The sequence below is a fragment of the Vanessa tameamea genome, chromosome Z, assembly GCF_037043105.1.
Source record: "Vanessa tameamea isolate UH-Manoa-2023 chromosome Z, ilVanTame1 primary haplotype, whole genome shotgun sequence".
Taxonomy (NCBI): Eukaryota; Metazoa; Arthropoda; class Insecta; order Lepidoptera; family Nymphalidae; genus Vanessa; species Vanessa tameamea.
The window spans coordinates 13,132,648-13,204,736 of record NC_087341.1 but is presented as its reverse complement, the minus strand read 5'-3'; the positions used below and the strand labels follow the sequence as shown (position 1 = coordinate 13,204,736).

Sequence of the window (72,089 nt, the reverse complement as noted above, 5' to 3'; positions counted from 1 at the left end):
TACTCTTATTGGCACATTAACCTCTAATCAAATTAATAATTTTATATGATAACTAACTGTTGTGGTTTTGCACAAGTAGAATAAAGATCTTCATAAAATGTTTTACGTTTATACATATAATATGTACTTGTTTAGCAAAGCACGTCAGTGAAGATCAGCTGTGTTCCTGAAGAATCATAGATAAGATATCATTGATAATCATTTTCGTTAGTATTTCTTTTAAAAAGTAATCCATTCAAGATTTCAGACATAAAACATTTCCGTTTTCATTTTCAAGATTCGCTGGAAGTTCCCTCTGTTTAGATCTACGACGTATATGTCCAAAGTGCATAAAAATTTCGGTAGTTTTTGTTTTTATTTACAAATATGTAGTGACTTCATTTTAAAATAAATAGAGATTATTATTCACGGGCTTTTTTATAATATTTTTTCGTATCTCTACCGACGGACGGACGGACTGTAGTCCGTGTATTATGGATCTTTTTTTATATAAATTGGATTTATGCTATTTTAATATGCCAATCTAATATTAAAATCTAAATTTTCACATTATTATTGACGACAATACAGTATTCATATACAACAAGTTGGTCGCCCGCGAAACTAAGCATTCATTCAACAGATTCTTAGGACCATGACAGGTTTCGTTTTGATTTAATTTTATTGTAAGCTGATGACGTCTGTTCGCACTTTTTACATTTGTTTTTCTTTCATACAGACATAACGCCGCTCTCTACACGGCCAGTAACTTTTTACCGCTCTCTAAATTAATTCTTTGTTAAATCGTAACAATTTAGTAAATTGCAATCAATAGTCCTCGTTAATTTTCTGCACATAAACGGCTGGAGTTCTTCAAAGTAAGACCACAGCCGATCTTCTTGCAGCTATCGTCCCATAATCACTGGGACATAAATCGGCTTACGCTTTTACATATAAAATACAAGTTTTCTTCATTGACTCTGAATGTTGTGTCAATATGTAATTTGTAATATTCATTTACAGAAAACGCTTTAAATTAATAAGAACAGTGATTTTATCGCCCTGACCGATTTCGGTTACGCGGCCAATCTCAAGAGCGATTCTCAGTAGAGGGGATCTCAAGAGAGGGAAAGAGAGTCAACAACACTGGACATATAGTGCACAAGTGTGTGCTGTGCAAATATAAGAAACCAAACAATTATTGTGTTTTTTTTATTATGCAAGCAATTAACGCCGTTATAGTTAATTTTTATTTCCATATGAAATCAAGTTTAATCAAATTCCTCTATTTAATATAGAACCATTAAATTTACTTATTGATCTACAAATTAAACGCTACAATCAGAAAAGAAAATTTCTGACCGGAGATGAACCGGCGGAAGAGACTCAGCGGGTTTTTTAATAGGTTTTTTATCAGTAATTTAAGGACTGGTTAATATTTCTTTCATTGGCAATGTCTATGGGCAGTTAGAGGCCACTTACCGTCAAGTTCACGTTCATAAATAAAAGGAAATGAATCCACCACCAACTTTTGCTTTAAGAATAAGTTCAATTACGTACCGTTAGTTTCAATACTTTATATATAAAATAATTCAAAAATGCCTGTAGTTCGAAAAACGCGGTCAGTTTCGTCATAATTGATTTCTAAATTCCATCCTAATGAGCTCTGTTATAATGTAAAAGTGTATATCGAGGATTCGATACGCAAAAAATATTCATCTTTCCGCACGGTAGCACGTGAGATAGAAAAAAAATTCTTCTCTTTCTCGCAAAGTGCGGTCCGTTTAACAGCGATTATAACCTTTGAAAGAATTATTTGCATTTCAGTTTTTAATACGCAGATTTCTTCGGGAATAACATATTATTAATTCAAAAGATTAAAAATGGTTCTGATTTTTTTTTCTATTCTAGTTACAAATGATGAATATTATTATTGAATTATATTGCTCAGTAGCAGAACTCGATTATAATTATTATTTATATTGATGATGAAATATTAGTATATTATGTAAACTTAGTAGTTTAAGTCCCTTCACAGTCATTACTGAAACATTAAAAATATTTAAAAAAAAATATGGAATTCACGGATGATGGGGTCCCGGCAGGTGATACCAAAATTTGTTATTCGGGAATCTATCGGATGTTAGGAGCGATGATGACTGACGTAATTGTTGTTGAATATGAATATGGAAATAAATTATAATTAAAAAGAGCAATAAAAAAGCACGTTGAAATATCGACCAGTGCGCGCAATGTACCTAATGAGTTTATTTATCAGACTTGCACTTTATACATAAGCGTCTATGTACTGAAAAAAATATAATAAAAGTTTCGTTAGCTCGCTGTCACTGGGGCCGCGACTGATACCGTAACATAATAATCAGACGCGCATCGTGGGCAGTGGGAAGTGTAGGCAATGTAAGAAAACGATACAAGTTGTTGTTTATTATATTTTATAATTCCTAATGAGGGAGCAGAGGGCTCGCAGCGCACGCTCGGTCATCAATATTGCATTTTTTTATTCAAATAATATGTTTTTAAGGAAATTTTGCGTACATTTTAAGTTTGAAATGTTTAACGTTACAGTACTATCGAATGCGTTTTATAGGATAACAAAGACATCATAATTTACATTATTTATACTATTAGAAGACAAAATGCGAAAACTAATATATTGCATTTATTCCGGTCTGTTGTACATACTTAATCTACACTTAATCTAGAATGAATATATAATTCTTTAGAAGGAGGACGTTTTATAAATATTTTGCCAAAAAAACTGCGGCCCCATATTCAACATCCAAACCGATAAATTAAGCAGAGAGAGTTTTATCCTTTTAAATGTATCTGTCTGTTTCACGCTCTTATTTAATATTATACTTTAACACTTATTACAAGTTATTAAGTTCAGATTAAATAAATGTTTATAAATAAGCAGTGGCAAGTACCACAGACGACAGTAGATTCAACTTTGAAATACTGCCAACATTTAAAAACAAGCGGTTGTGATATTTCATATAAAAATATTTGTAGCTCATATTACATACAAGTCGACATTTTTAAAGGCTTTTTTCAACGAATAATATCCATAATAGTACATGTAAATGCTTTATTAAATTTATTTGATTAATAAACAAAACATTACAAACAACAACAAAAAAAATTGTATAAAAAGCATTGTTTTTGTAAAATACGCCATATAAAAACTTCTTAAACAATTTCGATGTACCCAGCGCTCGCCATCGAGAACTTTCGAGCCCTGAGGTAGAAAGAAATAAAGTATTCAAAGCGAAGCCAAATAAAAGCCTGTGATTTTAATACAATTAAATCTAACTTTATAAATTGAATACTTTCTTGTTTGGAATGGAAGGTGGTCAATTGACTCATTATGTAGGAATATTTGTTCAAAGACAATGCGATTGTTATTGCACTGCAACTGTTTAGCGGTCAAATAATTGATGAGAGGGCCTAACACTGGGTGCCTATTTACTTGTAAACTACATCTTAGAATGCAGTAATGGAGTAATTTTTGTTCCCACGGCATCGCACTATTACACATAGCAAATTGAGCATTAGTAATATAAATTGCGCTATTTCCAGCTGTCAAAGTAAATCCTTACTAACAATTTAGCCAGATACGATGTGTTCGCTCGCGTCTTGTTATCTTGAACATTGTCGATTATATATTATATGGAAGATTTTATGACATCCACTTACATTACTAAGCATCGCGGTTAATGTTTAAATAAAAGAATTATCATTGTTGACGCATATAACAAATTTGTGTATGAAGAATAGCTATTTAAAAAGGTAAAGGAAAATCAATCAAAGGCCGCCTTTATCTTATTGGAGAAGGTTTACGAAAGATACTCATCCGACATATCCTGCATATGTTTTCCTTTACCGCTGATCACGAGATAAAATATTTAAAAAAGCGGGAGCTGTCTTGGAACACCTGGTTCGGACCAAGTTGCTTTCCCTATGTATTGTGTATTAAATGGTTGACACAATTATATTATAATGTTATTAAAAATTATATGTGAATTAAAACAATAACAAAGAAGAGTTTGCTCTGGGCCATCGGTTTTTTTTTTGCATGCTTTTAAAATCTGGCAATATTTTAAACCGAATCCAACAAGTTAATCGAACAGAAATTTTGCGCACAATTCGACTGTTCACAGTAATTTTCATCGGTAGTAAATTTTATTGACATCTAGTTTTCACCAGCGACTTCGCTCACATGTGGGAAGGGGCTAGGGGGGATTGTACAGTCTTTAATTTCCCAATATAATTTTCTATAGGTACTATATGCAAAACTTCATGACAATAGTCGGTTGAGTAGTTATGAGACGCATCGTGCAGAGATTCAATGAAAGGTTTTTATAAAAATACTTATTTAATATCAACTAGAAACCTAATCACAGAGTGACAGAGATAGTCGAGTATTATTATACTCGTACCGTTTCTTTCTTTCTTATATCTATTTATTAAGTAAATTACACCATGGACTAAACATCTGAATTAATTATCCTAACAGAACACACATCGAGGTGTTACGTCATTATAGATGTAAATATTTGAATTTAAATTAAACAACCTAATCAAAAGTCAAAATAAGACCACATAGACATAAATGGGTGTTAGTTTGACATATATATTACCTAAGGGTAGGATAGTATATAGATAGATATGTATCACGTAAATCATAACGACTGGGTGAACTGGGTATGAATTAGAAAAATTTGGACTAGAAAATGTGACCTCCTCACCCGAAATCCGGTTAAAACTAGTAATAAAATATTGTTGCTATGTAAAACAACGCATGTAGTTGATCAGACGGGCCTGCATATGAAATTACAAACTACCTACGACCAACATATTTATAATAGCGATTGCATATACGCATAATTGGTTGGTATTTATATTAAGATGTGGGAATTCACGTTGCGAATCGTGTTCGGACCGTATAATTCTAACTCATAAATTTACAACAAATAATACATATTTCAATGCAATTTCGCTGATTGATGTCAAGTCGTAACATTAACTCGAGACAACGTATTTCATTCAGGTTCTTTCGTTAAAATATCTTACAGGTTACTAGTGCATCTATTTATTTATTTTGATTATCTAGAGGTTAATGTTACAGACTGTAAAAGTCCCACTGTTGGGCATCCTCTTCCTTCTTTTGAAAGGCTTACGCCAATGCGGTTTGGTGGACTCTGTGACAGTTCTTTATACGAAATGCTGGTCTTCTTACCATTTTTTTTCAGCACCGCCGAGCACGACATGATTTATTAGAAAGTTCATAACTTGCCCAGGTTCAAACTCGCAATCATCGATATCTAGCCACTGAGTCAACGCGACATAGTAGGTTACTAGTTCATCTATTTATTAATTATGATATATATATGATATATGCAGAATTTCATAACGATAGACATAAGCCTGGAAGAATGGATTGAATGTCAGCTCAGTAAAATGTAATGTGACTCACAATTTAAATATTCGTAACTAAATAAATAAAAATAATAAAATAAAATAGTTTTTTTGCCGGTGCCGAACCCACTTTCCGAACCGGTAGTAGCTTTACATTTATAAAACAAAGTTGTATACCACCTTGGTCTACAGACAGATATATCTTCGCTAACTTCTTCGAAATCTCTAAATGGATTTTGATGCGGTTTACACTAATAGAAAGAGCGATAAACGAGAAAGTTACAAATATATATATATACATATATATATATATATATATATATATGTATATATATATACAAAATTACTGAACTATGACAGTGTTGTACATTTGGTATTTAATATAGATTAAAATGGTCTCTCACGCTGTATCCAATGAATACTTAAGAAGATATCAATGAATCCAAATTACGTGCAAAAAAATCGTTCGCTGCGAAACGGGTGGTCGAATAACTGCGACTGTAAGAATAAAAGATTGACCTTAGCCGTTAAAATTACTCAAATTTGAATGTATAATCCGTGGACTTATTTTCAAATAAAGTTATTGAATTGCTTTTTTTTTCAGCTACTAGGATTGCATGACATCAAAGGACTAATTGATAGGATAAGTGAAAATAATTGGGCAAAGGCTCACGGTAAAAAACACAAGAAAAAAGTTAATTAAATTTATTACTCTTAAGTTGTAAAACATTTAGCTTTTGGTGTCATCATATCAAAAATACACAGATTCCTACATGCATTTCTTTATTTTTTCATAACATTCTACAAATGTTGTAAAAGTGTTTTCAAGATTATATAGTATATGTTCAAAATATCTATCAAAAATTGAATGAAATTTTTTATTCGTAAATAAAAATTGCTTTGCTATCAAAACTAAATCATCATGTAAATTTTCAACTCTATTAGGCAAGAGGAAATGGTGTTTCCAAGATTCGACATACACAAACTGATGACATTGCAAGCATTTAAAAAATAGGAAATAGCTTTAGCATATCAATATATTTATGTACTTTTCAGTATTTATCTCCATCAGAATAGAGTACATACCTCTAATTTGAAATTAGGACTAATATTTACGAAGGTACAACAATGTTTGTAAGTTAAATGATAATATTTTTTTTATGTTCTTAAAAAAGTTATATATTTTGGACCAGTCAACGTGATGGAAATGCAATAGTCGTTCCGGCGACTCTGTCTCGTTACCGCTGACTAATCTTGTTGACAAACTTAAAAATAGTTTAAATGTGGCTTCTTTACATTTAAAATTTAAAATTACATATTCGCATTGGATAATACTACTTGCGTAAAATTACAATCAGAACTTCTTTTTCGGTATATCTATCTTTGTCTTTGTTTAAAACCTTATTCCTTAGTCTAGCTTAATTAGCGTGTCTTTGGCGGAATCCTCTTGCTGTATCTATGAAATCGTCTCTTTCTCTGCTAACTCGGCTGACTGAAATGCCTGTACTAATCTGCTCCGACTGAAAACTGGAGAAAAATATCTAATCCCCGGCATAGAATCGCCACGCTGGTTTTGAACTTTTACTCGGTATCTTGTGAGACCGCTCAAGCTATCGTCGATCGTCGCGGTAGCTTACGAATCAATGAAAACATGGGGAAAGGATTCTGTGACTACATTTTTCAGGAACAACAAAGGCGGTTAGGCTATGATCAATCTGACAAAACCTGGTTCCTCCCATTCTAGGTAATGAAATTTAAATGAACAGTGTTCTGACTGTAACCTTTATATTAAATTAAAACAATTTGAACTTAAATTATTGAGCGAATACTATTGAATAAGCTATTAATGGATGTTTTTGGCTTATGTTAAACATTATCAAAATTGATCACCGATTAAAAGAACAAAACGTATCTACCTCGTCCTTAAACGTCCGGACGTGACTACTAAGCTTGTGAGTAATTAGAAATACCAGCTTTATACGGAACATTCTCGGGAAAATACTACAACTTTTAGTATCTTTATTACGCTTGCTCATTTACAAGCCGTATGGCGTTTGTAAAATAAAAGAAAACACAAATAAATGGCAAAATTGTGATGAATTTGCAAATTGAATAAATATTTCTCATATTAATTTAGTTCAATTTCTGTATAAAAGTTCGTAAATATTAAGCCAATATTCAATCAATCCATTAAAGCAAGTATCAATATTTGAGGCTACTACATAATACAATGATTATATATAAATATAAAGCTATAAATGATAAATATTCACTTCTGTAGAAATAATGACCGCTAGTAATTGTATAAGAAAAAAATGTATAAAAAATATCTATGGGTCAATTTTTCAAATAAACATAGATGTAAAACAATGTCATAAATGTTGCACGTTATTTAAATATATATTAATGGCTTTTAACGCGGATCATCGTAAAACATTATTCCAAGAACTCAGCAATGGGACATGATTGCGAAGGCACGCTTCCATAAATAAACAGTTCTGTGGGCAGACAACCGACCGATGATTTTATGCTAAGCTCTCAAGAAACATGAACAAACGAACGTCTGTCACATCTTTAGACGACCCTTTTGTCCGAGGATGGAGGCCAGTCATAGCTATAATTGATGAAATTTCTCTGTAACTCCAAGCTTTGTCGGCTACCAATGTACGTTGTGTAATCCATCAGACTTATCCGTTAGCACCTGACTTGACTTCAACGGGTAAATATATTCGACTATTATCAATATGTTTAAGACGAGACTATATCTCATACACATTTACTACCAAGCTAATGTGACATTTTAAAAAACAATCTATCCCTTTTTAACCCTAAACATGAGAAAGATATGCGAATATTTTTTAGTCAGAACATACGACAAACATTATTTCGTTCGTTTACGAAAATACATTTGTTATTAATATGGAACTTAGAAATACGTAAGTAATACTTATAGTTTCAGAAATAAATAAAAAAAATGCAATAGAATATAAATAGGAATCAAGAGGCAACAGAGTTTAAGTAATTCCGTCAAGCGAGATATATAGAAGTTACAGTATACAATTCGCGAAGCACTATTACATGCTCATTTAAGCACAATTTCGGTGAATCGACCCCTGAACGGCCGTGTTCGTTCAAACCACCGTAAACTGAACGGTATAATGCTGGCAGTTCACACTTGCAGCGTTTTACTAGTCGTATTACGTTTTAGATGCTTGTTATTCAAATTTTTTTATGTATTGGAATAATTATACCCGTTTAGTGCTTGGCACTGCTTATATAAATGAAAAAAAAAAAAATAAGTAGAGAAATACGAACAGTGCCTAAGGTATAGAACTAAAAATATAAAATCATCCGCGTGCATTAACAAATATAATCTATTTTATTTTGTTACTTGTTTTCTTATATTAATCATCTCACGCACACTAAGACATCCCGAGCTCAAGCACGAGCTTTACACTAGTGCAAGCCGTCTATAACCTATTCCAATGGAAGTAGGAAAAACATAAACAACATAAATTAGATTTACGTATTTCATCTGATTTGCTAATAACTCAACTATATTGTGCACTATTAAGAGTTTATGATTAATATATCTTTATTTATAATACAACACTTAACTACTTATTTCTACTTTAATTTTACTTCCAAAATTCCGATAACAGTTTTGATGTTGTTCAAAATGCCAATTTTTCGTAAATATATCAATGATTAATCAACCGTCAATACCGCGTCAATTTGCTGTCAAATGTTGTTTATTTGGCTTTTTTCCTGTTATGGTTGGAAAAAAGTATACCTACCCTCAGGTGACAAATTTGCCAAACTAATCCTTTGACAAATACAAAAAAAAACGTTACGATTATCACCAGTGTTACTCAACTCGTAACTCAGATATGTAAGACGCCCCGCTGTGTCGTGGAAGAATTTGAACAGTTGCCATCGAGTAAACCCTCCCATATACCACAGGGCGTACTTTGCGGGCCCTAAAGTTATTAAAACGTTAAAAAGTTATAAAATAATTAGGGAACGCCCGCGGTGTCTTTATTGAAAAGTGTTTGGAGAATATTAGTCGGTCTTAAAGTGGATCCCTCTTCCTCGTGATTGAAAATAACACAGTCTAACTTAATCACGTCTAACAACATTATAAGTACTGATGGAAATCTTTTATTTGCAACAATTTCATAATAAAAAATATTTCATTCTCTTTTGTTTTAAATAAATTTAAAAACTGTTTTAAAGATATATTATTTACCTAGTTATTTTTCGTAAATATTATTGAGATTTATTCGTGTGTAGTCCGATCATGGAATAACATACTTAACTGGAAGACATTTCTGGTAGTCACAGAGCTTTCTAGCTCAAAGTCTCTTCAACATTTAATACAAATCCGAGATAGAACATTGCCAATTAATAAAGCAAATCTATGTACAGGGATTTGTCAGGATCAAGGATAAAGGCCGAAATATCGGTGCTAAAGGTAAAGCTCTAAATCCCATTAAGTCTCCATACTTGTTTTCAATAATGGTGTGAAGAATCGACTTGATTAAGTATATTTTAATGTAACGGCCCAAGAGCCGAAATTGCATTGCAGGTTCAAACCCGCGCTAACATCTATTATTTTTCATGTGCTTTATTTGTGTTATAGTTCATGTGTCGGTTGAGAATCTGCCACATGTCTGTCCACTAACCATCAAGGTGAAATAATCTCCAAACCAACTTCTCAACAGCAGAGGATGGATATGCCCAACCATGGCGTGACATTTAGTGACTGTAATTACAATCAGACAGATAAATACGACATTGATATGTATGTTGGTACCTTGATAGACGTCTCGTTTTGACCAAGAACTTAAATCTATCTTTTAATCCTAACATTATAAATGCGAAAAGTGATTTTTTATTCGTTTGCTCCGCTTTCGCGGCGGTAGGTCCAGACGAGATGGACACTACCTAACACATGTCCACTTCCCTTGCACGTAACGAAACCGAATCTATAAAATAATGATCTCATTGTATAGACATGAGCTTTAGTAATATACTTTACCTGGATAAAATACAATCATGAGAAACATTTTATTGCGTTTTAAGTCTTGACCGACCAATTATTTTAACATACTTAAACACATACATACGAAGGTAATAAGTCTGCCTCGACTATAGCCCAATTAATTAAAAAACCTGCAATTTCTTCTTCAGCGAGCCTCAATATCTCCCCTCTGAGCTCGGCTTTGTACCCTGTTATTATATATTAGTATTTATAAACATAAAATATAATTTTGACGTCAAAAGGAATTTATTTATCGCATGAAATGACCGACAGCGTGTAATTTTTATCGTATTAAGAGAGATTATCAGTAAACATTTAATATATTGTTGCTAACTATAAATATGTACAATAGCCTTATCGATACATATAAATGGAAGTGAAAATGTCTGTGTGAAACGCGGAATAGGATTTCTATTTCTTGGTCAATAGACGTCATTATTGTTAACTACGATGTTTTGTATGTAGGCATTTATTTCGAAAAATCATCCGTTAATTTTCGGATTTGAATTACTTATACTCAGTGACTTTCTCTCGCCACCACGGCGGCCTTTCTCAAGAGAGACAAGTCATCTGTTCTGCACAGATAGCGCACAAGTATGTGCGCAAACAGAAGTACCCTCTCCATTATTGCTCTTCATAAAGAGATCTGACGCAGGACCAACGGTATTACGCGCTTTCTGATGCACGGGAGTGAAAATATTACTTCCAGATTCCAGTCTACTACTGTAATAGCTGGATATAAAATCACAAAAACTTTTAATGGTGGTTCACCCCAGGATGAGAGAACAGAACTATCCACTAGAACTAGAAAGTCTAGTAACTATAAATATACTATACTATACTATAACTACACAATATGTATAAGATAATCGTCATCTTAGTGGTGAGTTAATTGATGTATCGTTTGCCCGATCCGACCTCTAGAATGTAATTGGTCTTCGGTATTCTGACGACTTTGAATATTATGTTTTATATAAATAATAGCCATTTTTATAAAGGTTTGTTAAAATTAAATCCTTGTAAGGACTGTGCAGCCTAATATCTCAAAATATATGTTCTTTTTTCAGCTTCGTTGAATTTTAATGGCTAAATATAATATAATTTACAATATAAACTTATACCAAGAATAACGCATTTTTCCATACATAGGTAAGGTATGTATATACGCAATTGATTACAACAAGTACTTCGGAGCCATGAAGTTAGAACTTTTCAGCTGTTATTCTTTTAGATAGATAGATACTAGACTAGTACTGATTGGTTACATTTTCTATCTACTTCTAAAAGAGCTGATTTTTTTTTTAAATTAATGTAAGTTTCAGCTTTTGTTTTATAAAATAAGTTTTACTTCGATTAATCGATCCGTAAGAATGTCGATTAAATTAAAACATTTCCGATTGACATGTAAGCATTTAAATAATTTAAAACGTTATATCTACATTCTATAACGTATCGCTATTGAAATAAACATCGGTATGTATTTTGTATGAACGTTATGTGATACAATTCTAGACTCGTCCTTATTTAATTTTTTTTTTCATAAAAATAAATTAAAAAAGAGGACGAAGGCTGAAGCTGGTTTTAAAATAACATTATAAAATATGAACACTTCTTATTCATAATTTAATATATATTTTAAAGGAAGTTCAAATAACGTCCTTGACATTTTGATCAGACAATAATCGCCAGTTTTGTTATTTTTATCTGTTTACTTTTAAAATGTGATCGACAAGAATGTAAGCGAAGGTTCTTTACGAGTTATTAAACATTCAAAATACTTTGTATTGGATTAAGTTTTCCTTTTCCTTTTGAATTACTTTTGTCACTATAATTTTTGCCCTAACTTAATCAACGCCATCTTTTGGCTACTACTGAAACTACGTAGCAATATATTTCCAGACAGCGTCCTCTAGTGATTATGTAAGAAATTACTATTCTACATTTTTTAACAACTAAAGAAAAACATATTTAGGGTTCACAGATTCTTAACTTATTATATTATTGGGCACTTGAATCGGTATCCAATAAAATATCAAAACCAAAAAAACTCATCTTGTGCATTTCTGTTTTAAAGTGTAATAAAAATCTGTTAAGACTAATTTTTATTATGTTCCGCAAATAAAAGACTACTCAAATAAATAATTTATATATCGCCTATAATTCTTCAACTTAAGTCCAATTACATCAAGATTTAAACAACTACGGACACGTCAAAGATTAAGAGATTAATTACATAAAGTTTTATACCTACATTCGTACAATCTATTATTTTATTGTATATATTAGCAACTTCCAAAAGCAGTAAGTATGTCATAGTATAATAATTAAAAACTATTATAAATAAAAATAAATTAATATTTGACGTAAATTATAGTATAAACTTCGTAAGAAAAAAATATATAAATATTAGTTTATGTATCAGGATTCGATTTTTTTCTTATATTTTATATAAACATATTCAAATTAGTTAACTCAATAAGAACAAAAAAATGTCAGAGAGAATCTATATTAAAAGTACTTGTTTGAATTCATGTTTGTATGGGCACTATCGGGTACGAATTGCGAGTAAACGCGTACTTTTGAAATTATAATTAGTTGGATAAAAAGTACTGACAAATAGTTATACGTTAAATACATACTGTAGGAAATTATGTCATAATTTTAGTTTTACAAGAATAGTATATTCATATTATTTAAGTCCACACACAAAATTAGCGCATACTTGTATGTTGTCAATGTTTACTTGTTCTTACTAATAAGTAAATTAAAGAATAATTGAGGAGAAATTATTACAAGTGATAATATGCAACAATGAAGTCCTATTTTCAAGTGCCTTTTAATTGTAGCTAGGTAACCTAATGCCGTCACTATCACGTCGATTTCTTCTCCGACGAGATATAAAAAGTCGCTAACCAATTAATCTATTATTATTATATAAGTCGCTAATTAATTATCGTTCAATACATCCGATGAATATTTTTACACGTTTATTTTAAATTTCCGTAATATTTCTAAAATACTAGTGTTCCGAAAAGCCTTAAGCTATAAACAATAGATTATTATATATGATATATATGCCGTTGCTGATTTTTTTCGTTAGCATTTCGAAGATCTAAAAATGTCTCACTTAAGTTTTATGCATCTCTTATACCAAGTTTCGGCTGATTTAGCTTCGAAAGAGCTTGCACTGAAAATATTTATCTTAAGGAATATTTAAAAATAAACAGCAAATTAACACGTGAGATATAATGAGAAACTATGAGTATATGTTTAAGTAGAACCGGAAAAAAACAAACGTATGTACATTGCAAAAGCATTCATCCTTATGTAAGTATTTTTCCCTCTTTTGAAACACGTCTTACAATCAGAATTGTGAATGGGTTTTCAATGGAAGTTAAAATGGAATCAGAATTGATTGTAGTGACGGTAAGCGTTCACAAATATTAGTTAAATTAAAAAAATATACTCTTTCAGTTTCTAATATTCTATTTTTCTGTTACCTATTGTGGTCTTGAAAATTATCTGGGCAGATATCTAATTCCTAACGTCGTTAGTAGTCTAAATATAAAGACGATTTATAAGTCTGTCTGGTCTACGTAATAATCTTTTACGCGACGATCGCAGGCGCAGGCTCACCTACCTGGAAGGCGGCGCGGCGCGGCGGCGACGGCGCCTGCGTCCCTTTCGCTCAAGGCTACACGTGCACACGCAATTATAACCCTTACCGCAACCCCGCGCGGTCTACACGTTGCGGAATTTCGCTTGCGCAGCGAACAACTTTTTTTGAACCGTGCCGGACAATCGAGTCTTGAACTAAAGAAATAGTAGTTTCATTCGCATTATAAATAAATATGTACCCGCTCTTTTTAACATATTGAATTGATTCGCTTCGTTCCATTTTAGATATATAACACAGGTTCGATAACATAATTAAAACATTACAATAGTAGACAAAAAATCGCTATGCAACAATAACATGATAACGAAACATAAACAAACCAATGCTGTCACTGTCAAAGCCTCGTGCGCGGGCTACGATATTTTCGTTTGCTTTCAAATATATTTTTATAAATGACTTACCTTTGATTAGAGTGTAGACTTCTTTCCTTTTATCCAGATATTTGAGAGATTGACACTGATTTTCTCGGTGAAGACGTGAGAGACGATTATTTAGCGTCGAATACTGGGTGGAATATAACGGGCTAGGCGTCGGCGCAGGTGACAGCGCGACGCAAGCGCCGCGGCGCGCGACGGCGACCCTGCGTAACTTGACCCCTCCGCCGTCCCCCTCTTCACCACCGCACCCCGCACCCCCACATCCTTATGCTCCGTTCCAGAGTGCACGGCCGCGATTTCTTCATTATATTAAATATTTCTTAAACGTTTGTTTCGTGATTTATGGCAAAACTTGATATATCAGTATCAGTATGTAATTAATAGTAATATTAGTATAATAAGGAATAAGTTAACGAAAACGGTTAGTTTTTCGAAGACAACAAAATACTTAATTCTAAGTATTGTTGTGGTTACAATTAAAACTTAGCGCAAACTCCTCCTGGTTATTAAAACTTTAAAGACGTTTGGAGAATAAATTTAATTATCTATATCCCGGACTTTAATTATTCATATATCATCCTGGCTCAAATTGTAAACTAATATTATGTGTGTTTATAAATGGTTCCATGTGTATGGTTATGACCCAAGAAAGGAAACAAAGAATACTAATACATGCTTAACGTGCTATTCGATTAGAAACTTTATTAACTAAAACATTATAATATTTCTTAAATAAACTACCGATATGTTTTTCCTATTTTTATAATGTACCTTATATTATGGAGGGACCTCTGTCAAGGAGTGACTTCCTCTGTATACTCTTATGAGATCTACGTAATTTCCTCAGATAAGATCTGACAGACAGAATTAAATATTCCGTATGAAATTTTTGAACCAAGTTACTTACCTATGTAAGTATATCTATTTTTTCTGTTAATCTTCACCAAGTTATTATTAAAAAAAAAATGTACATATTATTTAATATACAATAGACGATCAAATGTGCCAAGGGAGGATCACTTAGTATTACACAGTAGATTTTGTAATTGTAAAAATATTAACAAAGGACTCGTTTCACCATCTAATATACTTTGACCCTTTACTTAAAAACTTTTCGAGTTAAAGCCATAAATTGAATATAACAAAAAATAATTAATTAATTATTTTTTAATTTAACGTTATAGAGTAATTGTGACAATAAAATTAATATTCACTTGTATATCAATACACATAGTTTTAAAAATAATTGAATATTTCCTTTGCCTACTGATAACATCGTACGTGGCTGCAGTACTTATAGTACTATACAAATTATCAATCATCAATCTTTCAATTGATACTTTTACGCTTAACTGCATTCATAGTTCATACCCGAATCTTAATACTAATGCTGTATTGATGGAACGTGCTCAAAAGATTCCTAGTCTTGCCTCAAGATACTCAGATAATAACACTCAGGAAACACAGAAGCCGGAGGTATATTCCACATTTTGGCTTTGTATGAGGAATGATTGTATCAAATATTATATAAATATTAAAATAGTGTCAGACAAAGTAGTTGTTGTACTGTTTGGAATATAAACTGATCAGCGCGAAAACAACAAACAAACTATCTTAAATAGACACTTACTTGTTTTAAAGATCATTTCAGATCAATTGCATAAGTATTTCTTTCCTAATCTATTAAGTTCACGCTTGAGAGAATGACAGAGAGATTACATCAAAAAAGCAACACAACGCAAAGTTTTTTGTCTTTAAAGAACAAACAAACATAATAAAATTATTTTTATTATTAGAATTTAACAAAGTAAGTAACAGCCCTTAAATATCCCAGGGCAGGGCTGCTGCTGGGCCAAGATTTCTTCATCTTTTTTGGGGAGAAAGGATGGAGATCACCACCAAGCTGCTACAATGCGGGTTGAGAAGTACCTACATATGCCTGATTTTCTTCACATGCAAATTTACTCACCACATACTTCACCACCGATCACAAGATACATTCAAGAGCATGAAAATTCACTGATATTACCCGGGTTTGAACTCGAAATCATCGGTTAAGATTCAAGTCCTGTGAATACTGAGTCAGCAAGGTTATTAGAATTTTATTAATATCCAAAACACAAGAAAATTCGTACGTTTCGAAATATATTCGTACACATAGATTACGTAAATAATACACATTATGGTGGCGACAACATTGCAAAATAATGTTACATGAATCAACTAAACAATCCTACAAAATCTACGAATCACGCTGAATAACAATAATGACGAGTTCATTACATGTAATAGGAGACGTTTAAATATTATATAAATAAGCGTGTCGTTAAATATTAACGTTAAGCGAATTAAGTAGCTATTTACTTACAAGTCATTCAGTAATTGAATGTAATTTCGTTGCACCTACCTGTGTCAATTAGGGATGTGGGTAAACAACTAATCATTCTGATCTCATTTGTATTAAATATAATGACCAACGTTATTCAGCATCATTATGGGGCTACGTGATAGGATTTTACAATACGTTTGACGATAAATCACACTTACATTCTTATTATGAACAACTTATATACCTTATAGGCCAGCCAATAAAGCCCTTGAACGTCAAGTAATTAGTATCATTATGATTTTTTGATATGTGGTTTCGGACGTTAAAATAATAACAAATTAAAATTTTCAACACTCTGGGGTGTATTAAAATTTCAACCTTTTTTGTTTAGTGAAAAAAAAGAAGGACACCTTCTGTCCAATTTTCAACCATCTAACAATTTTTGTCACAAAGTTATAAGCAAAAACGCTTTTCACCCTCTCAACCTCCTAGCGCTCACCCCAGAGGGTTGAAAATTATAATTTGTTATTATTTTAACGTCCCAAACAACATACCAAAAAATCATAATGATACTAATTACTTGACCTTCACGGGCTCTATTGACTGGCCTATTATTATTAACAGGGTTTAACATATAACATAAATAGCGGTAGGAATTTCTAACCATTAAGTACTCGTATAAAAAGAACACTTCTATATTTCAATTTACGTCACGAAATCCTTAAATATATTTACTAAAGTGGGTAATCTACTTAAAAAAAAAAAACATCAATCTGTAAAGAAATATAATAACGGTATACTTATTCACATTAAACACGTGGTATGTAGAACATAAACGCACACTCACACATGCAAAATAAATGTAAAAACCCTGCTATACTTATCATATTTTGTAAATCAGAACAAACTCGTGTTAACATTTGTTTGAATGGAAGAATATTACATAATATTAAGAACTCCTTGTGTCTGTATTTACTCTAGCTCATTCGTTCTTCAGAATACAATAACGTTATCCGAAGACGACGAAATATCTAACAATAGATGAGTACGAATAAGTAAGATATTTAGCGATATATTTATGTTTGACGTTATTTAATTTACAAGTAAAATCACTTTGATTTACTTTTTTCTTTTACATCTCATTGACTTAACGGTGTTTATTGTTATGTAAGACATACAGTTATTATGAAATAAATAAATAAAACATTTAAAAGAAACAAAAACCAATCAAATAAAATACCAGTGAAATGATATTTTATTACGCAACTTTAAGAATATATATAAACCACAAAATATGTTAATACAATTTACAACATCTTTAAATATGTTAACATGTGATATGATCATAAGGTAAGACGCTGCCTATTCCAATCGCAAAAGGAGATAAAAAACGTTAGATAAAATACAACACTATTCCTATTCCACTTCACTACTTAAATCGACTTGAATTTAACTTCCAAATTTCTAATAACAAATTTGTCGACATTCAATAATTTATTTCGCGAATTCATCGTGAATATCTTAAATTATTCAAGACCTCGACCAATGATAACGTCGATTCAATGTCAACGATGTTTATTAATTATTTTGCTTTACTCCTCTTAGTTGGAATAGACAGTATGTATTTAATTACAATAATATTTACTTAATTTTGATGACTCCATGACGAGTGGGCTATATTTAAGCGAAAATTTTAATAATAATAATAGTAATTTTTATAATGAAATTGCGATATGCGATATTATGCGATAATTTCGTAATGAAACTGTAGAAAAAGTTCTGTTTTTTTTACAAGCTGTAAATCGTGAGTCCTATAATTTAATTCAAAATAAAAATATTGACGATTTATAATTAAAACAGTTTTAGTTGCGCAAGTCATTTGTATCGGATTATTCTAGTTTTACAAGACAGGTTATCGGGTTTCATCATTTCACGTCGTTACGCACATAAAAGGCATTAGTGTCATATTATGCGTTCCGTTATACAGAGTGAATTATAATATAAAAAAAAGAAATGAAAAATAAAAGGATTTTCAAAATCGGTTCAAATATAATGGAATTCATAAACTCCTCCTTTTTTTATGGCATCAATAAGCAGACGTGCAATTAGGCCATGTGATAGTAAGTGGTTACCATTGCCGATAGAGCCAACGGTATCGTTGGAAATTTTAACCATTCCGAACAAACTCATGCGCCACCAACCTTGTGAACCGAGAGGTTATGTCCCTTGTGCCTCTTGTTGGCTCACTCATCTTTCAAACCAGATCACAACCATAATTAGTACCTATTACTGCTGTAGAATATTTGTATTATAAGTGGGTTGTGTGTCTAGAAAGGGTTGCATAGCCTTACCAGCGTAAGTTAGAGAGCGTATTTGTTGTTTAAAACAAAAAGAACATAGAATAATTTTTTTTTATTTTTAAGTGAAACAAATTAAACTTTAGAATAAATAACCCTTATTTTAATTTATAAAAAATGATTTTTCTTAACATTTTTAAAAAGTAAAAAGTTTATTATATAATTGCGTTACGCACGAATAATTTAATGGACCATAAGAAAAAATCTCATTGCATATTATTTTATATTTTATACTGCTATTCATACTTTTACGCAATAAGTCTTTCTGTATAAAATCGTAAAAGTGTTAAAAAAAATTGATTGTATAAATTGAAATTAAATGTATATATTAATACAAAATCAAAATATACAATTATGAAAGGTTGGGTTATTTTATAATACCTATCTCTATTTGACCAGTTGGTTAAGAATGTAAATTCTACCATGAATAACCGGGAAAATCATGGTATTTGCAATTTTTCTCAAATAAAATCACATTCATTAATAGGCTATAGAACCAAGCTAGTATAAGCCTGAAATAATAAAAAAATGTTTTATGTCTATGATGTGATTTACTAAATGTATTTGAAAATATAATCTGTCACCCAGATATTTTTAAACATTTGAGATACATTTGAGGATGTGCACTAGTATTAATGGCAAATACAATGGCCATGTCTATCTAATCACTATCAACTACCAAAAATCGTGAGAATTTCTTGACAGGAAAGCATTATAAAAATAGCGCTTAAGTTATTGTCTGAAATTACTCCGAGACTCGATATGAATCTGCATTTGGAATTTACAATACCTCTTGAACGTAAGGGTCGCCCCACACGAGAGTTTTCAGAGTTAAAAACATATAACCAATATATTTTTTTTAATTCAAGGAAGTATTTATATAATCCGTAGACAAAATAAACCGAAATATACATATAAAACAAAAAAACATGTTTGTTGTATTTTATTCTCAGTACTGAGACTCCGTTGTCAGTCCGCTCGACCGTCCGTCGTCTCTGTCACCAGAATGTACTCGTAAACTCGTTCACTAATGATGTATTTCTTTTGCCGCTATAAAGTTTATGGAAAATTTTAGCTGAATGGGCGTTATGTAACTGACTTAAAAATATGATTCAAGATTTGAAGTTTAAAGTTAAAAACGACTGAAAATAAGGGCTTCCTTTAAATCATAAATCATAATATTAAATAAAGTCCTCCCGCCGCGTCTGTACGCGATCCAACCTACCTAAACGATAAGCTACCAAACTGATTTTTATACGGTTTACAATAATTGATGAAGTGATTCACGAGGAATAATTTATTGAAATTTTGTGCAAATTGGCTGAAATATGAATATAATGAGAATTGTATATTATGATATAAAATAGGTAGTATTAAATAAATAAAATAAAATACGTATACGTGTTACTTTTTTGAATAAATCAAAAAAGTAACGAAATTAATATTTTGTATTGTATTATCAGTATTTAAAACAGAGTCGCTTACTGCTGTCTTTCCCTGTGTATGCTTTGACCTTTAAAATTACGCAACAGATTTTGAGACGGTTTTTTTTAATAAATAGATTGATTCAAGAGGAAGGTTTATATGTATAATACGTGTTAGTAGAGAAACACTGATTATTTTAGAGGTTTTTAAAGTAATGTCATAAATAAACACATTTTTTTGCGCTTACATTGCAAACGCTGGCTGAACCCTACGAGATATATCAAAATAATGTACTACAGTATAGTAAGCCTTAAAACGGTCTTCAAAAAAGTTCACGATGGTAATGTCTATCTCTTAGGGATAACCCACAATAACCATTTTTTATCCTTTACTTTTTACGAGAAATAATGGCTTATATTCGAAGCAATTTTAAGCAATACACCATTAATCCTTATCCAATTAAGTACCCCAAATACATTTTTCATTTAATATAGATAGAATATGGGCTTTTGCAGCATGAAATTTAAATATTTTCGACGATATTACAGATTTAAAACGCAGTGACATAGCGGTTTGTATTGTCTAATGACAAAAAAGCTGTGAACGTTGAAAGACATTCTGTAGTAATTAGTATATTTAGTATAAGCATTGCACCCGTGCGAAGCCGAGGTGGGTCGCTAGTTTTGATATAAAGAATGAGTGGGATGAAATATTAACAAGACGCTAAAGGTACGGTTCTACTTGATGCAGTATTTTAAAATAATAGACAAGTTCCCGGTCACATAATATTATTTATTTGTCTGCGTATACGGAAAGCTGGGACGTTTCCTCCACATAACTTTAGTAAAAATTACAATTTTGCTTACGGACAAAAAGGGTTTCAAATAATATATAAACTAAGTTAATGATATATGCTTAAAACACAAAGTAAAGTCATAGTTAAAACCTTTATTCAATAAATAATCTCCATACCTACGTACGATTCATAAAGAAACATTTCAGAAGAACAACTTAAATGAACGTTGACACTATATTTATGTATATTTGTGTTTATTATAAATAGCCTTAGGTTTGACCCGAAGTATGTAATTATATTTAAACAAGAATTGTTTTACAATATCCTTTAAGACACAAATGCTACACGACGATTTTTTTGGATGCACAATAAACTATTTTTTAGCCGTTGAGAGGTAATTCCAGTTTCTGAAACATTGGTCGTAGTCAAATTATCTTAATCTATTTTTTAATCTTAACACTCATTGGTTGCCTATTGCGTTATCAGCTGCAATCGACCAATGACGGTCATTGGTCGATTGCAGCTGCATCGTATAAAGCCAAATTAGTTAATTTGAGTTTTTGATCAACATTTCATAAACTGGAGCTTACTTATCATTTTTACATACAACACACACGGTTTGTAGAATAAAAAGGGATTGTCTACAATAAACCAACACCCATTATTCGATTTTAAGAAAAGTATTAATTTATAGATGATATTTAAAGTAACTATGGGCTTGACTAACCATTTCATAGTTTTAATAAACGATATCACTAAATGACCGATCATTCGCTTGTATTTTATTCGAAATGCGGAAACTAATTTTAATTATTGGGAGTAAAACAATACGCGGTTTAGCTTCGACTGCCTGAATTTAGGCTACAGTGGCCATCCCCAACGAACACTAGGCAGCAGAAGACATGTATGTACCTATGTAATAGCAATCTGCAGTACCTTCTCACACGTGCGCGGTTGTCGGTGTTAGATGCTTCACATACATGTACACGGTTTACGCGCGGTAATTGGCGGCGGCGACAATCGAAGTGGACGATCCGCGTCAGCAAAAACTTTGTAACGAGGAGCATACCGATGCCAATAGCGTCACTTCGTCGGGATCGGCCTCGGCTTTCGCTTTGGGATCACATGTCTCAACACTATTAACACCGATTCAACAAATAGGCCAAGCAAGGGAAAATTTAGAAAAAAACAGGTTAGTCAAGAAGAAAGATTTCAACAAATATAGGCTGGCCAGAAGGTTCTTATTAAGAAAATTATTATTGAAGTCATTATGCTTGAAAAGTTCAAAACACTGGATACACAGGTCGATGTTGTAACTTATGAGACTGATTACATGGAAAAGCGAATAGATGATCACGACGCTTAGAGAAGCTGAAGTCTTAGATTTTGTGTTTAAATTGAGAAATCGTCCTGACCACGTGCCAACAGGTGGTCCATAGGGCGTCCGCATATTCATTTTTTTATTAAAAAATCCGTGTCAATAATAACAAAAAGTAAGTTACATAATAATATTTATTACCGTTAAAAAAATTTAGAAAGAGTAAGAGTAGGCGTGGTCTTTCATAAAGTATTTTCCTAACGTGACGATTTCTACCAGATCACACTTCTGTGAGCCGAGTAAAAGTTCGTTCCAAAAAAAAGGTAGTATCAATATTAATTTAGATGATAGAAAAAAATGTTTTAAGTATAATAGTAAGCTGTTGCACGTGCTATACGAGTCCATACATGACCATAAATTCGGTTGCCTCGTCGAAGCCGTGTTTGTTACCTATGTGTGACGATGACACACGGTTAAGGCACGGCAGCCGTCCCGAAGTTCGCAGTACTAGGTACTTGTAAAGTAACTTTCTTAAAGGCATTTACTAGCTACCCGTACCGGTTTCTCATGGGTATGATAACGTTCTAAAAAAACGTTAAATTAAATGTAATATTTAAGCAAAGACCTCGCAAACTATTTACTTTTAATTTATACCTTCTCCAATAATTTTAAATCCTAAATAGCTACATAATACGGAGCGTCCGTTAAGTCGAAGTTTTAAGGTTGTGAACGGTATGTATGTATGTACATAGATTATCTTTTTATTGTTTATCTTTAGGTAGTACACACAATACAACAGTTTCTGTGATATTGTAATTTTTGCTAACATTAACGACACTTCATTACTTTCGACAGTTGACAGAAAACGAATTACTCCTAGAAATATACTCTTATTACGCTTTAAGCAGTAATTGATTTGAGAAATCATTCTCGTGAATGACTATTATTGGTGATCGCTGGGTTACTATTCAAGTTAATTCAATGTGAGCGCTGAATGAGTGTAGTCGTTCTACTCCTGTAAGAAATATATTGACGAAGAGTTAAAAATACATTTAAACATAAGAGGTACGTATCATAATGTAGAACAAAGTTACAATAAATATTGTGTTGTAAGCAAAACGAATGTATGATTCTGTTACAATTCATGAGATAAGGCTAGCCAACTGTCCTTTTGAGAAGAAATTGGTACATTATTCTTTGACGATGCGTCAATGCTGGTTAGTTAATTCATACCGTGTATATAATTTCACTCGACATATGTTCGTTTTCAAAGTGTTTATCTTCACCGCCGAACACGTTCTGGGTCAGGATCGATCCTGCGACTTTTTATATCGTTAAGCGGCCAGTAAACCATAGTACTATTGACGCTCTAATTAATTATTAATCATACAATATATGTTTGTTTGTTTATACGACCCCTTTTAATGATTACGTTATGTTTAAATTTTATTCAGATTTTGATTATAATTTAAGTAGTTGTGAAAAAATATATACAACATGAGTCCTGTCATTTGATAAAAACAATTGCTTTTGTAAATAATTTAACATAACTTTGTAAACAAAACATTATTGCGAAGGTTTAGAAGAGATTACCAAACGTAGGGAACTATTAAGTTAGGTAACGTTTTTTAGTGGATATTTTTGTCGCTGTTAATCGTTGGTTTCCAGATTTTTAAGGAACGTATATACGACTCCAGTGAGTCGTATATATGTTTTGTTAGTTAGTGGTATTTCTCTTTACTTTAACATGATTACTTGATATTGAATAAGTCCAAATCTTGGGCTTAAGTTAGCTATACTAACTGGATGTTATATTTTTTAAATATTTCATTTAGACTACATGACTTTGAAAAAGTATTTTTTTTAGTCTTAATATTTTTATAAGATACCAATTGGCGCCCTCGGCTTCGCCCGCGTTTTAGGGGTTGATCGTCAGATATTAGATAAAAAAATCTTCATACCAAATCTCATCTAAACCGGTCCACTGGTTTAGCCGTGAAAGACAGACAGACAGCAAAGTTACTTTCGTATTTATTATATCTATGAAGATATCCTAATTGCACATTAATGTGATGATCATTTGAATACAAAATTAATCATGTCCGGTGTTTTATTTCATTTCAGTAATATTCAATAATATTGGATGATGTAACTTGCACGCCTAGCACGATGTAGACTGACTAGTCTGGCACACCCTCAAGACGACGGTGTACGAAGAAAATGAGCCGTAAGAGTCCAACTTCATCGTCTAGCTCGAGTGATGAGCCCATTCCAAGGAAAAAGCGTAAGGTCGCAAACATTCTAAGAAGCTCATTACAAGACATAGGCTTCACAATTTTATTTGCGAATATTGATCCGCCCAATAAACTTGAATATTCCATATGTTGGCTGTGGAAATTTAAAATGTGGTACGTCTATGCGATTGGATTTGAAAGTTATTCTCTTCTCATTTTAAAATATATTTGGCTTATCAAAACTATAACGAAATAGTACCTTCAGGGCAAGACTGAAGATAATTTACGGACTGTTTTCTAAAGAAAAACTGGGCAAATATTTGTTTTAATTCAGTTGTTTGTTAATTATATATGACATTACTGGCAAAAAATGTTAATTGTATATTATATCTATTAGTATTAACAATCGTTTGATTAGGAGTATTAACAAGTGTTTAAATGTTCAGAAACAATGTTTTTACCTCTTCCTTCTATAAAAAAATAAAGAACTTAGAGTCAAGTTGGGAAAAGTCCGTCAAACGGCCAATACGAACGAGATTCTCGTTGGCTATAGTAGGTAGCTTGTGCAGCCTGTTCTTGTGTGCAGTTTACTCCCGATTGACATTGCGAATTTAATAGAATCCCTATACCTTATCAAGTGTCAGTTTGTAAGTAATTCTATTAGTTGCCAATAGCCTCTCGAACCATGAGATTCGGCCAGGTGAAACAAAATTTGCATTTCCAAGCCTGGTAGTTCTACGAACTCTGACAATTCCATGGATTGACGAGTTATTTCAGTAAATTTACTAAAGGAAATTGCGCGATCCCTACAATTATGCCTTAAATTGTATTGTTACTATGTTGCAGTGTAGTAGCGTTTAGGGTCTTTTAAAGAATAAGCTTTCGACTAACCTTTTTATATTTTTTATACTCTTGGACGACACCTCGTACTAACTGCTGGTTCTAGCATAGGAAAGGCACATTGATGCGATAGCAACATGTAGCTTGAAATTCGAAATCAGTTGTGTATAGATGGTAGACCACTTCTAAAGAATAGCATATTCATTTCTATCTACATAGTACTCCGACTTAAGTTTAACTTTAACCGTGCATTTTAAGGTCTCCACCGATAGTGGTGCTGCAAATAAGTATGTTTCGAACGCAGATATATAGATAACTCTGGGACGAACAAGATAAACCATTTAACATTGAATTTGTTGTCAACAGAAAATGCTTTCAGCTGTGAACACCACCACGACGATACAATAAGCGATAATAAAAAAGATATCAAGTTATACAGAAATAAAGAAACGATTCGGATTCCTGAAATTACGTATAACATTGGTGATTTGGTTAAAGTTTCAATTGAAATTTTTAATAATGACGACAAATGTACAAAGCTTTTATCAAAGTTTGTAGGTCCTTACAAAGTTTCCGAGATCTTAGAGGATGACCGCTATAGGATAACTAATATTCCTGGTTTAAATAAAAAACAAAAACCATATACAAATGTTCTTGCGGCTGAAAGTATTCGGCCTTGGATACACGTACATCATTCGGAAAAAAGTGACTCTTGAAATAGCAAATTTAATATTAAAATTGATTAAATTTATTTTAGTTACTTATCTTTACTATAAGTTAAGTTTGTAAAGTTATTATAAATATAAAATAAATATGCAAGCATATATATGCAATATTAAAATAAGATTCATATTATATGCTTAGTACATATAATATATCGATGGCTATATAAATTGTTCAGGTGCCTCTTGGAGGAATGTTTACGTTTTTTTTAAACTAAGAAAATTGATGCTGCAAGAATCACTAAATATCTGAAATTCCAAGACAGTATATTCGATTTTGAAGAAAAAACTATCACGCTAAAAAAATTGTAGAAGTATTGTATAGTGGGATAAGCAACCAAAAGGAGCTATTTCGAAAACAAAGAGTCCTTAAGGTTAAGGTCTATAATTTTTTTATGATCTTCGGGAATCACAGCGAATTCGCAAGTAGATCCATGTCCAAATTTCATAGTAAGAAGAGCTATTTTTTTACGTTTCCAAAACTCTATAATAGAAGAAAAGGAATTGATTTCTTATTAAAAACAAATATTATGGATGATAATGTAGTGATCCTTGAAGCTAATATCCTTAATGATTGTTGCAACGGTCTCCTCCGACAATATGTCGATGTTCCGTTTTAAATAAATATACTACACTGTTTCGACTTCCGGTAACAAATATTATTGACCGTGAATGCAATCAAAATATCAAAATATCATCACCATATAACTTCTCGAGTTGAGCGTAATTAAATATTGATCTATGGGTAAAGTTCTTCAATCATTAAATTCAGAGAAAATTCGACTCTTTAGAATCTGCGTTCATATATAGATCATTTACTACTTTTGATACAAAAAATATTTTATATTAATAGGCTCGAAAATATTCATATTTTAACTAAAAAACAGTAACTGTAAAATGAAATATTTTTATAAATAAAATGTATGGAATGTTTTGAATATATTGCACATGTTTATTTAAGTATTATATTTGTTTATTATAATAGTTAAAAATAAAAGATAACTTATTAAACTCGTAATCAATGAGTAACTACCTTACTGTTCATTATAATAACACTTGAATAAAGATTTTTTTATCTCAATAATACTTACTCGCCATTTAGACTAAATGTTTTCCAAAAGTTTGGATGGATGAAAGGATTTGTGGCAAATTATATTGTGTTATTTTAAATAATATTAAAGTGATAATAATATAGAATTAAAAGCACACTATGAATGAAATCTATAATATTATGTAAATTAAACCTTGTAATACCATCTATATAAAATAAATATTTTTTAACACGAACACTAGATGGCGCTTTTAATTTTTCAACAAATTAAAAATATAGTGGGAACCTGCATAAACGTTTAAGTTTTGCTGGTTCACTATATTACTAAATATAAACCTATATACCGAAATGCTTTTTTAAGTAATTAATTCTCCCCTCTCAAAGATTCAATTTCTATAACTTTGTAAATGGTGACTAGAAAACAAACAAAATAAGATTGATTATAATATAATTTATCATCGATAGTATTAGGTATTGAAAGACACTTATTAAATGTTTTTTTAATAAGTGTCACTGGGACACTTGGTTTCGATATGGATATATTTTAGTATAGTTTTTGTCAGATATAAATTGTTCTGCCGTGTGTTTAATGAACTAAATTTCACTCAATATTTTATCTATGTTTTAAAAATAATAAAACAAAAATAACTTGAAAACAACTGATTTTATTAAAAATGATAGTACAATAAAAGCAAAATAAGAGAAACAGGATATAAAAATTACATAGAATCGAATTTTTCTTGCGCCTCAATAATATCAGTAAGTGTTCGAATAAACGAAAAAATAAAACTCGAACTTATTGTTGAACCAACTTGATTTAATTTGTTTCAAATTCATCATCCAATTTTCTAAACTAGAACCGATCGTTACATAATATGTACGGTGTGGGCCTAGACATGAGAGTTTTTCGGCTGATAAAATCGATTATTGAGCCACGTTATTGATAATCGATTAAAAAATCGATATAACTATATCGATGATATTTCGTTGATTATCAACGTATTATTTAATTATTTATATACATAAACAATGAGTAAATTGATTATTCGGGTGGTTGTGTAACCGCATAGTACGATTGTGGCTACCTCCACCCTCTCATTCCTAGGCGCCACTTAGGCAAGCAAGGAAATTATTACATTAAGTCTAAATACTAAATTACATAGTAAATTGATGGCGTAAACGCATCGCTTTTAGTAACTAGTGACAATAAACAAGAAGACATTATAAAAAATAACACCCGACTGCGCGTATTAACAATTTCACTGTAATTGACTCAGACACAACGTTGACAATACACAAGTACCTATCAAACGTCTTCTATGAGTATAATTTAAGAGCAACATCACTAGTTTTTAAGTATATAAATAAATATTGAAATAAAATTTCAACGGGTTTTTTTTAAATACAGGAGATAATTTAACAAATGTATAAGATTAAGTCTTCATAACAAAATCTCAAAGGTGTACTGCAGTCGAGTACAAATAAAAATTGGAGAAAGTCCGCTGGAAACGGATCTCAAAGCTCAGTGCAGTGGTGGGAAAAAAGTACGCTCGCAACGGAATAACTACGCCCGCCCGTGGAAAGATAAAATGTCAAAGCGCCACCTTGGTCTTAACCTTTTTAACTTTCCACTGACGTTATTAAATACTATAATTATTAAACTATACCTATTCTTCAGTCTTCGTTTAATTATTTAATCAGCAATAGATAACGCGGAGTCCGCTTCCGGTAGTAGCCGTCGAAATGTCGGAGACCGTACCAAGGTGGCGCTCGAGACTGCCCACCGATCCACCGTTTATATTATTTAATATATATATATACACAACAAATGTTACCTCTTAAAATCTAGAGCAAGTCTAACCAACACAACCTCACGCACTCATTACACTCAAATCAGACTAAAAATGTCAAACACACCGAGGGTGCGTCTGTAGTTGTAAAATATAGCATGAGAGAGTGGCAATGTTGGTTTCCCTGCAGACATACAAAGATCAGATTGACTTGATAATGATTATGCAAATTCTAACATCAAATCGATTATTGTTTTAATTTGGTGTTACAATAAGTCTGATATACTTCAATACATTATAGACATACAATTATCTTATGCGACTATATTTCAAATTGTTAAATGATAAAATTCCTGGCCATTGATTATACATTGGATTATATGATTATATTTTCAAAAAAAAATGTATTATATTCAAAACAATTATTATAAAATGATTTAATTAATATTATTATCATAGAATTAATATTATTGTATTAGATTAAATTTATATTGCAAGTAACACATTTGATCCGGTATCTCGTGGCGCTTGTCTTTCAATAAATTAACTAAACAAAATTAATTATATCATTCAAAATTAGATAATAAAATTTTAATCAAATTATTAATATTACAGAAAAAAAAAACTGGCGTGAAATAAATGTTTCAATACTTTATAGGGGAATCCCTAATAAATATTAAATTTAAAAAAATATAGTTTTAATACAGATCTGATGAAATCCTTACATATTGGAAATATTCGTATACAATTGATATGTTTCATAGGTTATACTTTGCCCATCAAGGTAAATCAATTAAACAATTAAAAATATACATTTAAATACTGTAAGAGATGAAATACTTGCAAAACAACAACTCAATAACCAAAATGTATGGTATGATACAGTTATTACTGCTGTTACTGTCGTATTATAAAACTTTTTACAACAAATGCATTAATTATACTTAGTTAATGAGTATTTGTTTAGATTAGGAGTTATTTAATTATTATCTAAGTGACGAAGTATATGTTACAAATTGTCAAAGACAAACAGATAATTTCACTTGACACATTATCGATCAATTGGTTTTCAACTAATAAGTAAATTAGTTCTCTATAAAACAAAATAATTACAACTACGAATATTTCCGATGGGTAAAGTTTGTCCGATTGCTCTGTAATTTCATGACATTCAAAAGCCTTCCATGCGAGTACCCTTTAAATTAAATTCTTATTTATTAATGTCTATTTTGACATTTGTGTCAATTCTGTTGTAAACACTCTTCACTAATTTGTCAAAAAATAAAAAATATTTTCATCTCTTTATTTTTCATGTGTATGGTTGAATTTATATTTTATTACAGTAGAGTATAAATTGACATTTCCATCTGAACAAAATTTAAATTATAATAAAAGATGTCAATCACGCCAGTATAAACAAATAACATTCCATTAAATTCCAACTAAATAGTAAAAGAATTATTACAATTATATTGAACGAAAACATACCTACTTAAATAAGGAGTCAAATTATAAAATCATTTTAACGTAAACTAAAACTAAGATCCGATAACCTCATAACTCTTTGGGATAATGAAGCAAATAACAATGTAACAGAAACTTGGCAATGTGAGATTGTACAGCGCCACCAGTTACAATGGGGTTAACAGGCAAGCGTAGACCAAAATCTGTGTGATTAGTATGATATAGTGGACTATGCTATATGCCATTGAGAAAAAATCGTAATAACTATCTGTTAGAACTACGATGTAATTATGGATGGTACTTTATTGGTATTGAATGTAAAGGTAATCAGAGTACACTGTGAATATGAATACGGTCCTTCAACTCTTCCCATGTCAAGCCCGGTGGGTAAACTTTGTATTATTAGTTTCACAATCCACTTGACGATGCCGTCTGTACGCTTCTGGTCTGCTCAAACTCATTGAATGAGATCAAATATTCATTCCGTTCCATAATAAAGTAAAGGAATTAATGAGTTGGAATATTTAATCAATTGTCTTATACCGCTAAAAATGACGATGAAGATATATGTTCAATGCATGAGTAATTATTATGAAATATGACCTTGAAAAGCAGTGTTGTGCAATACTGGTGCTCACTTCAGCAAAATATTACTTTTCGCTTGCTACCCTAATACATGTCCAAACTGATTCGTCATTCATAGCGGATGAGGCTAGTGACCTTCCTCATTTCCTAGCAGTTCCACGGGGCGTACATGTTGGCATATCGGCGCACAATGCGCCGGTTGAGTCGATGCTATTCATCACATTTCCTACAAGCGCCGGGTACGTCGAAATCAAGCACTAGGAGCTTCGTCTCTTCAGTACCATTACGCGAGCCGACGGCACAAATGAGCTTGGTCGCGGAAGCTCGTATACGCCAGACGACGCCTCCAGAACCTCCGGAACTGAGTTCGACGAGATTCCGAATAAATTCACCAGTGCGCACGTCCCACAATTTGACGGTACCGTCGTCGGAAGATGTGATCACAAAGCGGTTACTCGATTGAAGGCATGTCACAGCCGATTGATGTTTATTAGGACCTGTTGAAAAAATATTAAATAAGTAATACGTATAACAAACTTTTCTTCCTCATTCGTTGAATTTAAGCTGTCAATTGTAAAATTAATATAGTAGACGATATATATAAAGCATCCATTTTTAAGGTAATTATTGCAACCATTACCATTCACCTTGATGTTTTACATTCATATAAAATCAATCGAATTGATTATTCTAATGGCAATCATTATCTGTCATTTGATTTTGACAAGTGCATTGATGGATAAAAATATGTACCGACGCGTCCATGTAAAACACAATCGAATAAATAACCCATGTAAAAGTGTGTTACTACCTAGCACTAGCAAAACGTCGCTGCATCTCGTCTATGCGAGGTGGCCACCTACTTTTGTGAAAGAAGAAATCGGATTGTCACCAGCATCTGATTGGCAATTCGCTAGATAGTTTTTAATTACAAGAAGATTAATTTTTTGTTCATTATTGTTACTGGAAGATTTACTAAAGATTACAGAAAAAGAAGGAGGTTTGTTGTTATTATTATTAATTATATACATATACTAGCAATGACGAGTTTTGTTGAAAGTCATCCTGCGCCCATATATTTAATATACACCATTTTGACATGAATATGTACATAATCTGAACTTCGACGATGTTTATATTGAACTGATACATTCTTTAAAATCGTATTGTGACATAAATAATTATTTACACTTTTTATTACATTGATTTTATTTAAAACACTTACTAAATGTGCACAGATTTGTTTAAGTCCTTAAAGGATTATATAAATAAACCTGGATATTTGTCGCTTTAAGGTAAGTTTTGAATTGGATAATAACTAAGATAATTACAAAATTGTTAATAATTTTGCATGAATTTTAGCAATTATTCTTATTTATTAATTGATATACAATTTATTTGAACCCTTTTCAGGTGTCCTTTTTTATATTTGGAACTATACTTTGGAAAAGTATCTTTTATTAGAATTTTTTTTGATGAGGATTTATTTCTCTTTCAAATGTTTCTAACTTGATAATTCTAAAAGATGTAATTTCAACAGATTTATTTGTTCCATATAATATGATCACAGTGTGAGTTGGAAGTACTCAATATAAAAGAATTTATTTAAGAAATTGACATTCAAAACTTTTCATAAAGAATAGTGTTTGATATATGTGGAATTGTCACTCGAAGCTTATCGATTAACATTGTTTTCTTGACCATGTTAATCAATCTCATTCATGTCTATAACACTTGACATTCCGCAAATTATCTTTGTCCATTAAACATAATTACGAACCACACAACAAATAAAACAAGTTATTCAATAATTAAACTAATGCTGAATAAATACTCTTAACTATTATTTTGGTTTCAGCAAAAACTTTAGTTGGGTTTTAATGGTTAATTGGATGTGATTAGGGTATTTATATATATATATTTTTGTTTCTGAACTATATTTTTTCACTAAATCTATTTGCGGTTTTTATGAATCTATTTAATTATCATAAACAATTTGCCGATTCCCAGGGTATTAATCTTTAAAAGTACGCATACGCTAAATTTTTCAACCATAATTACTTTTTTGGCTTATCAATTTATAACATTACAATTTATATGCTGACAATTAATAAATAATTTATAACAAGAAAAGGTAGTAAGTAAAAAACTGTTATTTATATTGTACAGTTTCTAACACATCAGACAAATCTAAATGGCTTCCATTTTCATACAAAAAAATATATGAAGTAGGATTCAAATCTTGATTTTATCTTCCCAATGGATATTACTAGACATAATGTTCTTATTTAATAATTATTAAAAACATAAACATTAACTTTCTTAATTTGATATATCCAAGGATCATACTTATAACTTAAATTCATAATAAGTAACTACATTTTTTGGAAATTATCAAACAGAAAATACTGAAAAGGTCACCTTCTACTTAAGACATACCTGACAATGTGTGTAAGCAATGGCCAGTTGTGATATCCCATACTTTGACAGTGGAATCAGCGTTGCCGGATACCAGTATATTAGAGTGCAGCTCCATTCCAGAGGTGAGGGACTGGTGACCTGTGAGGGTGTGTTTCAACTGTCCAGACTCAACGTCCCAGACACGAATCGATGTGTCCAGAGATCCACTAACAACGTGCACACCATCAAACTGAAAAATTATTCAACAATGAAACATTTTAGATTATAAATCTATGGGTAAGATTATAATTCAATAGAAAACCCAAACTCCCTTGCTAATTTTATGTTTAATGATTTATATTTCATTGAATAAACATGTTAACTGATGTTTGAATGTTTGAAACCTTTGTGTTTAAATTGAAGTAACTATTAAGTTTATTTTTACATTTCTTAGCTGACTGTAAAATTGTGAAGTCAACTTACCGAAACCGGTATGTCCTTACATTCCAGTTTTAAAATATTTATTAGTGAGACCATTACAAAAAATATAAAAAAAATATTATAAATTGTTTCAAATGATATAAGATTATCAACAATATAAGCACCAGTTTTAAAAGTAAATAAATTTTATCTCATGTAAGCTATGTTGTCAGACAAAATTAAGTTATTTTGTCTCATATCATCAACATTGATGGATGCTTTGTGGTATATCTTTTACTTCAAATGTATAATATTTGTGATGTGAAAGATTAATTTTATTACTCTATGTATATTTAAATCAAAGAGCTCTTGAATAATTATGGTATTTATTGTTGAATAGGTGAATGTAGACTGGAGTTGTCATCGCACTTTGGAATTTTTTTTTTTTAATTATAAATAAAGATATATCTATTAAGGACTGTTTGTAGTGCATAATATAGCAGACCTAGTAGCAAATAGCATGGTGCGTATTTGATAACTTTAATCTTTTTCTGATTGAATATACTTAACATTTCTTGCCAATTAAATTCTTAAATTATTAATTCCCAAGTGGCATTATTATTCATAATTTTTATTAACATAATAAGATATCATAATCTCATTAACATTGTAAAGTATATTTATGTATATAATAAATGCATGTCACTTTTAAGCTTATACAATTATGATTACAAAATAACTATGTAACATGCAACACTAAGTATGCATTAGAAAGATTTGTTCCGTGTGCTTTATGAAAAAACTAGATATGCTAGTAATACAATATTGAAAAATTCACTTATAATAAAGTAGCTAAAATCATTTATGTATTTAATAACAACTTATATCATATATAAAGCAAATGAGATGTTTCTTAAATAATAATATATATACATACATTTATGTAAAGAGACAAAAGTCTAAAATTATTAAGTATGCTTTTTTTAATTAGATATCAGATAATTTATTGATATATACAATTTTGTAGTATATTATATAAAGTTATAACAAAAAATTGTTTCTTTTTCAAATATAACTGAGATATACTCAGGTGAAATAATTCACAGGACTGATACTAATTCCAGAAGTTTCTTACAATTAATGATTGCAAGATGCTTGTAATATAATCAGTCTACTACTACATAGAAAGGTTGATCTACTTACTTGTAAGCTATATACCCTGTTTGTGTGCCCCGCGAGCGTATGAAGGCACTCTCCAGTCTCTGGGTTCCAGACTTTGACGAAGTAATCATATGCACCGGAAACTACCATCTTGCCGTCGTATTGAACACACCGGACTGCCGCTAGGTGACCGACCAAAACGCGGAGACAGCGACCGTCGGGAATCGACCAGACACGAAGCGTTGCGTCACGGGAACCGGATACAACCCTGAAAAATACATTAATAGTTTTAACACACTTTGATAACATAAACCGAGTTGTTATTTATACATTATAAATTAACGGCAATATGTTGGTGATTAATCGCTTTGCTTATTTATTAAAAACTAAATTAAGCTAACATTCTGTTGAATATAATATATTTTTATATATGTTTCTCATTCATAGTTCAGTGATCATTACATGACGCTATGTTACTTCTAATGGTAATAACATGTTACTTCACATAACAATTATATATTTATTAATAATTTATTAAATAGTAGATAAAATAACAGTAAATTAGTAAAAAAATATATATCAATATACTCGTTTTTATTTCTTATACATACTTAAAAAGAAAATAATGATGTATATATATTCGCGAGCTCTTATCATGGCTATAATTAGAACAGTTAAATTAGTCAGGTATTTTCGTATCGATTTTTAAAATTAATATATCGTAAGCAAAGAGTTTAATTAAAGAAATTACATATCTGTATTCGAATGCTTTGCTCCAATTTATATTTCATTCTGTGTAAAAAAAAATTATATACAAATACGAGAATCGTCGCTATATTAACACAATTGTTTATAAAGATATTTAATAACATTGCAATATAAATAAATCAAATATTTGTTATTATATAATTATGAATGTTATCAGTTACTTCGCAACGCATTTATTCATAAATATTTCACCTTGAAAGTGTATAAGAATATAATAAACAAAGTATTTAAAATCGCTCGTTATATAATATAAATATTGCATTCAATAGAGACCCCTTATATAGAGACGACGTTATTATAGCATTATGTCATCAGTCGATTGTAGTTTGCTTGAACCCTCCGGTTCCGATCAGTCTTATCCCGTTTTAAATCGATATATAATTCACGTAATTATCGCCGCTATGCCGCAGATTAAAAAAATACAAAAAAATCGCACGTATTTTGTATCCGACGCGACATATCTCACGCATTGTGTAACACGTTTATAGGTTTCATTCGGAAGTCGACGTTTAGGAGCGCATTCCAAGATGCTGTTTCCAAGAGGAGTTTTGAATACAGAAATGTGACAGACATTTATGTGTCACGATCCATCACGATGTTTTCCTTCTACGAGCCACGAGGTGAATTAAAAACATAAATTAAGCACATCAACATACATATTTCTAGCCCGGGTTTGAACCAACAATCATCGATTTAGATTCACGTGTTCCAGCCACTGGGCCTCGGCTCACCATTATCTTGGTTGGCTTAAAATAATTACACTGAAGGGGTCGTTTTATGACGTTAAAGATCGAGGAGTGTTGTGCTCTTAAAATATTTTTTTTTTAATAATTAGTCGGTATAGAATTATAATTGACTTAACAATTATATAAATTGTAAACAATATCAGAATTAACTTATAACACGCCAATTAAATATATAATTGAACATAGAAACGACTGCTGTCGAGATGTTAATGAATTTATATTTTTCCTTTTGTTACTCATTCTTTCTTAAACGCACAATCTTATCAATTAAAAAGCACTTCGAAGAACAAACAATGATTGAAACAGTATCAAACAAAATAGAATTAGAAAATAATTGAGAACAAGTTCGCCAGTTAAGGAGCTGTATCGAACAAGTTAAGCCTCTTCTAGTTTCCTTTCGCACGCGCTATCAATGAAGTATCTTTTGTAATTTTATAAAAAAAAAACCTGAAAGAAAACATTTATATCTGAATTGATATATAATGGATACAATATTATAACTTTTAACTTCACAACGGCGCAGTTACGCTTCAGTTTTGTATGACTTAGGACTTTATTTAAATAGTTTTAAAAATTCAATAACAATTGCTTTCATTCGCTCGGCTAATAGTTTTATATTTATATAAAACGAAGCATTTCAAACAATCCATTCGCAAAATACAAAAAGTTTTAGCAACAAAAATACTATGACATAATTAATTGCACATAACATTTATATATTACAATAATATTATTCGTAATCAAAAACAGGCTTATCATATATGTAAAAACAATGTAATTTGTACACAATAAAAGAACTATAGTGATTATTAGTTATGGTGATTTTTGGTATTATTTTTACCTTTTCTGATGCAAATGCATGCAACGGACGGTAGATGTGTGACCAGCTAGAACTTTAAGGCACTGTCCGGTTTTAGCGTTCCATACACGCAGGGTCCGGTCGGTCGAGCCGCTTATGACGAGATCGCCTACCATCTGCGATGACCACACGCCACCAGAGTGACCCACGAGCGTGCGTAGACACTGGAAGAAGATTTTAATAAGTATAACCAACAGCTGTCTGTAGAGTTTGCCATGGTGTTCCGGCACAGCAGATTAGACTTCAACAAACCAATGTTATAATACTCTACGTTGTTATACGATTAAAATTTATAAAAAATGTAATGATTGCAATAATTAATGAACATTTAACTTAATAAAATATAATTGATATTTAATATAATTATATGACACTATTTTCCTCTCGCCGCTTCGCTCGCATGTAAAGGAGGGACGGATGTTCGGTTAGCATTTTTTTTATGCCTTTGCAATCGTGTGAGCATACATTCATAATGTTCGGTTGAGCGGTACTCAGTTTCTCATTTAAGATATTAAACAGGATAAGTAATACAACCATAGAGCCAAAGTTTGGCATTCGGGAAACAAAGTCTGTAACCAATATTCGAACTGAATATATTTATAACAAATACGATTCTCACCTTCCCAGTAATGGCTGACCAGACTTTCAGTGTGGTATCGTCACTTCCGCTCAAGATTCGGTTCCCGTAGAACTGTAGGCACGTTATAACATGCTCGTCATGACCACGCATCACAATTGGATTGTTCACCGGCTTGTGTAGCCAATTGTCCTGAATCAGCGATTGGCGCATGTAGGCTGCCTTCCAGGGACTGACACATCGTGGTAATGACCTGGGCATCTTTTTGAGGGTAGTGAGACCTATGCGACGGCACTGCTCCTTCCATAGCAGATTATCATCAGCCAGGAACCTAATGAAAAAACGTGATATATCAATTGGTAAATTGTATATTATAATTGTGTAATTACTATCGAAGTACAATTTATGAAATAACTTTTTTTTGTATGTTATATATTTTATAACCAACATCAGTCATAGGAAGCATCATTATTAATTATCCGACCCTTTTTTATTTTTAGTTAAACATTTTTACTAAGGCAAAGTATATAGCATTTATATTGGAGATTCTAGAATAGATACTAAGTAAACAAAACAAGTATCAGTTAGTAATAATTCTAATTTCGAAGGATATCAATTAATCTCTACACACCCAATATTTATTTTTATAATACGATAGCGATTAAATCGTCTAATCTCCGTACATTTCTTTCATTGATTGTTTGTTTATGTTTAGAAACAAAACTAATTTCAATATACATCTGTATAAATACAATTCCTTACCTCCAATACCGACAAGTCTGTGCAGCGCGCAATAAATCTTTCGGCTGCAAATATCCAAGAACGGTAAGAGCCAGTTCCTTGGGCAGGAGAGATATGAAGTCCCTCTGGAAGAGAGGCTCGATAGCCTTCATCATGTAGCGAACGTGACTCGCGGCACAGCGGTTTATCAGAGCGTCGATTGCTTGGATCTTCTCGCCGTTAGACCATGATTGAAATCTAAAAAAAAGGAGAGAAATTAATAATCCGATTTTGATATTTGAGATTTCGATCAATATACGGCATCGTATATATTAATAGCGTAAGCTGATTTTTGTCCCAGTAATTATGGGACGATAGCTGCACATAAAAAATCGTTTAGTCTCATTTGAAGATCTCCAGCCTTAATTGATCAGGATTTATTAAATCGCTATGGCTGTATAAAAAAAAAGCAAATGTAAATCGTACGAACAGACGTCGTCAGTTTACAATGTAATTAAATAAAAAAACCTGTCATAGGTTTCGAAACTTGTACAAATCTGTTGAATAAACGTGAAGTTTCGCGTGCGATCCTCTAGTTTTTTATAAAGTGTGGGAGCATTTACAACTACAACGTGGTAAGTGAAACATTCGCCCACATATATAAAGAGATGTAAAGTATATATGCAATAGGATCTCGTTTTAAAATGAAGTGAACGAAAAGTTATAGGACGCCTTTAAGAAAAATTCAGCGACATAACAGAAATTACGATTTGAATATTTGTTTGACAAATTCCAGTACGCTCAAAGACCATAATCGAAACAGCGCAACGTGACATTAAGCTTCAATTTGTGGTCAATTTCATGAATCACTCAATCATTGTTCGACCGACTAAAATAGCCGAAATGGATGAGTATAATAAAAATGTCCTAATTACGCAATCTCCAAACATTGTTGTTTGTAATATTTCATACAATAATATTTGGATGATTACAATATTTGTAATCCGAAAAATGTTTTCTTCACACACACTTATTCGATAATATTATCGAATATTCACAGTAATTTTTTCTTTACGTTAATCAGTATCACGTATCGATGGTCATGCAGCGTGGTATTTAATGAGGAACGCTCGAACCTTTTCAACATAACTTATATAATAATCAGTGTTAAAAGAAAATAAAAAATCCACGTGCCTGATGATTTTTATTGACCAGTTTATTTACTGTTATTGGTACTGATTTGGCGTCAACGTAAATAAAAAAAAGAGCGAGTTCGAGTGCCTCTTGTGCAATGTTGGTTCCGTATCCGTATTTATTTATTTATTTACAAGAATAAATAACAGTACCTTTCCGAAACGAGTTTCATCTTCTAGTATAAGTTTTATGTTGTGTTCAGTATTGTTTCTTTTTATTTTTTTAATTAATTTAAACCCGATAAATGAAATACTTAATAGACATTTTAAACATTTTTAAGTTTCTAAAAATTGTTGTTAGAAATGATTTCGTTTTAAATATAAACAATAAAACTTCTTTAAATGCTAGCAACAAGAGCCAAAACGGGATCGCAATGTTATTGCGCACAAATTTAAATTCAAAACAAAACTTTACATATATGTAATGCCTAAATATTATCCAGACAGCTAACCACCGAGATGTGCTGAATAAAAAATCTTTACAGAATACATTAATGTTTTTCCATTATTTTGGGCATCGAGTGAGACGAACCGTAATTTCATTATTCATGTATTAATGAGCATTTCAGCGAGACTGAAAAACAAACCAAACGTTCGAAAGTCGGCTTATCTATAAATGTTGCTCATAGAGTGATTCGTAAAACAATTCGGTGTCTTCTACTTTCAAATGGCAAATCGATGATGATAAAAAGGGATAGATATCCGATCATCTGTTAAACGACGGTAAAACAAATCTTAGTTGTATAGAAATACTATAAAATTGTTAAAAAAGAAAACGCACCGAAATTCAACCAATATTTTGAGGCAACAAGTTGTGTAAAAGTTTATCCCTGTTAAAACTTCACGTTTTAAAACGATTTACAGTGAAGTTCCCTGAAAATCGAGGTGATAACTTAAAACCGCCGACAGCTTATAATGCTCGTGTGAGCATCGAACACGCTAGCTCTACCGAAGATAAAGTTGTGAATCCGCGTCGCTGCTAACGCGTAACAAGTTTTGCAAAATTTACATATTGCTTGTCCAAATAGTTTTCGCAGCGAGAAACTAAATAAAATGTTATAACATTTAAATTGATTGGAGAGATTGCTTTTAAAACTTTCAATTTTACATCGGTTTTCAATTTTTCAGATATTTATTCTATCGCGTGAAATGTTATTTCAAATGGGGCGCAAAATATATCGTTCGTTTTACTAAAATATTTACCGAATCACTGGTCAAATATTTTAACGTTTACGTGTACTTATGTTTTGAAATGAACTATAGCGAATTTTATAGTCAAATTTCTCTTACCTGTTGAGCCATTGCTTTAGTTCAGGAGGTCCCTGAACATTGTTACTTTGAAGTGCAATATTGGCGTGTATGTTCGGCCATTCTGATCCCGGTCCGACGACGACGCTTCCATCTGGACAGAATTTCTTCGCTGATTGCGGCCGAGGCGGCTCGTAGCGTCTTTTTCTCTATAAATAAACTTTAATTAGACCCTTCGTACTAACATCACATAGACATATATCGAAAGAACACACTAAAGCGACAAATAATTCGTACATATTTACAAGCTATTACAAAATTAACTGTTTTATAAGCCAGAAGTAGAAGATTTAATGATACACAAAAAAACATAATCCAACAAGTTACGATAGATAAAAACGTTTATCAATATTAGAAAATTGAAGATGGATATACAATATGTGCTCCATCAAACAGAATACATATAATAATACCTACGATACACGTTTCAGTGTCGTACATATAAGCTCTCCAATTACACTTCATCTAGAAGGTTTCATAATTTGTCGACCATCAGTCAATGAGGATTGATATCGTCGTAAACAGTTTTATTACTAATTTTTGAAAATAACACATTTCTCGATATTCCAGAGTATAATAATGCGACATCGGAAAATAATCACTTTTGCTTTAAGTCCTTTGAGGATTATTGCGTTATCTTTTGAGTCGCGTAACTTTATATATATATTTACATAACAATATCCTACGATAATTTCTAGTAAATAATATAACATTTATTAATATCGTATATTAACATAAACGAAAGTTATGTAAAAATATTATGGAAGTATAAAATGACACTTCAAATCTGCTTCTAATATTCCTTACTAGATGAAAAGTATTCAATTTAACTTTTATCTCATCAATCCAACTGTCAGTGTGGTATTTGAATACCAAATCCTTATGATAAAAAATGACGATAAGTCTAATGCTAGAAAGCTAGCATCAAAAAACAAGTCTCTCGAAAAATATTACTTAAATAACTCTAATATGATGACAAAATCTTCACATACCCAAAGTCTTTCATCCGGCTCCGGTTCGTCTTCCTCGTCATCGTCCTGCAAACAAAACTATATTAATATTTTATCTATTTGTCGTTTCTAACATCATTTCTTCCGCATTTCGAACATTTATTCCGCAGTGCAAAACTTGAATTGCTTTTAATTTGCCAACAAACAACACTACAGTTTGATGGTTTTATTAATCTACTGTAAAAATTTGAATAGCAATGTTTGATAACCAATACAAATAAAAACAAATAATAAATATTTCTATTAAATTAATAGTCCGTTTTCAGGTTTATCTGTGATATAGATAGATAGATAATGGTCGCGTGTAATTTCGTTTAATCGTTTTGTCGATCTACAAATCTAAACTAATATCATAAATGCGAAAGTAAATTTGTATGTCTGTCTGTTGCTCCTTCACGGCCAAACTTTTTTTATACACATCACCTTACTAACAAGAGCATCGGCGACTTTTATTTCAAAATCGGCCATTTGCTCACCGAATACTCTCAAATACATAATTAAGCGTAATTGCGTCGATTTCTGACATACTTTAACAAATCAATGATAAATAATGAATTACGCCTCGTAAAGAATTCTATTATTCGTTATTCGTAGAACGAAACATGTTTATAGTAATAGGAAATAAACGTGTAATATAAATAACACTACATATAATGTTCCGATTTAAAAATTTAAACGAGAGGATGGTAGTGATGAGCACATAAACGATTTACACTCAACGCCCTTCATGAGGATGTCCTGTACGGTATGAGGGATCCGAAAACAGCTTGATATATAAATAATGACGGCAAACACGTCGATCTGTTTATAACGAATATATTTGAAAAGAAACGATACGTACAAATTAACATCAACATATCTACCCATTATCCGGGGAAACGTCCCTTGATATTTCGACTATTATTTATTTGTTCTTATAAATAAAACAATAATAATAGAATACAGTCGAAACTTTTAAACGAAATTTTAAAACAACAATAAATGTTATAAGATAATTATCTAGAGGTCAAGAGCTCTTTGGCCTTATGACGGTACATAATTAGTTTTATATTAAAATTGCAATAATAGATTTTATAACGAGCGTCAAAGGAATTGAATCCTAATTTAACTAAACAGTTATGTAAACATTCAACTTTGTCGAACACGTTGATATTATACAGACCACCTGGAACGGTTCAAATTTGACATGGTACGTTTTGCGGTTTTGCCACTACGAATTAGCTCCGTGCTCTCACAAATGAGGTTACCATCAAACCTCCACGCACATTTATTTACATATTTATTTAACATTTGAACTAACGGTTCAAATAGCAGTGTGTAAAACCAATATATATTCAAACAAAATTTAAAATTTTTTTATTTTTTCGTTCTGAAATTATAAAATAAATTAATATGAAAGTTTCATATCAACCTCTTTATAATAATTAGATTTATACACATTACTTACCTCATGCGATGAAAGACACGTGCACCACGACTCTTCGTTGACATCGTCATCCGAGTCGTCATCGCCGTCGCAATATTGGTAGCTCTGAATCAAACCATGACTATTTAAATACAACTTTATACCACACTGGTTTCGTTATTATATTCATCGAACAATGTAAATATAAATAATGTATGTATATGTGTTTACAGAGAGATAATATTGTTCTATGTAAAATCTTTGAAATTCATTTATTAAGAACTTAAGATTTAAAATTGTACATACTAAACGATACCAATTTGTGTGTTTTATGTTTTTAACAAAGCTGTTATTTCATAAATTATTTTTTTCGTTTTCTTTTTTTGAATATCTTACCGATAATGTCAGTGTTTTTCGTGCAAATTTGACGTAACTAATAACCATGTTAAATTTTTCTCTTTAGCATAAATTTGTTTTGTTGTCGAAATAAACAACTGTATCATTTTTTTTATTAAAATTCCCAATTTAATTATATTATGAGACATAAACAAAAACATATGACTAATTTAATATGTTTAATTATATGTAGTCCAGTCATTATAGATAAAAACAGGCCGAGAAATTCAAATGAACCGAGAAGGCTGATTTTTAGATATGTTGTAGGAGGGGTTTAGAAAAGCTTAACTTGAAATTGTCGACCTCGATTTCCTATGTGCGTTCGACGCCATCTTGAAAATAGGGTTGAATTTTTGTTTTTTTGCGATAACACGGCTGGGCTTCGTGATGCGAGAATAATAATAAGATACTTTTTTATTGCTTCATTTACGTTCTACAATTTAGGTCCTATACATTTTTAACCTACAGTTGATGGTTATTGAGATATCGAGAGCGAAATCTCAATAACCAACAACAGTTCTTAGCCCACCCTACAAATTATCCAAAAATAAGCTTTGTTCATTTACATTTCCTAAAGTATATAATGATTGGACTAATGACTCTACGTAGGCTTCGTATTAACGAAAGCGACTGTTCAACACGTGTCGAAATGAAGAATTGCCGGAAGGTGCTTACCAATCAAAGGAACCCTACATTCCATAAAACCTGTACGCTTTTAAATTATGCCTGAATTGGATATTCAATTCCCACTAATAGTTGTTTAAAGTATGTTATTAAATTACTTTTTAACGGATTTTGCAACAAGCTACAACTACGTATTTAAAACTACGGAATGATATTAAAATTATTTTATTCAACTATTATATCATAAATATTTTTCTTTTTCGTTTTAATAATTTTACTTGTAATAACGGTTTGTTTAATCGGGAATTTAAATAATGTGAATTAGATTTTTTTTTTTTTACTGAGGATGGTTCTGATTTTTTGGACGAAAAATATTGTGCATATGCAAAATAAATCTTTAAGCTGGCAATTTAAGCCAAACCGATTGGTATAAATTTCATTCCTGTTCATTTCTTTTATTATTCTTTTATATTCAATAATATTTTGATTATATTCTTTTTTTTTTACATCATATGATTATTTTACTATTGTGCCTCTAATGGAATACTATATGCAGAAATCGACAAGGCAATACTTTATAATTGATACCATAAACAGTAAACACACCCTATTGGTTCCGCTACGTAAGTCATTTCGTTTACTACAAATTAACGTAGCCTTCCCTAGCCTAGTTACGTAGACTCCACGATAAAAATAATCAATACACGTTTTCGATGCATGCATTTTAAATTCTGATATTAACTGGGCAGTTATAGGCTCGTTGCAAATTATTCAACCTTAACCAATTACAAGCGTCACCCAACAAATTAAAAACTTGAATGGTTTCAGTATTGCAATATTAATTAGATCCCGACATACTTTAGCTTAACTATATAAATGCATAATTTATCTACATCTAATCTCTTTCGGACATTTGAATTATGGCTGCTGTCAGGTACATTGTATAGGAATTGTCGGGATATTTTATCGCGAAGCGTCTACCACCTGTCATCCGCTCCGCAACCCGTCACGCACACGCACCGGTAACCTGACGGGTTGCTAAGTCTTTGGTTTTTTCGTTTTAAGATTTTTATTTGAGAAACTAAAAACTTTTAAAACCCTTCTCTTAAATATCTTGCTTATTCAACGACTGAAATTTCAGATTGCTTATTCATAGTGAGATTCTCATTCCAAATTCATTTGGATGGGAGCATTTTATGATTATGTAAATAACATAAATAAATATTTGACAACAAAGCAATATGGCGTTCCCGGGTGGGTTCGGTAGCCTATGACTTAGGGGTCATGTTCCCTTTGACATCTTTGTTGCAATACATGACATGAGATCTTTTGTAGGATACATTTTGTAACTACAACCAAAAACCTTATATGTATGTATTTAAAATTCATTAAAATAAATCTAACGCCATTATTAACCTTATACATTATGCTAAATAAAATTAGAGTTTATATGGATTACATTTTAGCTGATTACAAGCTGTAGCATAAATATTACAAGCCATAGCCCGCCATTTTGTCCCCATTATAGTTTGAGTTCACGCTTGTTTATTCATATCTTTCAGATTTGAATTAAAGGAAAATATATGTTAAATAAACATCCCTATTATATATATATTATATATGATATATATTTATATGTCTCTTTCTTCGAATTCTATTCGAAAATATTGCAATAGCATTTTATAGTTTATTTAAAAACAAACAAAATAAAAAGTAATATTAAAAAAACAAAATGTGGAGAGAAAATATTAAAAAGAAATGTGATAAGAAAAGCCTTAACACAAACAGACAAAAAATAATCTTAATTAATATGAATATTGAAAGAGTTGAAAGAGCAACTAAAACTTGTCATATGTTATAAATTAATTTAAAAAAAAAAAACCCATTAATTTTAAACCAAAATCCGCACACGAGCCAATATCAATTCAAATAGACAACGTCAAAGTTCAACTATCATATTACGAAGTCACGAATTTAAATGTTTAATACCCAAACGAATGATGAGGTTTAATAGAATATAGCTTATAGATCTATAGACATATTTAGATAATTTTATGGTGTAATCGTTACGTGCTGTAAACCGAAATTAGCACTTTATAATGGATCCAAATACTAGAGGAAGGAATATATAATATGATATACACACCTATCGATATAGATATTTTAGTAAAATAAAATATTAAAACAAAACTCACAGATGACTTGGAGCTGCCACTTCCATTCCTCTTGCTGCTGTCATCCAATCCTAATAACTTCTCAGCATTTGATGTTGAAGGAACAGTGAACTCTTTACTATCTGAACTAGAACTAGAAGCATTCGAACTTGACCGACCTGATTGTCCACTACCTTCACATATATCAGAATCCCCTGAATGTTCCATCAGATCACCTTTATACAACTTCCCCTTGGGAAAGTCTTTCTTTTCTTGTAAATTACTACTCAACAGTTTTTGCATAAAATCTACTTTCTTGGGGGGTGGCTCTACAATTGAGTAAAGTGGAGTTCGGGAGTATATCATGTTTTTTATTGTGGCATTACTACCTTCACAATCATCAGTTTTGCTGCAACCCGGTAAGCTAAAGTCATTTGTTATCATATTTGAGAGTGTTGATATAGTCTCTGAACTAGACGCAAGACTTGAATTGGCACTCGATAAGTTACCAGAGTAACGTGCTCCTGCATTTATTTCCCCATCAACTATCATACTCGAACAATGCTTTAGCATTCTATTTTCCTCCTCAAAATCTTCACGTTCAAGATCATCAATTTTTTGCCTAACATTACATGAATCGCCCGACTTCTCAGCAAGCCTGTTGTCACAGTCAGTCTCAACATTTTCATATGAGATTTTTTTTCTCTCGTACAAGTCACACTTGGAATGTGAACATGATGGTTCCATTCTAAATATAATCTGAAATTAACGCTTTATGTCACAGAAATATTAAATTTGTTTAATATTATGCTAAAAATTTGCCAAAACACTTACTGTTATCTGCTAATTGTAATTAGTCCTGCATGAGTGGTTTACCTAAAAAAAATATATATATATATTTATTTGTACAATTTGCCTTATATGAATGTGGTACTTTTTTTTTAATACTACTTCTAATTAAGAACTTATTAAGTAAGTATTTGGAGAGTAACATGCCTTGTATGGTTTATGGTTCAGAACAACATATCCATAGTTCTAAATATATACATAATTAATACATTATGTGAATTTATACTAGATGAAATAAAACTATTTAAAATTATATATAGTTGGAAGCATCTCTACATTAATTATTTTAAAATATTACTATCGGTTTATTTGATAGACAATGGGCTGATAAAAAGATATATTGTAATATATAGAGAGAAATTTCTAACATATATTACTGTGTTATTGGTGGATTAAATTTTAGATTAAACATTTAGCATTAGTATTTCCATGTCAGGTAAATAATGCAATGAATACACAATATTGACTGATCCAGTATAATTTATTGGTACAATTAAAAAGAATTACTTATTTCTTTAAAATACAATAATATGTATATATTATTGTTAGACTCTACCATTTATAATAAGAGTATGTTCACCAATATTATCTGTATATAATTTGAACTCATATTAAAATAAATGCAGAAAATGGACCTTCAAAGATTAATGCCGCTCATTTGCTGTTAAAGTTATAAATAAATGCATACTACTTTTAAAAGTTTAGCATAGTCAAAATATATATATTTACAATATTACTTCACAATATTTTTCTAATATATGACATTGTACTGATTTATATTGTTTATATAAATATTATAAATTTGTAGGTAAAACATCTTAGTTCTTAAAATTTCCTTTGATTAATAGAGAAGTTATTCTTTGAGTGTTAATTAATGGTTTAAATAAAATTGTTTTCTCTGCTACACATTAAAAAAGCAATTCTGCATCTGAATATAATTAATATAATGAGAAAAGTTTAATATTAACAACAATGCATGAATGTGTTGAAAATGTTTTTTTTCGAGTTTCAATATTATTTTTGCATTATTTTTAATACAATTTAAAACACTTCTGTTACTTTTTTATAGTTATAATATAATTATATTTTTACATAGTATAAAAAAAAGGTTAATTTCAACAAAAAGAGATTTTTGTTGAAATTAACCTAAAATACTGTAAATAAAAAGACTCACAAAGCACTTAAAAGATGATTCATTTGACATTGATTTTGTAGCAAATTATTTAAATACTTCTGTCAATAATAAAAACAATGATTGTGTATGATGTTATATTCAATTTTTAAGGCTCAATTAGTAATTAATTATAGAACTGAATGCAGTCACAAAAGCAACAAGTTACTAGCATGCAAAATGTATGGAGACAAAATGCACAATAACTTCACAATCGGTCTCACAAGGCCATTACTGAATACCTATCAACTAAACCACTGTCAGAATCAAGGCCAAATTAATCTTGTTCCTCATTTCATAGAAAAAAGGACACAGAAAAACAAATTAAAGAACTATATGCTTTCACATCGAAAGAAATGTTGATCTCTTTAAATCACGTATCATACGTGATTCGTCTGTTACAAATGCAGGAAATCGAACCATGTGTATTTAAACTAAAAAAAAAGAACAGCGACATAAAGGTCTCCGAGCGTGAGAATATTTTTTTTTCACGCGGTGCAGGATTCACATGCACTCGTACTAACAAAAAAAAATCTCCTCAGGCAATTATCCACGGTTTATGGCGAAATTCACTGACCTTTTCGTAAAAAATCTATCAGATCCAGCCACTGACCTATATAATAATAGGTATAGTTGTATGCGCAGAAACGCACTGCCAGCTGAATAGCTCTATCTGGGACTTTGAAAGGATAAGGTGTGAAAACATAAAAAAGTGGAATGAGATATAACGAACCCCATATCCGTCATAAAATACTGTTTAACTCACTCACCTGTACGATTTTTTATAATAATGAATGCTTCATTGGTTGTTCGTGTTATGTGCTTGTTTCAAAAACATAATAATATACAATGTTAAAAATCGTACAATGTTCAGCACTCTATTTTTTCACGACCAACACGGTGGTGGCCATCCATCGACCATAAACGTGTAGAACGACTCACGGATTCAGTAGTAAGTAGTCTGTGGTGCTAACTGTAGAGATGTAGATTAAGTAGGTACTTAGTGTTGTCACATAAGAAATATACCTTCTTAAGGTTTTAAAACGGCGCCACTGTACATTACCGAAAACGTTATTTCACATCAAATGATTTGCTTTTAAATCTATTATTAAGTACAAAAATTAGACAGGCAACTCATGGAACTTAAAAACTTTTGTTAGATATTAAAATTATAAAACTTTCAAACTTAACTATTAGATAGATTAAAAATATTTGTAATTAGTTTTCTGGTGTTTTTGTTACAAAATATAATAACATTATAAATCCTTTAAAACCCTACGATATAATTATAATACTTACCAATTAATTTTAAATTTATTTAGTTAATGTATATACTTAGTGCAATAAAAAGTATCTCAATTAAATCACGTCAATAAAATGATCAGAACCAAACAAAGGCTTTAATTTCAAAACCAATAACCCTAATGAAAAAACTACATTCTTTAACAAAATAAAATGTCTTGTTGTTTTATTATTACCATTGAGAAAGTAAATCAAAATCAGTGAGACGTTGTAGAACAAAAGTTCGTTTTTTAATTTTCTTTTTATCCTTGATATTTTCTGTATGTTTTTCTTGTTCTTTAGTTACAGCTTTCTTAGTTGGCTTTTTACCCGTTTCTTTCATTTTTTCTACTTCACATTTCATATCGAACGGACATTCGTCAGCGGGATATATAGGCATCATGATTACTGGTACATAGTTTGATTTCCCACTTACTTTCTACAAAGAACAAGTATTTAAGTAGAGCTTAAATATTATTATTATTTATGTAATTAAAGTAACATACAGTTTAATCCAATAAAATGTCGTCTCAGGCAACACCATATTTAATACAAAATACAATTTATTTTTGATCAAGTTATAAAGTTGTTTAATTCATAAAAGTAAAACAAATATCACAGAGACTATCGTAAATTGAGGTAAACATTGAACAGAAGCAATATTTGATTAATAAAGACCTGATTTTCAGCTGCACACTGACAGCAATAACTTTGAGCGGCGGATATTGATTTAGAATTTACTAAATGTTGGACTACTGCTTTTAGCCTTTCTTCATCCATATTATCTGGTTTACAATTTTCCCATTTGCCCTCTGAATTCATTTGTACTAATAATGGAGCTGACATATCAAAAGCGTCAAATCCTGGTCTAGCTAAAGGACTGAAAAATATTTATAAGGACGTTATATTTATTTGAATAGTTGAATATCAATAGAAATAATAGAGCTATTTTGAGATACTGCTTTAAGCAGTGATCAAGGAAATCATTGTAAAAAAGTATTCATTATTTAGATGAAACTCAACCGCAGTTTTATCCATCAACCCAAATTGTTGGAATAAACTCCAAACCTTCTCCTCATGTGAAGCGATGCCCTTTACTGAACCTACAGCTTTCCATTTATCGTGAACAAACATTTACCGTGGTAATGTCGTGTCATCGAGTAGTCTTGCCAGTCGCAACTCGTCTTATTGCCTATTGTTGCTTGGTATTACCAACAACAAATACGTCATTGACAAGATCAGAATATAGTATGACACATAAGTTATTCAGGCATTCATTTTAAAAAATAGAATTAGGTACGGTAGGTACAATTAGGCTGTGATTGGGTATGTTGTCACAGTTCTCACATGCTTTCCACGTGGATCAACGTACGAATAGTATTTAATTAAATTTGATCAGGTGTTTATTAAGCAGTTGTTGTTGTGAAGACTCGATATTTATCCTAGAGGTAAACAAATAATCTAAGTAAACGTTATTTTACTTACACTTTAGCTATTTTATCCATGTTATCAGTCATTTTCACTTTTTCTTACTCTATTTACGTTTCAATGTATTTCTAAATAACTTTAAATTTATTCGAAATGTGGTATTAATTTTGAAAAAAAAATTTTTTGTATGTTTTCCTCAAATTATATTTTGTCAAAACTCATTAAATTTGAACAGAAGTTATAATTATAAACTTCAGCCAGCCTTATTGAATTTTAACGAATAAGTATTTATGTGTGTAATATATAATTATAATTGTATCTGTGTCTAGGTATTCATTTATACAATATCTTAATCTACAAAAACAACACAATTATCATACTTTTATTGTACTGGTACTATACTGTATTTGAACCGATTTTTAATCGCATTCTAAACATTTTTGCTTGAATCAGAAATGACCATACAACTACTCACTAGATTACTAATAAAAAAGAAAATTAAAAATTTTAAAAACCCCCCGACACAAAAAATAAACTAAAAATTAACAAATAATATTTTATGAAAGTTCAAATATTTTTATTATCCAAGCGTCGTCGTCGTCGCGTTAGGGGACCGCTAAAGTTTAAGACTTTTTCCAACAATTATTTAATTAATTATTACGAATTACATTTAGGTACGAACGATCGTAAGTTTCATGCATGCTCTACGAAATGCCGCGCGCGGCGAGCTCGGTGTGCGGTCTCCCGATGACGACGCGATGACGACGCTTAGAAAATAAAAATATTCATTCGAAATCTTACCCTAACATGTCATATTTGAAGTAACACGGAACCAAATTTCGAATCGATAGGACATAATATGGAAGGTAGTCAGATCACCTCATCAACTAATAAAGAGCTGATGATCTTAAAACGGCTGATCAGGTCATTGTTACCTTACCATACACTTTCAATATCATTGAAGTAACACGGAACCAAATTTCGAATCGATATGATATATGGAAGGTAGTCAGATCCCCTCATCAACTATTAAAGAGCTGATGATCAGCCAAACGGTTGAACAAATTTTCTTGAAACATGGCTAAGAACACTCGGGATAAAATTATCTACCTTCTCTTTTTGCGTCGAGGGTTAAAAATAAAATATAGCATAGTAATTCAGCGTATTTATATCGATACGCTGTGGTAAATTGCTTTACAAAAAAAAAAAAACGGTATTACTGTTTGCGATCAGTGAAAATTTCAATGCCCACGGTCACGCTCATTTGGTTATAGTTTTCCGCCTTCTTGTTTACGTCTTTTGTGACCGAGAGTTTTAGGAATAATATTTTCTGGGTATGGTATTACCTTCTAATTAAGGACCACGAGATTATAGCTTTGTTAATATATCTTTTACCAGCTCTAATCTTATGGTGCCATCGAGCTGCCACTTAAATATGCGGAGATAGAATTATTAATAAAATCATTATTAAATTATTGCTAAAGAGAGAGAGTTATTAATTTTGACCATAAAATCAACCAGATTATATATCGGTAAATTAACGGAAGCGACAGTCGGGACAGTCGAGTCAGCCGTCGCCCGTGTGCAATCCATGTTCTTATAGCGATCTCCGCTCACACCAAAAAGAGCTCAAAACACAAGTTTTGTGAATATATCACTGACTCTATCAAAACATCACACATCTGCTTTGTTATTTCTTGTTTTATCCTTTCTGCTACTGCAAATAATATTAATGGCAGTCAACAAAAAAAGTGGTAGTTGAGGTGGTGTAGTTAATGTATCATGGATCGAAAAGATGATAAAAATTAATAACAGATTTAAAAAAAAATCTACTGGATTCTGAGCAGTTAAAAATATTTTTTGAATTCAGAAATCTTGCCAAAACTTTGCCAAATAAAAAATAATTGATTATAGAACTCATATGTATATCCACATGCCGAATTTGGAGTTTCTGAATCTGTCCGTAACAAGGTTTCGGTAATGCTATCAGAGAATCTCAGGGTTTCGAGTCGTCAAGCCTAATGACACTAACTTTATATAAGTTTGCTTAAATTGTATCAACTAGAAACACATATTTAGAATTAAAAAAATACATTTTTTAAGCCGAATGTTTGCTTTATTAATTATAAAATAAACTATTGTGTTTGTAATTAGAAATAATAAATGAACAAAAATATTTTTGGTTAGTATTTATTACTTATAGTTAGAAAGTAGTTATTTTAATGTAATTTATTTGATTTCTAATAATAATTTGACGGTAAGCCAAAAATCTAAAGCTAATAAATACCCTTAAAACCTTACCTTACCCGGAGCATTTCTCTGCAACAGTTCAGGATTCAAGTATTCCGTAAGTGAGTGAGAAGAACTTAAATTCACAGTGCGCTACCAGTTATGATACAAGGCAACAGGCGAATGTTCAATTTAAACTTTCGGATTGTTGTGTACAATATATTACAGGCGAATGCTCTTCTGTCAGTGAGGTAGTACTATAATTTAATGCTCAAAATCGAATCTTAGATTGTTATATTAGAGATGAATTCTCTCGGTGTGGGACCACCTTTCAGTAATTAATAGGTACAAGTACTCTATTCCAACCATAACAGGAAAAAAGCAAAATAAACAACATTTGATAGCAAATTGACACGATATCATTAGTCGAGAGCTGGATTAATCTATGATATTCATTATGGATTTGAGTTTTGATCGTCGTTATCGGAAATAAGTAGCTAAGTGTAATAGTGTTGTATTATAAATAAAGATATATTAATCATAAACTCTTAGTAGTGTACAATATAGCTGAGTAACTAGCAAATCGCAAGAAATACGTAAATCTAAGGTTTGTGTATCTTTTTTCCTACTTCCATCGGAATGGGCAATACGTTTAAAGAGCCTTGTTAGATAGTTATACTCTATTCCATTTCCAACCAAAGAGGAGAAAAGCCAAATAAACAACATTTGACAGCAAATGCATTTGACGCGATATCATTGGTCGAGAGCTTGATTAATTTATGATACCTATTTACAATTTGCGAAAAAATTGCGTTTTGAACGTCGGCGAAACTGTTATCAGAATTTTGGAAGTAAAATTAAGGTGCACGTAAGTAGTTAAGTTAGTATAAATAAATATATATTAATTATAATATCTTAGTAGTGCACGATATAGCTGAGTTATTATCAAATAGCATGAAATACCTACGTAAATCTAAGTTTTATTTTTATTCCTACTTATATTGGAATATGCTATAGATGAGTTTTAATTTTCCTATATTTCCTAAGGGTAAATGTTGTTAAATAAAATAAAAACATAATATTATATATTTTTTTAAACTTGTTATTGGCGATGAAATATACGCCTTTTATTGAATTCACGTATTAGTTATTAGGTACATGCAAATTAGTACTCAGTTACCTTTATAAGACAAAATTAATTGTAATAAAAAAATGATTTCTTTTTAACCAATCAGGTAATAGGTAGAAAAACAAGCATGATATGTAATATTTTGTCAGAAACTATTTTATTTGAAAATAAAATAAAGGAAATTACAAAGGAATGAGAAGAATTGAATTCAAACTGAAACCAGGTATATTTTTTTCGATGTGAATATAAACTATAAACATTATTGTATATAATTTGTTACATCAGCGAATAACACGAACCTACCTGGTAACTACCAAGTAATAGCTAATTGTTTTTTTTATGTTTATTTTTCTGCTACCATTGGGACAATAAATCAAAGTCCGTATGTCTACTCAGGAGCCAAGGTTTTGGTTTATTTAATGGTCCTTTTCCTTGTTTTAATTCGCCACCTTTAGTCTTATCGGTTTTTTTACACGAATGCCAAATAAATCTAAAACACAAAAAAATATACATGAATACGTGAAACAACTATATTATAAAAGGTACAGTTTACATGGAGGAGTGCAGAAAGATAATATTTTTATATAATACTTAGCCGCGTACCCAGCGGGATATCCGTTCGGAAACATTATAGAGGAACCAACAGATTTTTCGGAAACATTAAAATTACACTTTTTTGGTAACCTAATTTTAGCTATTTCTGTATTTGCATTTTCAATAATTAAAATCTTGTCTATAAAAATAAAGACGAATCCTTACAAAACTTTCATCCCCAATTTCATCTGCTTAAGTAACGAATTTTCAAAAATGCTGCAAGATTTGACCAAAATATACAGATTACATGCGTAGTGTACCATAAATTTAATACGAATTACGAAACTTCATACTTCATAGTTTACGTTCATAATGCTAAGTGCCAAGCAATGAACCAATGACAACACAACTCACGTCATGTCAATGTTTTGACTTTTTTTTGTATTTTGTTGTTCGATAAGGTATCGTCCAGCTCAGTCTCATTTCTCCTATCTTTCAAATCAATGTATCATATGTATATGTTAGCAATGATTTATTACGGTTTAATTTTACCCAATTTTATATGGTTAAGTTTCGACGGTAGTGACATCTACTGGTATATTTATAAACTACAAGCCTTTACCTTTTAGTGCAAATTTGCAAAAGTAATAGAGCGCCATCTATTATGCAATCTTATAACTAAATGACGAAAATCGTAACTGAAGTGACTTAAGTTAGTTTTAGATTGGTTCCTGTAGATGTCTCTACCTGTCTTTTAGATAATAAAGTATGTACTGGTCTATATCTACGAGTTGTGAGCAAGCTTTGGCAAAATCATTAGCTAGCAATTTAATACTAACTAATAGAGTCTATTAGAAACTTTACCTTGGAGTCCGAACAGTTTGGTTGTGGACAGGGCACTTATATTCCCAGTCTGGTAATTGTAAAATGTAAATAATCTCCTCATCTTCTTCAGCTTCTTTACGTTTTTCAGATTCGGTTTTTGCGTATGGCTATAATAAAAGAAATCTTGCGAAAGTATCATATTTCTAAATTGAACAAATCACATCTCATATACTTTTTATATATGTATTATAAAAAGTATATGAGATATTATATATTATTTTAAATTTTGTACTAATAATCAGAATCATATAGATTAAATAAACACATACAAACACACTAGGTGCAGATATTGCTTCACTAGGGTCGAGGAAGCCATCAAGAATTTGCTGGTTAATCTTATATTTGCGGGCTAAATTGAAGTGCTTTACATCTTCTTGGGTCATGGGAAAAGTGATGAGAGGTCGCCTATTAAAAATACAAAAATTAAAATTTAACTAAATCTTTTTAATAGGTTATTAATATAATAATATTGTATATTTTTTTATATTACAGCCTTGAGGAAGCATTGTTGCACAAGTATTGTTTATTTCTTCAGAATCACGCAAAAACTACTAGTCCGTCTGAAGTGGAACTTTCACATGGTAGGTTTTAGAATGTACATAGGTTCCATAATAGATATTATTATATTTCATAGATTTTATTTGACTCGAAGTATTAATTAATTGTAATAAAAATAAATAACATTCATTTTCCTGTTATTAAACATTGCATTTTATATTCATGCGTATTATGCGTTTTTTTTTTCGTTTTTTCATTTAACTTGGTTACCTGAATGGATCAAGATAAAGGGCTCGTTGCGGTAATTTGAAGTTCTTTTTAATGTAGTCTTCATCGAGGAGTTGGAAATCGCTCTTAGCTGTACTGGACGCCCCTCCCATTGCTCGAGCTGGTGGTAGCCTAGCTGTGTTCTTTTCAGGGCCACGTGGCACGAGACATATTAGGGGCAGGGCAGATTTGCCGGGAGAGCCTGTGCTGCCTCCAGTGCCGGTGCACGTACAGCAACTGACATTTTAACAGACACATTATAAAGCTTTTAATACTTAAAATAAATAGTGTAGGTAGCTAAGTTAGGATAATACTAATAATAAACTAATCTTATGTAATTAAATACAACCAACCTCGCCATTTTTTAATTCGTTACAAATGATTGTAATATTAAAAGAGTTATTGTCCCAAGGTTACCATTTTTAAGTAATAAGGGTTTTTTTAATTTTCAATATAATTTTACATTATTTATAAATTATTTTTTATAAAAATGTAGTTTGACAAAATATGACATGATGTATTGAATTTTTATTTTGTCGTCAGCCGGTTAGATAGCTGAATATTAAAAAAGGTTATTTACAAGTAGACAATTTAACTTTAGAAGGCTGTATACTTGTAAAATGTAGGTACCGTTTTTTTTAACTGTGACATTTTATTCGGGAAATATAAATAACTAAATACTTATGAATCTCCTTCATTGCAACAGCCTGAATATGTACAGAGGGAGGGAAAAAAAAGGTAACACATGAAAATAATTTAAGCATCATCTCAATCTGTAAAGTTATTTATACACATCTATACTTTTTTGAGGTCCGTTCTCTATGACATTTCTAAAAAGAAAAAATAATGAAATTAGATCTATGATATAGCAAGCGTAGCGGCCTTTTCCTGATTTTCGAAAATTCGCTTTTCTGATCGTTCCAAATCTGAAATGATCTTAGTTTCTAACCTTTACTTCTTTTAAATCAACAATCTCATGAAGTAACGATTAAGTAGAACGTGTGTCGAGAATTCTACTTTGATGGTCTTTAATTTCTGGTCTAAAACTTTCTGTGTTAAATGTTTCATACTTTTTCTTATCACGTTACAAATAGCATGGAACATTTATACACAACTAACACAGTTTAAAGTTGCCAAGTCCTAAAATACAAAAGTGAGACTCGACTTTATATTACGTCTGATATTTTGCATAAAAACTCGGTCAAATGTTTAAAGATCAGGTTCATATCATGTGCCTCTGGCTAGTTAGCTAAAAATACGTTTTCAAATCTAGGCATCAATTTTATAATTGAATATTGTTACGTTCGATCCGCAACCACTGCGCGCGACTGCTTTTCGGTCAGTGATACCTTGAAAAATAGTTGGACCGACCGGGAACCACAAGAGAAAGGGTGCGCGCATCATGTTTGTAAAAAAATTTCAAAGAGAAAAAATGATAAGCAATCACGACTTTATATTATAAAAGTATTTGCTTCACTTTTTAAAATAAAATCCAATTAGCCAATTTGATTCTATTCTAAACATAGAAAAATCATGGCTCATTTTATATTAGGAAGATAACACACCCGATACCTTTGAAGGTTAATGGAACCTATAGGAATATACTTATATAATGACTAAATTGTTCATGTGAATCATTTATTTGCGCGCCTAGAAGGTAAAATCGACTCGTAAGACGTAACGGTAAACGGCTTGCCGCACTTTTATGGGGTCAGATTCAGAGTCAGCTGGGTAGCGTTGCGTCTACGTAGCGCTAACGCTGCGTTCATTCCTGATTTTTAGCTATTTTCATTTATGGGACAACAAATATTGTGTCAAAAATGAAAATAGTTACAATCAATATATTTAACTTCAGTTCGTTTTTAAATGCTTTCCGATAATTTAGCAGTTCATAAGTTTATGATTTTTTGTGAGCCGATTGCAACTAAAAAATGTTACTTCTAAATATTAAATGTTATAGAAATAACTATATCAGTAAAAAATATTGTAATATATTATTTATATCTTATAAATTTTACGTGTTTTATTTAAAATATATTATCAATATTTTCTGTTATAATAGCTTTATATAAATAATCATCAACTTTGCGCTTGTCTGTCTGCGTTTATTCTATTGCTGAACATCAAGTTAAAGTCAAAAGTCAATTTCTTTATTGTGTATACTCATAGATGTGTTACACTTTCGTATTGTCTCTCAAAAATTTATACCGGAAGTACTAGGGAGAGAACCGGCGAAAGAAACTCGGCGGATTTTTTTTTATCTTATCTTTAACAAGTATGATTTCCAATATTATATTTCATTATAGTTTATTAACAGTTGCTTTACGATATATTGATGATAATAATATTTATATTATACAATATACATACATTTTATAATACAAGAAATTAAACAAAATTTTAATCCGCTTTCCGCTTACATACGGTACAGAGAACATATTTGGGCAATGGTATATGGTATATATAATAAGATACCGGAAAATATAATCAATGTACTATTTACCAAATTTAAATTTTTTATTTAATATATAACATAATTAATCAATAAATCTTATTATTCATTAAAATCATTCTGTGGATAAGGGCACCGGGTTTAGGCTTTGGTTCCAACACAGGACTGATTATACAATAATTGTGAATACTAATATCATTGTAAATCTGGTTATTTAATATAGCTATGCGAGTTTCTTGTAGTTTTTTCTTGCTGAAGGTTGCTTTCCAAAACGGCAAAATATTGACGAATCAAATTTTTTTACTGTAAAGTTTTCTTGAATAAAATGCATTTATTTATATTTTACTGTGACTCCCAGGTCCTTAAATATTTTTATCATAATCAATAATATTTTTGTATTCCAGTATTAACGTTGAATGAGTTCGTGTAATTGGAGACGTAACATATATGTTCCCTAGGTTTGTAGCGTATAGGTTATAAGGAATGATTAATATTTCTTACAGCGCCAACATCTATGGGCGGCATTGACCACTTGGGATAAATGAACCCAATTGCCAATCTGCCTATCCTATCCAGTTATGTTATGTTTCCAATTTTACAAATCTTTCCGTTACATACTTATACTGTCTGTATATGGTTTAAGGGGTGATCAGTGAAAATAATTTGTGTCTTCTTCTTTCAAATCTCTTATCAACGAGGATAGAAAGAGATACATAAGTATTTTAGTGAACATTTACCTTTATAAGTAAGGTCTTAATATTCAACTTTGACTTAAGATATGTTGACATGCAATATTCTTTTTTTAATTAATTACGATCATTGGCAAAAATACAAGTTATAAATAGATACTCGAAATACATAAAAATATAACACATTTAATTACTATGATATATTAGAAATGAAACAAGAAAAATTTAATCTACGTATAAACTACATCCACAAAAAATTCGGAACAACAAAGTATTATTAAAATTGAATACAAATTAATATTGAAACTAGACAAAGTATTATTTGCATTCGTTTTGTGTATATGTATAAAGAATATAAACAATACTTTGATCTATATTAGATTTTAAACGGAGAGCTTTGGATATAAGGAACAAATAAATAACTTAACATTTAATAAAATCCCCACAAAATTGAACAATATTTTAATATTAATAAAAGCGTCGGTACATATAACTTGTTATATAAGAAACCAATCATAATTTTTCTAGATCAGAACATCCTCCGATGGAGGCAATAAATTCGTTGCCGTGGGCGATAAAGAGACGTACGTTTGGTGTAATACACCCACCGATATAATATAAAACCCGATATATGGAAAGCCCAAGCTATTGTAGCTCTAATGTCATTCTAATAAAGACGCTATTAACTTATTATTATGTAAAGTTCTATTCGAGAATTTTGCTGGGTGTAGAAAGATTGTCCGTTGAAATTGACGCGTGGCGGTCACTGATCGCTATATTAAGCATCAAGTCTGCGAACGTAGGGTACGATGAGTTTGTTTGATAAAACTCCCTCTGTTTAAACCTGTCGAATCAATAGCGGATTAGACACGATATTAAAACCGAAAAGTTCCGGCATTAGGAACGTGAATTACGTATAGGTGCGGATAGCTTCTCTGTAAATCTTTCATAGGCGTGTCAAAGATGGTGTCATATAGGTATGTACATACTAAGCAAAATTGAAACTATTTATACCCACAATTTTAAAATAATTTTAGCCTATATATAAATAGGCGAAGATAAATTATTCGGTACCTTTTTTTTGCTCAACCGATGTTCTTTTTTTTGGTTCGATTGGATGGTAATGCGATTGCTATTGACCATCTTTAATTAAAAGAATTAGAAAAAAATGTCTTGTCTATTGACGTACCATATTGATAAAAGATTTTTATTTATTTTTTATTTAGTTAGTAGAAAAAAAAGTCTTCTCATTTATGGATATAGATTTAAACACATTGTGAATTTAATATACGATAACTGTTTAAACATAAATATATCACTAACAACTGCCCATATCAATTAATGTAGAACAATAATATAACTTAAACAAAAAAAAAAAACTAAACTGATTTCACTTTGTCATGATCAAGTAAATCTGACTTAAAAGAAGAATTTAATTTGTGGAAAAATTCGACTTTAATATTATCGACTTCGACGTAAATACGACGCGTTTTGTTTAATTTGACATAAAATATTCGAATTTTTACAAAAGTTTCCATTCACAAAAACGAACCACAATTTAATTGTAACTGGGGACCAATTTAACTTCTTTACATCAGTTAAGTTACGATCTCGATTGTATTACGATCCATCTTAGACCGACTTTGTAGAATAGGTACTCGGCTGAACGGTATCAATTATGATTCGATTGCGATAAACTGTCAATTTGTTAGTTGAGCTGCGGCTCTGGACTGCACTATAAGATATTGAGACTCGCTGGTGAATTCAGACGCCTATATCTGCTCCGCGCGTCTGTTTTTATTTCTATTTGAATATTTTAATGGATTCATTTTTAACATGGTGGTAGGGCTTTGTGCATGCCAGTCTGGGTATCTACACACTCGTTATATATTCTAGCGCCAAACCGCAATACTTAAGATTGTTCTATTCCGGTTTGAAGGATGCTTAAGTCTGTGTACCTACAAACATAATGGACATTAAATACCAGTTCCTAAGGTTAAGCTGCAATGGCGATGCAAGAAATAGTTAAAATTTCTTACGGCGCCAATGTCTACGGGCAGTGGTGATCACGTACCATCAAGTGGCCCATTTGCCAGTCCGCCTAACTGGATTATAAAAAAAAGAAAAGTTTCCATTTTAATCAACATATATAAATACATATTAAATTATCTATTATTAATTATATGATGATGATGTCCTGATTGTTTTAGGTCATGGTCACCGTTCTCGACGTACACTCTTACTCATGATAAAAATATCATAGTCTTATAACCCGATGGGCAAAGAGTTCAGGCACAGGTTCAATAGCTTTTCATTAAATCTAGACTCTCGGCTAATACTGAGTATTTCTCCATAGAAAAGCTCAGTAGTCATTTCTCGGGGCTAAAACACAACATGGATTTTGCATTCTTTTTTAAAGAAGAACGAGGGAGTCACGTGTCAAAATTATACATATATTGAATTTACATTTTTATTTATTGAGACATACGTTTGAAGTGAATAAATAAAAAATATACCTAACATTTTTTATTTAAATGAAATAGAAACTTTGCCAATTATGAATTGTTTCAATATGAACTGTGTATAGTTTCGTTTATTTGAAATGTATGTAACTTTTTTAGCGTCTGTTTGTAGATTCATTGCTTTGATTAATCATATAAATTATTATTAGCATCACCGTCAGCAGAAATACTTAAAATTCATAAATCAAATAGGAAAGACTTAGTTACCGAACGTCAAATCGTACCAAATAAGCCAATAATCGAAGTAGGTCTGCAAAACACGATCTAACGTAAAGTTAGATAACTTTCAGAATTTGTTTACCGTCGGATATCACAGCACCTGTTGAATTCCCAATATCGATCAAACGCTCCTTGTCACGCATAACGATGTTATTCCTTTTGTTACGACCCTTTTTTGTTTCATCCTCTCTATCAAAATCAGCTCTGCATAATTTGGATCAAATATCCTTATTGTTATCAACGTTTAACGTAAAATTTTTGAGGTTTGAGTTCACTTTGACGTCGTATTTGTGATACCGATAATGGTTATGGTTATGATCCTATAAAATAAACTTCAATTATCTAACTTTTAGGGTAAATGTTACCATAAAATTATATAAAAACCTTGCTAATATTTTTTGACAGCTTTGACGTTCACGTTACGCTTATTTAGAAAGGTAAGTGATACCATACATATATAAGTGTATCATTGTATGTTATAACCTGTTTTAATATATTTTATATGTAATGTAATGAAATTGATATTCGTTTATTGGTAATAAATTATGACTAGGTCAGCTGAGTCTTTGATTGGAAACACATTTTCAGAACAAAGCCTTTAACTAAATCCATTAGCAGAAATTTCAGCATTCCTAGTATGCATAGTAAAATTGTGTCTATAGGAAATATTTATGTAATTTTATTTCTCTCTGCTTAAGAATTTACTTGTATTTTTTTTTTATTAGAAAAGGAAAAATCACTGTGCTGTCTTATCGCCAACACAGTTATCTCTCTCGTAAGCACATAGCTAATTTATTTTGATCGACTTAATTAGAAACTTATTTCTCTTATAAATAACTAGCTGTTCTGCGAGGTTTCAACAGCTGTAATTATTAATAAGGTTATATAGTACATAAATTCAATCGCATCGAAAAAGAAATTCAAATCGCATAAACGATAAACGTTAATCTCAGCATCTGTCAGATTTATATATATTAAACCGGTCATATCAATAGTTATAAGATTTTTCTGTTATGAAATTCATAATATCAGTTCGGAGTCTAGAATTCAGCAATGATTATATTCCAGTGACTCTAAAAGTGCGTTAAGCCTTCCTGCTTCTGAACTCTCTCCATTCTTGTAGTATTTCTCGTATTTTATCACATTATTAATAAAGATTGCATTGGTGTTTGCGCACACTTTTGCACTATAAATGCTCATCACATAAGACAGTACTATCATTGGTATAGATTGCTTTGTGTGAATATAATGATTCATTTAGGATACATCTTGTAAACTAAATTACTGATGACCTCCGTGGTCGAGTAGTGTGTACACCGGTTTTCATGTCCCGGGTTCGATTCCCGGCCGAGTCGATGTAGAAAAAAAGGTCATTAATTTTCTATTTTGTCTTGGTGTTTGTGGTACAGTCGTTACTTCTGATTTCCATAACACAAGTGCTTTATCTACTTACATTGGGATCAGAGTAATGTATGTGATGTCCAACATTTATTTATTTATTTATTAGACTACTTAACTTACTAAATTACGATACAACCATCATCCAAGGTAAGAAATTCATCGACATTTCTTAACACTAAAAATTTGTTTTCTACCACGTGACCCGTTGGCTCGCGACAATTTCAAGTTGACGACATTTTAATTAGCCTTATTTGTCGACCTTTATTTATTCAGACGGAGCGGTTTATTGAACAATCATTATTGATCATTAGACTGTCATCGGACTCATTCCTGTGCTTAAATTGTGTGTCGAAAAATTTAACACTTTTCTAAACACATTGGTTCATTATTCGTTCACGAATGTTTTAATACGTTTTGATTTAAACTAAATACATATATTATTCATTTTCTTCATAAATCTGGTAGTCGTGATTTTGATTTGGTACCTTTTTAATTTGTAAATTGTAATATAAAATTTAATAATTATAACACTGTGTGTGTGTGCGTGTATATTTGTGATAGTGTGCAAATTAGAAAGACATCAAGAAAGTAACATAAAAAAAAAAAAAAAATTATAATAATTTAAACACAAATGTATTTCAACAATAAAAATAGTTGCAATGTATTTTTTTTCAAATACAAATAAATAAATATATACATTTATATTTTTATTTATATATGTATGTATGAACAATTGTTTTACTAAGCGTTGTAGTAAAACTGGTCACTGCAGTGACCGTGGAGTTTTTATTGAAACTTTTGATTGTAACATTGTTATTTACACCATTGAAAATTTGGGCACTTAGTACTACGTAATACTTTTGTAACAAGCACCTTTTAATTTGAAATATCAATTACGCGCCTTGGAAATAAGACCGGCTCGTATGCCGTGACGGCCAGCGGCATGACGCTCTTTTATGACGTCACGCACCCTCCCTGTCATCGCTTGATCCCTGACTCTCATGCTAAAATTATACAGTAGTCTGTACCATACACCCAGAATGTATAAATTTATTCAACATTTATTTTATTAACGAAGCTCTATGTTTTGATGTATTTTAATCCACATTCATTAAAAATTCTTTAAATAACCATCAATTTCGCTGTGTTACATTTACCGCGCTTTTCACGACGGTCCACACATTTTTTTAAATGCTCCATTTAAGATATCTGTTTTGAAAATCATTTCATTTATCAGAAATAAATATATATCGATAAATAATAAACAATACCTCTTTACTTTACTAAAAAAGTACGAAATGTATACGTACATGTGAATGTATACGCTAAACACGATTGGTGGCGTGAAAATTATTTCGATTGTCGGAAAAATCAATTGAACCTATTTTATCACGATCAGTTCTCGAGTGGTGATAAGTGTCGATAAACTTTTGTTATCGAGTAAGCAATATCATATCATATCAATGGCTTTGATCGCGTCGCACACGATGAGAACACTATAAAATTTTATGTGATTTATCTCAAGATAAATTGTTATAATATTAAAATATTAATAATTGAAGTTTAATTAGATATGGTTCTCAGTCAACTCAGTATACGATATTGAACGAAATTATACCTTTAATTTATCATGAAAGTTTTACTAAGCTAAATTTACTTGGTGGTACGGCTATGTCCAAACCCGTCTGGGTAGGTTGATACCTGAGTGGGTGATCCCACTCATAGTATTTTATTCTTTGTTCCGGTTTTAAGGGAGGGAGAGTCAGTGTAACTACCGGCACAATAAAATCTTAGTTCCTTCATTGGTGATATGAAGAAAGATTAATATTTCTTGCCAGTCCGCCTACCAAAATAAAATATCTGGATACATTTTTAATCTACATTTATACAAGGAATAGTGTACTAATACTTTTAAGATATTTTTAATTAAGGTTTGTGATGATCTAACGACTTGTATGGCGTGCGATGTTTTATCTTATGATAAAATATTATAGCATCGTCGTGTGTGATGTGCTTTGCTATGATCGAAACTTAATATCTACTATGTTACCTTTAGAGTATAGTTTGAAAACTTATTCCTAAGTTCCTTATATTATTATATAAATAAAGCTTGGTGGTAGGGCTTTGTGAAAGCCCGTCTGGATAGGTACCACCCACTCATCAGATAATCTACCGGTAAACAGCAGTACTCAGTATTGTTGTGTTCAGGTTTGAAGGGTGAGTGAGCCAGTGTAACTACAGGCACAAGGGACGTAACATTTTAGTTTCCAAAGTTGGTGGCGCATTGGCGATGTAAGGAATGGTTAATATTTTTTACAACGCCATTGTCTATGGATGTGGTGACTACTTATCATCAGGTGGCCCATTTGCTCGTCCGCCAACCTATACCATAAAAAAAATCATATTAAGTTCATGTCGGCGCATAAATTGCATGCAATTATTATAATAGATATAATAATGATATAGACTTGGAAATGCAACAGATTTTAAGTAAACTTACTTATTATTTAAAGTAAGTCATATCATCAGATATATTAAATATGTTTTTATACATAAATAAAATAAAAAAAACTAGAACATTACAGACTACATGTCTGAGACATTGTTCCTCCTGTTTCAATAGCTTGAAGTTTCACTCTAAACGGCTTTCTATAGCAAGCTGTGACACACTGAGGCTAACAACTCTTAAAACATTAACTGGCTAGACTCGGGAGGTGAACCCAGTACCTCGGGATCTCTAGTCATATAAAGTAGCCACTTGCAACTAGCCACTAGTGCTTAGTTAAATAAATAGGTATATGTTATAAATATGTATAAATACATCGACAAAAAATCATAATCAAATTTGGAACTCATTTTTAAATAACATATCTTTGTTATATTGTACCTTACTATAATACAATGTTTAAATTTAAATGTAAATTTATAAACTCTAGTCACAGATTTAAATTAGGGTAAGATGCGTTCTTTAAATAGTATGAGAGTCCCGACCTTCAATTACAACACGACTTCCATTACACCTTAACCTAGTATAATTCTTTTACATGAAGATTATTTTCGATAACTATATTAAAACATACAATCGAGAATGAAAATTAACATAAAATGAAAACATAAAACTTTCATTAATATGGATTTAGTAGGCATCTCATCCCAGTTTTGGGGATGAGTTTATATTATATAAGAAACAATTGACGATAAATTATATGATTTTATTTATTCTTTGATAACGATAAGTCAATAAAATGATTTCGTGTATTTAATAAAAGTATGTATTCGATTTTGCTTCTACGTAGGCGACTAAATATTTTTAATATTCTTTTTTCCTTACTTATCGTGCATCTACGGCAGTTGAGTGCAAAATATTCTGCCAATATCTAGTTTTAATAATTATTTAAGTTATAATAATTATTGGACCTAGATATAATATATAAAATAGATAAATGTGTATGATATCTATCATATTGACAATTTGAATGTATTAAATAATAAAATTATTAAAAAGTATTTGATTGCCGACTGAAATCAATTTTGTGTTTTTAGTAAACTATTTTGATTCATACATATTTAAAGTTAAATTATATTAATTGCTTAAATTAAATAAACTAAAAAAAAAAACAAAGAAAAACACGGTCCCGACTAAATTGAATGTACATTTCCAGTAACGAATCTCTTCTTTTTTTAAATGCCATCACTTTTTATAAGTACTTTTATTTGCTCTATCAGTGTTTCAAAATAGCCGTATTTTAACGAAACATTTATATTTTTTAACTCGATATTCAAGGTAGCTTTTTCAATTTAAAATAGTCATTGTCAACACGGAAAGGTTAAAGAAAGAATGATCAAAGTTGCAATTCGAATTGGTCAGAAAAATATTAACGTCACATAATAAATTATAAAAATAACAAAATGCTTTAATTGTTGCTAAAAATTATAAGAAATAATATCCTTTATAATACAACGACTATTAAACCGTTTATCGACTGGATGGAAAAATGTTAAAATGCGAAAAACATCACGATTATTGGACAATTTCATACCCGTGCTTTGATAGGGATGCTCCCAATATTTCGCGCCAATATGTTGCCAGCGGGGGACGTACGTCAGGACACAATGCGTTGTGGAATTTATGCGTCTAGGGGGCAACGCACGTGTTGTACTGCTAGTGACTATAATTTAAATGTAAAAAAAAATAGGTACTGATATATTTTTCTATAGTATGCTATCAAATATCTTTAATTTATATATGTAATAACATTGAATCATTATGAAATTTCCAACACTATAGGTCTGATTGATCTGAAATTTAACATAGCTACTCCTTTCGTGACGTACAGCGTAGACTCTCACTAAGAAATATTTTTTGGTAATTTCATTTCATGGGGAAATTTTAATGTATGAATTAATATCCGTACGAAGTCTGGATGTATAGCATACTGTAATAATACTGTACGAAATCAGTTAAGCCGTGTTTTCGTTAATTACAATATACTTAAAAAGTTTCAAATTTTATTGACACAAAGGAATTAACATTTTCGTTCTAACGTTAAGATAAGAATAACAATTATTCTAACGTATAATAATTTTTTTCATCTTATTGTTATAAGTGTTATTTAATATTGGCCTGTCTCTTGTATATAGATCCCACGTTAAAACTCAAAACATGAATAATTGTTGCAAACTACACATTTAGAAGGATAGAGATTTTAATGGCAAATTCTTTAGCGTCTTACAATTTATAATAAAAGATATAATTTCAATGTATCATTATATTTATATTATAAATTGATTATCGTATAATCATATACCTAGATGTAAATTTGTTCATTTGTATTATACTAAGTCAGTCACACTTCGAAACAATACCTACTTGTGAAAGTACTGTCGCGTACAAAAGTCAAAGCGAATTTAATTCTAGATAAATGATTGCCATAATAATTAGTACATATTGTCCATTAAAAAGTTGACTTATTTAAAAAGAGAACGTAGTTAGCACAGTTTAAAATAATATTATTTATATTTAATTAAATGTTTCGTTTTATTGTTATTCACGTTTATCTTAATTATTTGTATTAGGATTTAGAGTTAAAATTCTGATTGATGACATCATTAAAGTACGGAGTAATAAATTGACCTTTAACTAAATCTATTATATCGAGGTAGTTTGTCTCGCTACATATATATCAACCGGAACTTTTATCAAGATTCTACTGAAACGTCCCTCACATTAATTCCCGTAATACGAGTAATTTTTTTTATACCAGACATATAGAACTCAATTAGGAAAAAAATCTATCATATCGAGATTATCATTGTTATAAATCGCCTATAGTAATCAAGTTAAAGATTTAGACATATGCATTTAGACATATTCACGATAGCCGCCCTCAGTTCAATCGAAAAATAAAAACATTTTTTTTCTTATCTCTAATATTATGGTATATCTTATTGGTTTTATTAATTGTTCATTATTATGTAATAGTAAAAAAAATATATTATAATTCTCAGCAGTAATCATTGATTATGTTTAATTTATATTTTTTAAAAATATTGTGCAATGTGATAGTGCACGGTGAGACTACCTGTGAATAGTAAAACATTTGCCAAGATAATTTTGAAGTGTATATTTTTTGTGATATTGTATATAATGTTGGTTGTCCTACCGAAAATAAAATATATTGTAATATGTATGTGAGTTGATTAACTTCTCTCATTTGCGGTGTAACTTTGTTCACGTATTTTACATTTACGTTTATATATTGCAAAGGTATTGAATGTTTATATTATATTATATTTTAGTGAGTAATTTTTTTTAAAATTCAACTAGTGAGTAAAAAAATAAAAGATCTTCCGAGTGAAATTACGCTCAGTTTCCTTTTTATATGCTATGATCGCGAATTTTTAGGGAAAATTCAACTTATTTTTATGATTTACTTGCAACCCGCTCCAGCTTAGCACAGGTGCAATGCTGATACTAAATATATTTAGTACAAACAGGTAAGTAAACATACGACTTTCATACAAAATTCCAACCCCAGTTTTACTCCCTTACTACTACTACCCAGGATGTCTACACCTTACAAGGAACTTACCTGCCATATACTTTGTAAACATCTACAAAGTTGAAATTTGTAGAAACTATTACATTATAGTGTCTGAGATTTCATGATTAATCAGTGAGTGGTATTTTGCTTTTATATATATATATATATATAGATTAAGAAGATCTTTACATTATTGAGTCGTACTAATAACACCTTAATGCCAAATATACAGTACTTTTTGTCGTAACTACTTGAATAAACTATGAAGGAATCTTTATTATATAAATACTTATATATGTCAGTGTATATTTACTAAGTGACTAAGAGTTAATAAGAATTATAAACTATAATCGTAGTAAACATTTTTCTATTCAACTGTCCATTACCGCAACTGCAGTGAAGCGCGTGCGCGACGCAAATCGCGTGTCAAACCGTGAAATCGCGTATGATGCGTTCCGCCTTGTTAGCTACAGCTACCCCCGCTTCCCCTCCCTTCGCATCTCCCTCCTCCGTGACGGATGAACCTCACCCAATTTCTGGGCACCGTGAAAATACACAATACAAAACGATATTTGACACTAGTGTAAGAGGACACGTTGTGTGAGATGTAATGATTTTTTTCACCTTAATCGCTGATCAAAGGAACCTGACAGGCGCAAAAATTGAATGACGGAAAAAAATGGTTCTATTTTAATATTTTTTTTAGCAATGTTATTGACCTCTATAAATGTGTACACATTACATGTACTTATCCTTCCAAATATAGTCGACGATGAAGATACTGTATAATAAATCGTATGATATTAGTTACAATTAATTGTCTTCAGGTATACCCTCCGAATGACGTTCTTATTGACGCATTTGGCTTAGGTTGAAGTTAGTTACTTATATAGACAAAACCAATCGGCTGGATAAATGATTATAACAATAATAAGGATAAATTTAACTGAAAAAAAAAACTCTAAACGCCAGTAAATGAATTGGTAAGCAGTATCGAGTATGAGATTATAAAGTACAAGCTAGTGCAACGTTTGATTTTGCTGAAAGATTAGAATATTGTTTTATAGTAGTTTTGGCAGCACACATGCAAGTGAAACTAATCAGATGTTAAGAAGTGTAGAGAATATAAACACTTTTTATACTCAACGCACCACCAAGTATAAAAGTCAAGATATTATCTCCATTGTACCTAAAGTTAGACACACACTGAACTAATGTTGCAAGTGTAACAAGACTTGTCTAACTGTGAGAGTTTTATTATATATTTTCGTGCTAAAGAGCATGCATGCGATTCTGATGTCAGATATAATACTGAAATTTTC

At 31.0% G+C, this 72,089-nt stretch overlaps 3 protein-coding genes across 5 annotated transcripts; all 3 read right to left on the bottom strand.

Moving 5' to 3' along the window:
• Window positions 1–28,235: 28,235 nt before the first annotated feature.
• Window positions 28,236–50,150, bottom strand: LOC113402337 (F-box/WD repeat-containing protein 7). 3 transcript variants are annotated; one of them, XM_064220537.1, is made up of 13 exons: window positions 49,960–50,150; window positions 49,767–49,862; window positions 48,004–48,045; window positions 47,212–47,928; window positions 44,039–44,122; window positions 42,574–42,618; window positions 41,564–41,730; window positions 39,123–39,338; window positions 38,403–38,691; window positions 37,766–37,947; window positions 35,453–35,678; window positions 33,869–34,079; window positions 28,236–31,926 (listed from the first exon to the last, which is right to left on the bottom strand). In XM_064220537.1, exons 4-13 carry the CDS (start codon window positions 47,914–47,916, stop codon window positions 31,640–31,642), a joined length of 2,412 nt encoding a protein of 803 aa, XP_064076607.1. In that variant the 5' UTR covers window positions 47,917–47,928; window positions 48,004–48,045; window positions 49,767–49,862; window positions 49,960–50,150; the 3' UTR covers window positions 28,236–31,639. The 3 variants fall into 3 exon arrangements, with proteins under 3 accessions (XP_064076607.1, XP_026498353.2, XP_026498343.2); XM_026642568.2 differs by lacking the exon at window positions 49,767–49,862; XM_026642558.2 differs by lacking the exons at window positions 49,767–49,862; window positions 49,960–50,150 and adding an exon at window positions 49,193–49,359.
• A 417-nt stretch (window positions 50,151–50,567) lies between these two features.
• Window positions 50,568–52,095, bottom strand: LOC135194665 (uncharacterized). Its single transcript, XM_064220438.1, has 3 exons — window positions 51,956–52,095; window positions 51,149–51,350; window positions 50,568–50,909 (listed from the first exon to the last, which is right to left on the bottom strand). Exons 1-3 carry the CDS (start codon window positions 51,985–51,987, stop codon window positions 50,664–50,666), a joined length of 480 nt encoding a protein of 159 aa, XP_064076508.1. The 5' UTR covers window positions 51,988–52,095; the 3' UTR covers window positions 50,568–50,663.
• A 3,291-nt stretch (window positions 52,096–55,386) lies between these two features.
• Window positions 55,387–57,954, bottom strand: LOC113402454 (uncharacterized). The gene is made up of 5 exons (XM_026642718.2): window positions 57,794–57,954; window positions 57,444–57,677; window positions 56,945–57,080; window positions 56,655–56,782; window positions 55,387–55,746 (listed from the first exon to the last, which is right to left on the bottom strand). Exons 1-5 carry the CDS (start codon window positions 57,799–57,801, stop codon window positions 55,611–55,613), a joined length of 642 nt encoding a protein of 213 aa, XP_026498503.2. The 5' UTR covers window positions 57,802–57,954; the 3' UTR covers window positions 55,387–55,610.
• Window positions 57,955–72,089: the final 14,135 nt, after the last annotated feature.

What these genes read in the sequence shown, in the direction of transcription:
- LOC113402337 (XM_064220537.1), bottom strand. Translation starts at nt 47,916, where the DNA reads ATGGAACCATCATGTTCACATTCCAAGTGTGACTTGTACGAGAGAAAA. An exon ending in ATGCATTTGCATCAGAAAAG is followed by an intron (nt 35,679 to 37,765) that starts GTAAAAATAATA and finishes TGTATTTTTCAG; the next exon opens with GGTTGTATCCGGTTCCCGTG. An exon ending in TTGCTTACACACATTGTCAG is followed by an intron (nt 31,927 to 33,868) that starts GTATGTCTTAAG and finishes TTTTTTCAACAG; the next exon opens with GTCCTAATAAACATCAATCG.
- LOC135194665 (XM_064220438.1), bottom strand. Translation starts at nt 51,987, where the DNA reads ATGACTGATAACATGGATAAAATAGCTAAAGT. An exon ending in ATGGATAAAATAGCTAAAGT is followed by an intron (nt 51,351 to 51,955) that starts GTAAGTAAAATA and finishes AATATTTTTCAG; the next exon opens with TCCTTTAGCTAGACCAGGAT. An exon ending in AGTGTGCAGCTGAAAATCAG is followed by an intron (nt 50,910 to 51,148) that starts GTCTTTATTAAT and finishes TGTTCTTTGTAG; the next exon opens with AAAGTAAGTGGGAAATCAAA.
- LOC113402454 (XM_026642718.2), bottom strand. An exon ending in CTTTATCTTGATCCATTCAG is followed by an intron (nt 57,081 to 57,443) that starts GTAACCAAGTTA and finishes TATTTTTAATAG; the next exon opens with GCGACCTCTCATCACTTTTC. An exon ending in CAAACTGTTCGGACTCCAAG is followed by an intron (nt 55,747 to 56,654) that starts GTAAAGTTTCTA and finishes TTTGTGTTTTAG; the next exon opens with ATTTATTTGGCATTCGTGTA.